We start from the raw sequence: 72,089 nt of genomic DNA, 5'->3' as shown, positions 1-72,089 counted from the left end.
TTTAAGTCAGTTCTGTGCTGGTTGACTTCTTAAAAGCATTGGCAAAAGCTTGACAACGATTCGGTTTCATCTGCACTTTCCTCGTCTTGGGCACATCCATCGTGTTCTCATTAGCACATTCATCCTTTTTATGAGAACCGGAATTCATTGCCTCACCCAGGATCTGTTTTCTCTTCTCTTTTGAACTGTTGTATCTCTCCCTCTCTCCAGTTTCTTTCTCTATCTTTCTTTTCCTGTTGTGCGATCTTCTATTTTTCTGCTCTTCAAATGTTTTCTCGAACTGTGATATTTGGCACTCAATTTTTTGCTTTCGCTTTTTGCGCCTGCTCACTATCTCGCTGTTCTTGTACTTTCTCTCTCTCTCTCATGATTTTGGCTGCTTTCTGTTTGCTGTGCCATTTTCCTTCATTCTATCGCTTTCGTTTTTTCTTGCGTTCTTTCTCTCGCTCACCTTCCTGTTTCCTCATTTCTTTCTTTTCTGGGTTTACTAACTTCTTTTCTGTTTTTGTTTGTTTTCGATTGAGTTTTTTGTTTCCTGATGTTTTTCTTACGGTGGGTTCCTGATGTTCTTATGGTCTTTGTTGCATTGTTTTCTTTCTGTTCTTCCCTCTCTCATCAATATCGATTTTTCGTTCTTTTTCTTTTTAATTTTTTTCGCTTTGGGCTCCCGTTTGCCTTGTCCCAGACTCTTTGTTTTTCTTTCTGTTTTCCTTCACTGATTTCAAATTTCTTTGTTGTCTTTGTGTTTTTAATGCTCTGTGAGAACGTCTATTACTCTTACTTCGCATAAAACTTTTCTCTGAGAAATTTGGCTCTCTTCAATTTTTGTTAGTGTGTAAAGTAGTTTTGCAAAAAGAAATCATAGAAACGATCGCACGTACATCAGTTATCACGAATAAGTTTTGAATGAAATATCAATAGTTAAAGTTTCAAGATAAGATCCATTCAGATAGCGTCTACAGACCTGCTAGTTTGTTCTAATTTTGATCAATTTTGCCAACATATGCTAAAACCTTTATTACAAGAGTGCTGATGGTCTTACACTTACATGCAAATAGAAAAGGGTGTTGCTGAACTGTTTCATTTGAGTTTTTGGGCAATAATTTTGATTAAAAATTTTTGCCCAAAGTCAATTGAGGGCAAGTGGTACATCAATTTCCTAAGAGAATTTTGCCAATTTAAAGATATATTATCCAGAGTGCATCATTTTTAAAATACAATTCTCGGAAATTTTTGAAGTAGTTTTTGTTCAATTGAATTAAAAGTTCTATTGGACTACCAGCCAAGCAAGTCAGAAACTTTCAAGTGTTTGTTTGGATTGTAATTCAAGAATTGCCATGCTTTTACTTAAGATCTATTCGGACTTTTTTCGACTTTGGTCACATTGATCACACTGCCGTTGTAAAGAACGCAAAAAAAGTACATTTAAGATGTTTATTTTTTGAGTGCTTGTATGTAAATAGCAAATTATGAAATTTCGACTTCGAGAAGAGTTTCCGTTTCTAGAGAGCATATTTTAGTTCACGTTTTTTTTTTGTTTTTCTTTATAACTCTTCCCTAGAAGCTAAAATAAGTGTTCTAATAGTGCGTAGATACATTTGTTCGAATTTTACAAAGGAAAGCTAATTTGTTTTACTTTAACGCCTTTACACTTTTCACTTTTCCTTTATTGTGAAATTGTATAATTTCGAGGGTTGCCAATTTTTACTCCACTGCTTTTCACTTCCCAAAAAATAATTTTTTTGTTCGTTTCGCGCTGTTAGAAAATGATATTGGCTGGGTATTTTAAACATCAACGGCTACAATCTGGGAAGAGATTGTTTCAAATAATTACATATTTTTCTAATTAATGTCATCAATTTTCAAAGCTTTTTTGTTGCCAATGATAGAAATCATTATGTTGTTTGTGTTTTTAGAAAATAACTCTGGACAACCCCTGTGTTTTTTCAAAACTGAAGAATTGGCGTTATAATGTTTCACTGTCTCCTTTTGTAAGGGCTGATCATACTTTTTTTAAAATTCGACTGTGATGAAACGCCAAATTTTTGTCTTGACTTTAATTACTTTGCAGTCAAAAAAGATAAAATAGTCAGGAAATAAAATTTTTATTATTTCAAACCACCATTGAAGGTCAAAAAACAGCCGACGAGTTAGTTAGTTAGTTTACGTGTCCGGACAAAACAGTCCCCGACAAAACAGTCCCAAATAGCAAAATAATCCCAGACAAAACAGTCCCAGACAAAATAGTCCCAATAAAACAGATAAAACAGTCCCAGACAAAATAGTCCCAAATAAAATATTGCAACAATTGTAAATATAATCTACAAACAACTAACAAACATAATCTGTAAGTTAAAATTCTGAATGCATTGTTTTTAATTGATATGAATTAGGACTAAACCAAAAACTTGTTTAAAAATACATTATTAGTCAGAAACTATGTTGCAATCAGCTTAATTTTTGTTCAGAGAAATACAATCATATGAATAACTTAAGGGGTTTCTTTCTTAATTGATGTGCACAAGTTTGACTCTATTTAGTTCGGACTATTTTGTCTGGGGCTGTTTTGTCTGCTTTCTTGGGAATATTTTGTCTGGGACTGTTTTGTCTGGGAATTTTTTGCTATTTGGGACTGTTTTGTCTGGGACTGTTTTGTTTGTTCACCGTTAGTTTATTCTATTTATGTCTCTCATCGCAATAGGTCCAAAACAATCCTATTATTTTTATCTCTATATAATCTCATAGAGTTTGAGTGATTTTATAAATCTTGCAATTACCTTTTCTTTTAATTATTTTAGCTCTTTGTTTTTAAAAATGGCAGGTCCCAATTGGATCACAAGAGGAACTAAACAAATTTATCAAAGGTTTTCAGATGATTGAATTTAGTTTTTAGGATTTTATTAGTTTGTAGTCTGTTGATATTTGATTCACTGTTAGAGTCGTGCTCCTATCTTATACTGATTTTATTGTCCTGTCGTTATTTCTGAATGATGACAGGTCACAATGGTCTCATAATGGGCCTCAAACATTATTTAAATAGAAATAGATTAAATGGGATAAAACATTAATGAAATTTTAGGTATTTACCGTTTTGAAGGTGTTTTTGTTCACCTGTTAGATATTCGCATTAACAACAGTTCTCATTCGACTTCTAGTGAACTATATTTGAGTTAAGTCATTAGTTTTTGAGCATCAAATTGTTTTGACATCTTAAGTACCATTCGTTTTTATTAAAATTTATTGATTATTTGAGTTGTGATTGTAGTCCAACTTTTGTTTGTCCTATGGTCTAATTTATTTAATGACAAGACAGCAAGGGCTTGTAGTGAAGGATAATAGAATTTATGTTAATGATTTTATTTCTCATTTGTAAATTTGAACAATTTGACACTAATTGTTTTTAAAAAATAAAGGTTTTTCATTAGAGTTTCTCAAGTTAATTGTTCTTTCTGTTTCAATGTTAGCCTCACTGAAGACATGAACTTGAATACTTATGGTACATTTAGTAACTCAGACATCAGTATTTTATTCAAAAAGAAGCAAAAAAGTAGCAGTTTTATGTTCTCTTTGTATGTTTATATTTGATTGTTCGTATTTGCTTTATTGACTTTCAGTTAATACTCTTTAATTTCAGTTGTTTTTTGCCTGAACTACTCTTTTATAATTAATAATAATGCGCTCAAGAATAAGCCTTATATCTCTGAAACAAGGCAATCTGACTAATCATACATTTGAACTGTCAGCAGAAAAAATTGAATTCTGAATAAGAGCCAGTTGCTGCAGGAAGGTCATGTAAAAAGTCATTTGGCAGAATGAAACTAAGTAACACCATTATTTTAATTGCCAACAGTTTACTCTAAAAAAATTCCTTCTTGCAAGCTCAAAAAAAAGGGAATTTTTTAATGCTACGACCTCTAAAACTGAGAATAAAACTTTTGAGTCATTTTCAAGTTCAAAAGCAAAAATAGTGTTGAACTGAAATCGAGATGAGCACTAAAATTTAGCTCAAATATAAATTTTTTTGAAATATTTGATTCGATTCTTTTCACATCGTTTTTGACAGACCATGGTCGTTTCATGAACCGCAAGCATTGCCCTAGTGATTGAGCAGAGGTCATTCGTGCTCACTATATTAAAATGATAATCATCTGAGGGTACTATAACCCGATCGTAAAGCGGTCCATTTCTTGCAGTGTTGTTTTAGAAGGTGTTACAGTATACACTCTGTTTATGTTATGATCAAAAGACCGAGCTTAAGATGATAGCTCAATAGAAGAGAGCAAAGTAAGACTATCGTAGTGTGAACCATTTGGACATATTGAATTCAATTACGAGAGTAGAGTGTGCGGTTGCAACCCATAAAGTCTCAAACGTTGCTCGAACTATTATGATGTGGACATAGAATCCACACAACGAGTGTCTAGTTGCTCTAATAGGTTTTTCTTCTCACGAATAACAGTTTAAAAGAAAAACTACCGTGCTGTGCTTCTAAGCTCATAAAATATTTGCAGGCTAGATCATTTTGCAGGTAAAAAACTGTACGTGCAGCATTGTTCTTTAAAATTATGTGTTTTACACTCAAATTTATGGACTGGCCCATAAAGTGGGGAGTTTGCACGATGGTCTGGGCGAAATTTAAGTTGCGGCTGACTGATGTCCGCTCAGACATCGTTTTATGTTGCACAACCTACTCTGAAATTATCACCATGAGCTCCCAAAAAAATTCTAGCGCACAAAAGTTTGAACAAAAATCACCCAGGATGAGGTGAGCGACCCAAACAAGCCCTGATCAGACAGACTTTGGTCGCGCATGGGGGTAAAGCGCGACCCCTCCACAGAGTCTGGCATCACTGTCTACGGTCTAGATAGTCTGATCAGGACCCCATCCAGAGTCTGCATGGTCAGATCAGGACACTATTATGGTCTGAACAGTCTGATCAGAGCCCCGCCCAGAGTCTGGATAGTCTGCTCAGAGCGTGGTCTACTGTCTGGATAACTTTGTGGTATGGTCTGGATAGTCTGAACAGAGCTCTTTTCAGAGTCTGCACGGTCTGATCAGGACCCCACCCAGAGTCTGCATGATCAGATCAGGACACTACTTATTGTCTGGGCAGTCTGATCAGAGCCCCGCCCAGAGTCTGGATAGTCTGCTCAGAGCGTGGTCTACTGTCTGGATAACTTTGTGGTATGGTCTGGATAGTCTGAACAGAGCTCTTTTCAGAGTCTGCACGATCTGATCAGACAATTTTTCCAGAGTCTGGAATATCTGATCAGAACCAAGAGTTCCAGCTGCAAAAACATCCGGGCGCCCGAAAAAAGAAGATATACTTAAACCTCCTGGGACTGTTTTTTGAAGAGCACTTCACAATTTTACTGGATGAATGCCAAAGACCACGCCAAAGACGAAATTTTGACAATTGTTGATGAGATGAAGACATTTTTTTTTGTTTCAAACTAATATTTTTTTACTGAAAAACTCAAAAACCATATCCACAAAATGACGCATGTGTTTCTGAAAAAAATATATTATACCAATGATTACGGTTACTTCAACAGTTAAAATTGTCAGTCATAGTACCACCAATGCGCGACTGAAGTGAGTCTGGCTTCCCAGTGCGCGACTCAAATCGGTCTGGTACCCCAGTGCGTGACTCAATTCGGTCTGACACCCCCAGTGAGCGACTAAAGTATGTCTGATCAGAGCCAGTTTTGGTCTGGATAGTCTGATCAGAGCTGGCTTGGGTCACGCACCTCATCCTGGGCACTTCAGTCTGAGACGGTCTGATCAGAGGACATCTCTGTCTTTAATTTAAACCTGGATGGGGTTCTCCCTGGACTAAAAAAGACCTATTGATTCCAAACTGCGCATCATTTTGTTGACTCAGTTAACGTAAACACAATTAGTATTCAGAAAACTTTCATTTTTAGCGTTCTACAAAAGTGTCAACGATTTCAATTGAACATGAACTTGACGCAAGTTACAGATGAGAGCGATCAACCATCGTCGGCTTCACTTGACGAGTTTTGGGTGCATTTCATCTCCGTGCTGAATGGGTTTGTTGTGCCGTGTGTAGGAGTGACGGGCTTTGTTTTGAACTTTTTCGGGATCATAACTCTTGTTCACATGGGAGTGAACACCTCGTCCATGATGTTCATGTTAATCTTGTGTATGGGTGATATTGTTGCTGGCTTCATCGACTCCGTACTTACAGTAGGGTAAGCTGCCCACGTTGAGGGGATTTTCCAAAAAAATTGTGAGATAGGTAGTGAAAATTTTACATCATTTTCTCTCCACAAAATTTTTCGTAATTTTGCAATTAAGGAGGTGAATTCATTTAATTTCTAATGAAAGATTTTTGCGGTGCAAAAATCTTCTAATAATAAAATGCTGGCTGTTATTACGTTGAAATTAGGCAACTTCACCGCCAAACTTAGCTTGAAATAACAATAATTAAAAAGATTGACAGAAAAATGTCGACAATTTTTACCTATTTACACTACCCTAAGCAAGACAAAGCGACTATCCTACAGTATTTGGACAGAATCCTGAAAATATTACTATCAAGCAAGCTACTACCTGAAAAAATTGGCCCTATTGCTAAGATAGTAAAAATGATCTTCATTGAGAAATAATAAAAATTGATTTTTATAGAAGACTTTCAGCGTTATTTGTTTGTTAAGGAAATAATGCATCTTTCAACAGCTAGCCTTCATCAGGGCACGAAAAAATGAACCTTCTTTGAAATGTGAAAAACCAGACCTTGAAAACTACTTTTTTAATTGAGGTTTAATAGAAATGGATTGAAACTTCACTTATTTTGTTCAAGAAGTCTGTTATTTATTTGAAAAGAAAACAATAATGGCACCGATGACATTAATACTGGTAAATTTGCAAAAAATTATTTGAATAAGTAGAAATTGAATCCAAAATATTTCACTGGGTAGCAATAATGGACGGAATACGAACAAGAAATTCGAAAAAAAAATCAATAATAGAATCATAGGCCCTTGGAAATCACCAATCCAGTTTGACTTCTGATTGATATCAAAAAGTAAAAGAACTGAACCGACCAAAATAAGAAGTGTCACCGACAGTGACTTCTAGAAGTTAGTAGATTTGAAATTGGTGATAGAAACAGCCAGCCTACTCCGAACAAAGTTGCATTCGGAGAAGTGCCTTGATTAAAATATTGACACTTTTCTGAATGCGCACCGTCGGTTTACATCACGCAGGAGCCAACAACAAGATCTGAACAGTAACAACGACAAAGCTTTTATTGGAGTTTCTGAGAATTGAAAAACTATGTGAGAAGCCCTGATAATAACAATGGCATTTAGAGTTTTCAACATTCAAAACGACTTGGCATTTTAATCCTCCATATGGTCCAGCTTTTAAAGGCACCTGGAAGCGCCTAATTCAGCGCACCAAAAGAACCCTCTTAATCTTTCTAGCCCTTCTTAACCAGACCATCTTAGGAGCCGTTCTTAATCAGATCATCATTGTCGAAGTACAGGACATTCTCAATTCGCGATCCTTAGCAAAAAGGATCAGACGGACACGAAAATTTTCTTATTGGTCGCCCCATACTGCAGTACAACTAGAATGTCTCGCATGAACAAGACCTGCAAACATGAAACCGTGACTAAATGTGCCCCATTTTCTGAACCATCTCTAGAGACATATGCTAAACGATTACAAGCCAAAACATGTCAACTTGACTAGTGGTAAAACGGAATCTCTGAATATCTACGATATGATAAAGATTCTCGAGGATATGACGTCATGTGGAATCTAGCCTCTGGGAAGAGTTGTAGAATTATTTCCTGGACGACACGGAAATTATCGAGTCGTTAAGGTGAAAACAGCCTGCGTCATTTGTGCGACCTCGCTCGTGTTTCCACTCATTAACAATTTTTGACTTAATTTTTCTCGCAACCGCTTTCCAGGCTATTTGACTTACTCTTTTCTCCTTCATATTGTGGAGCATTACGCCGAGTCGTGAACTCTCGATGCTACCTAATTTGAAATTGGTTGGAGAATCAACCCGCTCCGAATAATTTATAGCGCATGGAGAAGTCGGATGGAAGTGTGCTTTCCACAGAAAAGAACAGATAGTGATACAGACTGAGAGACATAAAACTTACCTTTTAAGTACATAGAAGATGTATATAGAATGGTATCGATGACCAAACAAATGTCGCATTATCTCTCTGTAACTTCAAATTGATAAAAACAAGCGCATTTAGTTCAACATTCTAGAACCTCGTAACCTTTTCATTACAGACAGAACCCAATCACAATCCAAATACTTAGCGTTGCAGGAAGTCCGCGATGAGAACAATAATAGGCTCGCTATTTGCTCGCGTCTATACGAAACTATATCTTACTATTCGTTTTCCAATCAGCAGGTAATCAGTTTCCCAACTATGAAATAAGCATTGTTTGTTTCGAAAGATCAGCTTCTATTTTCTTCAGCAAAAAGGAGATGAGATGCAGTGGGAACCTTGTGTGCGCACGCACATTAGCGAGCCTACTTGTTATCTTTATATTGACAAACTGTCATCAGCTACGTAGCCTCTTTTTCAACATTATACTGTTGGCTTGAATAAAACCCAAAAATTAACGCTACAATGAATGGTAAGGTGAGTTCAAAGAAACTTCCTTTGTCAAATTATAAAAGGAACATGAGACTGAAGGAAATGCTGACAAATTCAAAAATGATCTTCACAAAATTTTTCTTCCAAATAAGAAGCAATAAAGTTAAAAACTTTTTGTAGGTTGAGCTACTGGAAAGTGAATGTCTACAATATCAGTGGATGGGGATGCAAAGTGCTCAAGTGGGTGAACTACGCCTCCAGTGACGCAACACAGTTTGTCTTAGTTCTCTTCACGTTCGACAGAGTGCTGGCTGTTGCTGCTCCCCTTACATACAGAACACAACAAACAAATCTCAAAGTCGATTGGTCACGTAGCTGAATATGTTAAGAAAGATCATTGTGTTCATTCGTATGCAAAAAGCATGCAGAATGTTTTTACTCTGATCAGACAAGACTTCCTTGAGTTACAGACAGGCACAGGAGCTCTGAGGGCACTGAAAAACTGTGCTTTCTGTAACATCAGTTTTCCCGAGCAATTTGTTAGAATTATAGCGTTTATGGTTTTGCTGAAGCAGTTTGTGAAAAATTTCCAAGAAAATATCACATTTTGTTTTTCCAATCTACATTTTTTCGCAATTTGCTTTTTCAAACTGAATGGCATAATGAAGTGAGTGGTTTTCTTAGTTTATTTAATAGTTGGCTAGGAAGTAAGTTAAGTTTTAATTAGAGACAATTCCAAATTTTTCCTGCTATTTTTCTTTCAAAATAGTCGGTTAAAAAACGAGAAGTTCAGTGAGTGAACAAAAATCGAAAAAGCGCGTTGGTTGTGTCGGGAAACAAAGGAGTGCTTATCTTGTTCAAGCTGGCTTTCTAAAGACAGCAAAAACATGTAGAAAAGATAAAAATTATCACAATTTTCCATTTCTCACATTTTGTCCGGCTATTTTTACAATTAGAGATGTTTTGAACTTTTTTAAATTTAACTAGCTTTTTTAGCTTCTAGATTTAAACCTTTCGAAAATTAGGTTTCGTCATACAAATAAGTTCAAGCCATTACCGAAATCTTTCGTTTTTCTTAAGCAAGCTAAATTACCAGAAGTTCTAAGTGTGAAAAAATCTTTTCGGTGAACAAGTTTTGAGAGTGAGTTTTCTGGTTCTTTCGGGTTCACGTGTGACGTTTTGGTTCAAGCTGTTTCTTATTCTGGTCTTCATATTTTTTAGATTGCATTTTTCTTCCAGGAATTCATGAATAGAGCATTGGATCAAATGGTGCCTGTGAAAAACCTTTTAGTCAACAAACGCAAAATTGGATTGAACGCTGCCTCCAAAAAAAGGCATTTACAACAAAAGCAAATCATAGAAAAATCTGATAGAAGCAAAAATAGATGTGATGAAAAGTCAAAGTTAGTCAAACAACTCTTTAAAAAAAGGAGACATTTTTTTAATGGAAAAGAAATAAAAAAGCCAGCATAATTAGAAAAAAATAATTTTAGGTCGTAAAAAAGTGTCAGGTGAGCCAAAATTAACACAATGGTGTCTTTCAGAAGCAAACGTGGAAAATTTTATTTTCTTTTTCAAGATAAACTGACAGTTAATTCTGACAATGACGCAACAACACGCAAAACATCCGCACCCGGCATGTTTCTCTGAAAACCAGCCAAAACTGAAATGAAGAAAATTCTTAGCCGTTTAAAAAACAAATACAGCCTTCATGCTTTTGAAATTTAGGACTAATTTCTAGAAAGCATTACCTCTTCAATATCTCTTTCACTATGGGAATTCCTAAATAAACGCATGGAGTTCAGATACTATCCCGAAAGCTTGCAATTAATGATAAAAATTCCAGCTTTCAAAGATGAAGATAAAACTGAGCCATAAAATACCGGCTAATATCTGTCTGACCAGCAATTGGGAAAGTGTTTGAGAAAAAATTATACAGCAGAAATATCTCTTCCGTGAACAAATGTATTAACGAAAAAACAAAGTACAACGAAGTGCAATTGACGCACTCGTAGAACTTGCTGAGAACCGGATAACAATCAAAAAATATAAAAAAGCTGGAATTACATGCACCTTCCTTGACCATCATCAAATTTTGTTGAAAAATACTTGAATTGCGGATTGAAGGGGCCTGTCTTAGAATTAATAAAATCATATCTCAGTAATAGAGTTCAATTTTCTCAAAGTGGGTTAAAAACCAACAACAAAAGTATCCGATTTGACCTACCCCAGGGGTCGATCTTGGGGCTTTTCTTATTTGTAATCTTGGTAAGTGATATTTTGATACTGCTACGACGCTGATTGGTACTATTTTGAATGCAGACGATTCTGTAGTACACACCAAAAAGATCTGAAAACCGAAAATGATGCGCACCAAAAGGCACTAGATAGATCTGCAATTTGGCTCAAAGAAAATGGCCTCACATTGAATGTAGATAAAACAAAGATTAGTTATTCTTTACAAAGAGAAAAATACCCATCACCCAGACACTCTAAAGATTGAGAACATGGAAATACACACTAGTGCAGTAAATAGGAAACTTACTAATCAACTTGCCAAAGATCTTCGCTTCCAACCACATGTCGAATCCGTGGGAAGAAATTGACAAGTTTCTGCTCCAGATTCTACCAATTGAGAAATTATTTAGTCACAAGGCAGCTTGTAATAGTTTATAAATTACAAGTGCAGCCAGTCGTTCCGTGTGGAGTTTTCATATATGGATAAGTAAGGTACAAAATTTTCGAACCACTGAAGATGGTGATAAACAGAATTGAAAGAACTTTGACTTTCAAAAGCAATTGATAATCCATATCAACAACCAGGAGAAAACTACTCATTAAGAGTATCGGACTCTCATAGTATCATTGACTCTCATAGTCTTGAATCGGATTAAGTTTTTTGTGAGCGCGTGTGCTTGTAATATATGTATAAGAAATAGCAATTTATCAATGCTCTAAATGAATTCACCTTGTCTATTTTTCTTTTGTTATTATCCTTAAGACAGTTGGTTTCTCTGCTGTGATGTGCTCTGCCCAAGGTACTAGTTATTTGAAAGGCTACTTTGGTTGGCAAAAACGACCTCTTTTTACTCCAAATAATCCCTCAAAAATAGTTTGCATTTTGATAATGAACTCTAAAAGAGCTTATCAGACGTAAAGAAAAACTTAAATAGCGTCCCTTATGAATTCATTTTCGGCTGGGCGATCAATCGACCACCTGCGCGTCCCGAGTATCCGATTCTGTCAAGCATTACCGCGCATGTGGTAACCTACGTTCTGTTGGCCCCAAACATGTACGTGTTTGACCTGGTAGACGGGGTGTGCTCTCAAGCAGAGTACATCTCAACAGTTGGAGGGACAATCTACTTCCACTACACAGCTACATTCATGTTTTGTCTCTTCCCATCAACCCTTGTTATCATATGCAACCTCATCATTATTGCTAACCTCAGGTAAGTTTTCCTGCAACTTTGCTAATTTTCCTCCTGTTACGATGCCCTTGCAAAAAAGCGTCTCAGAATATCAGAAAAGAAAACATAGAAATCAATTAAGACAGTTACTTTTGAGCAAAAATGGCCACGGAGACCTCACGTTTGATTTTACCACAGTAATCGTTTTCTGATCGTCTTTTAAACTCTAGGAGATAGATTGACATTTCTGATCTTTTTCTAGCCTACAAAAGGACAAATTTTGAGGAATTGCCTTAAATGGAGTGATACCTCGACCATTTCTAGATTTCAATTATCGTGAAATTTTTTCACGGGTTGATTTTCTTACACGTGCCCTCATAACCAGAATGAGGTTTTCCCCGAGAATAATAGGGTAAAATACTAGAGAGAGAAAAAATTAAGAAAAAAAATTTAAGAAATTCTGACATGATTTTTACTCTTCTCTAAATAATGGTGTCAAGTTATATCGCTGCGGTACTTTTTAAGGCTTCCATAATAAGAGTGAGCTCCTAAGTTTTAATTAAAATGAATTGTTTTCTGGCGCTTTTATCAAAACTAGTCTGATATACACGACCCCAACTTATGAAAAAAGAGCACCGGCGAGATCAATATGAGGCCCGACGGCCCGTTCTTAACGAAGTTGTAAGTTGTAGTTGTTCCCACCCCACTTTTTTGTTAAATCAGTTTTTGACTCATCGGTAAAAACGAAAAATTTCAAAACATAAAAGATGAGTTTACGTGGTTTGAATTTTGATTTTGTTAACTTATGATATTTGACGTGATTTTGTCAACCTTAAGCGTCGTTTTTATTCAATTGTTCCTTTAAGTTTTTCAAACCAATTCGTTGACTCAAATTACTTCTTACATAAGATTTAGAACAATTACGTCATAGTATTAGCAATAGATCGGATAGTTTTTTTGTCGCATCGTATATTATTACAATCAAAAGCATTAGATATTTAATGCAAAGCCGTCTTTTTTATTCGATTCGCAATGTTATGTTATTTTTCATTTAAATTTCAAACAGTTCATTTTTCATATTAACTCTCTATTAATCACCGATCCAATCTACGCATAAAAGCACAATTGAGGCCCATTGAACATTTAGTTTATTTTCATGGATTAGCACGTGGTTTTTGTGTTCGGCATTATAGTTTTCCAAACTTCAAGTAAATGTTCGAGCTGTGCATGCTTTTCTTGCTCTTTTGGAGTCTTACGACTTAGTCCCAGTATTCACAAGAACTGGCGTCCTAGAAAGAGTTGAGTGAATCTGTATAACGCATTAAAATTATGCAAGAATTTGTGAAGTTTGTCCCATTTTAGTGATATTTCTGTCGATCTGCAGCGCGTTCTCACTATGTAGGTCCCAATTTTTCCGGTGGAAAAAATACTATTTAAAATTATTGGTTCTATGTCCTTGATACGAATTTGATATTCATGTCAATTAATCATGATAATTATTATATTCTCTTATTCTCCTATTCTCATTAATAGGAGAATAGGAGAATAAACTCCTATTCTCATTAAAATTAAACGCAACTGATAATATGTAAAGTTGTCAGTGGTTAGATTTTAATTTAGGTTTGAAGGCTTCGGCATTTTCTTCTCGCACATGTTTGTTAATTATTGATTTTGCTTTTGTTTCTAGACCTTTATGAAATTTTCAGTGTTATTCTAAATATTGGGCGCTCACATTGGCTTCTTTCTTAGGATGAATTTTACTTTTCCTAAGTATTCGGTTGGAAGTCAACAATTATAGCGGCATAGACATTATGGTTTCCGAAAGATAAAGATTTTCAGTAATTTGATCAAAGTTGTTGTTTTTTGAAATCGTACTATATTATCGCAATAGCGACAGGTCTGATTGGCGTGCCATAGGGGCATAACTAATCATAAATTAATTTCACCAAATACCTGACAGTTTTAATGTCTTCGAGACACCTCTCAAATTTCTCTATTGGATTTCTGCTTTTTGTCTCTGTTTGTTTTTCGTTTTGTTGTCGTGAGCATTTGTATCACTGATGATAGGTTGCATTGTCTTCATATGGAAAACTGATCGGTTTAGTTTGATAGCGAACCGTTATAATGATTGCGATTGTTTTGTTTTTAAAAATTTTAGAGTATTTTTGAACTTGGCAATTTTTGTTACTCTTTTTTTCAACTTGTGATTTATTTTCATCAACGACTCTTCGCATTTATTTTCTTGTGAAAAAAAATTATTACGTCTCTGAAATTGTTTTCATTTATTGGATATTTTGAGATTTAGGGCTTTCAAAAAAGGTATTAGGCTCATGGTTATTCATTGAGTTTATTTTTGTTGCCTTTTCACATAATCACATAATTCCTTCAATAACAAATCCCAATTATTTTTGAAATATAACCCAAGTAAGAGAGTAAAAATTTTCAACACTACAGAAATTGAAACAAAATAATAACTGAAATAGCGTAGTCAATAATTTCAATGGCTTCATTTTTTGTGTTTTGGTAAACTGTTTCTAGTTTTTGTAGTGTATTTGAATGTTTTTTCATTATAGTCCTATGACTTGGTTCCATCAAATACGGCTTCTATTTGCTTCCTAGTAGTTATATCTTAATTTTTCTCGTTTTTTATTTTGACTCTCTTTTCAAAAACGTTTCATGATTAAAACAATTTTTTGCGCTGTTGTTCATTTGTCGACCAGTCCCACTGTAGACAGGTTCCACTTTATAGAGCATGATATTTAAATTTGCGCAATTTACATTTATTCTGATTGTATTTAAACTTTGATACTAAGTGATTTTAAATATTGAAACTAATTATTGAGTTTTTGCCGTAATTAAAATTGTTTCTCATTTAATTTGAATAGTTTCCAAACATGTTCTCAACATCAATTGTTTTAAAACAAAAGGTGAAGTATTGAAAATTACCACCTTTTCATATGGCAGAATATTAGGTCACAAATATGTGCCAGCGGAAACGATGCATCATTTGCAAACGCAAACTATGGAGACTTCTTGCGAGACCTCGTTTCCCAAGTGATGTTCGAAGCGATAAAAAACGTTTTGCACTTTATGTAAAGGTTTTATAGTTGCAACGCAGAATCACAATTTTAAACCATTTAAGATTTTGGGAATGCCGTGTGATGAAAGAGTTTCTAATTAATCAACAGAAATACTGAAATCTAGATGCTGAAATTTACTCTGAAACTGACAGAACTGTTTTATTGACTTTTCTGTTTATAGCAAGCAGAGTTGATAGAAAGCTCCAGACTCCTAACACATAAGCTGATAGTACAATAAAACTAAATTTGCATTATTTATGCAGTAAAAATTTACAGCTCTAACAATAGTTGTAAACAAATTTGAGAGCGTCACACAAAAAGCAAAACAATCCAAAACAATATAATTTAAAAACGTAGCCAAAAATTATAAAGAAAATATGCGAAAGCAAATCAAAGGCAACTTATTTGAGTTCGACACTTTTAAATTGAAAAGAAACTGTTCAGGTTATGAATGAAAAGCAAGTGATTCATATTTATTCTGATTTGTCTAAAAAAATGATGTGCAGTGATAGAGATGTTCCACAAGTTGGTACACATTTGTTTACTTAGTTTACTTGACACAAGTTTTCGGAGGGACCATAGGACTGGTTTTCTCATTTTTATCAGAAGACCTGTATTGATTAGCCCTATCCGGTGCTGCTAGGAAAAGGTCACAAATATATCCTCTTCCATGTTTAGAATAAATTTGAAATTAAGCACTCTGGCGAAAGCTAAACTATGACCCGTGTGTATTTTTCGTGAAACGCTTTCAATGTTCTTGTAATGCATCACCATAAGCTTGTTTCCCCAAATTCGTATGTGCAGTTAAATTCATTCCATATAATTATACAAAACTTTATCTAAACTCATCTATCATGCATTTCATAACGTCATTGTAGATCCATCTGTTTTGCTAAGCACCTTCACCTAAATGTCTGGTGTCATTTCTTCCATTAAAATTGGCTCTTCTTGCTAAAAAGAACATTTCACTTGAGACTCTTTTCGGCTCGCAGGTGTAGCTGGAACAATTTCCTCTGGAATCTATATATGAAAAACAATAGTCAAAGCTTCAAATTGTTAGTAGTTGCTTCTCATGATGGGCATTTTAACCACAACCAAACCTATATATATATCCTATCGAGGAAATTTTTCTTTGACATCACAATATCACAATTGATAGTTATCTTTTCCTTAAAACAACGTCTCTTCGGAAAAGTGAAAGAGCTTCCAGAAAAATGCAATCTCGGTAATCAAGAACACACAATAATTCGTGACGTGATCATTGCCAACATGCAATGCATTGATTTCTAAAACGAACTTCTTGCAGAAACTGTAAATCAATACAGTGTTTAGTAGTTTGATTTTGTCAGAAGGGAGCTAGATTTGAACTTAATTGGGGAAATGGTTAGTTCCGTGCGAGGGGTGTTGATCCTCTGAAAAGATTCTTGCTGTGCTCCATTGGATAAGTGATGCGAACGATGAAAACGCTGCTCGGCGTTCCGATACTTAATTCTTTAGGCAAAAACGTTTTGATCAAAGAAACCAATGAAAAACTTTCAGTGATTTCTTTTCAAATGCCAATCCATGAACTCAGAATTGATTGAAAAGATCGACACTGAATATATTAGTTGGGGAATCTTTCTCAATTAAAATTTGTTGTCGAAGTTCGAAAGATGCATGCACTTTGAGACGATTGGTTAGAAAACTGTGTCCTTAATTAAAGCGCTTATCTTTTAAAACTGAGATTTTTTTGCTTAAGCTAAACCCAAAGGTCTGCATGTTTCTTGAAGATAGTTTGTCAAAAAAAATCGGAGTCTATCTGTCAAGGTTTATGTGTTGCCTGACCGTTTGAAAAAGATCGCTCCATGTTTGAAAAAATTGAATTAGAATCTGTTCTTTTCAGACAGCATGTTTTTTTGACAGAATCTGTTGAAAGTTTGCTGGGGCATTTTTTTGAAAGTTTTTGGAATGTCATCCACAGGTTGTGAACATCTCTGTGAGTTCAAACATCTTGCAATTGTACAATTTTTAATACTCACATTATTGCGTATGCGCGTTGAGGACTGGCTGAGTAGTTCATCGCCATCTTGGCTATCGACTTCGTGCTTGATTTTCTCTCAGCTCAACATAGGGCGAGAGAGTCGCTACTTTAAGTTAGATTTTCAACTGTCGCTTTCAGCTCAACACATCAGCTCAACACATCAACTGTCGCTTTCAGCTCGTCGACTTTTGTCATTGCTTTATTAATGAAAAATTGATTGATCGTAACTTCTTCCGCTAATTCATTGCACATTGTAGAACATTTAACTTGGTTTCCCAACTCATCTCTGCAATTCTGAAGTTTTTCAACGAGTAGGGACAATTCTGTCTATTCAAAGAAAAAAAACCTTAAGGTTTGTGCTACCATTCAGAAAGGTTCCTAAAAAAATTAATAACGCAGGATTTTGTCGTTGATCTGTAAAACAAACAAGAACAACGAATTGCCCAAAATGAAAATTTTTCCCTGAACAAATTGCGTAAAAATTATAAATCTTCAAACTATTGTTTGTGATTAGTCAAAATCTATCCTTTGTGATTAGTTATAAATCAATGTAATGAAACTAGTACAATAAAAAATTAATTTGCTGTCATCAAAAAACAGGAAATAACTGATGAGATTGCTACTGCTTAGACATTGTTGTGTTGACAACTTTTCATTAATTAATGAAATGCTAGGCAACGTGTGGCAAAGACAGGAAGAATAATGATTATTTTGCTGCAATCATTTGAGCATCTTGTATTCAGTAGAACTGATTGCTTCTTGTTCTTTCTTCTGGAGGAAAATGCTTTCCGAAACCATGTTTTAACATTGTTGGTCTTGCACCTACTGACCCCAAAAACTAGTGTTCTATTCTTCCATCTGGTGGTTACTCATAATATAATTGGGAAAAATGACTTCTATTGGCAGCTTCTCAGAACGCCCACAATAAAAGAAGAACATTTCACTTCCCAATAAAAAGAGAAGTTTGGAATTGGAGATAATTTGGGGGATTTATGTGAGCTTCTGAGTTTCTTCTTTTTGCTCAAATTGTGACGTGTTTTTTAATAAGGCTTTTCCATTGCATACTACCGGCGCATACCAGCATTTCAGTTCAGACTACCTTCAGCGCATACTATCTCACAAGCAAAGAATGCACTCTCTCAATTTTTTGTCTCTTCTTTGCAGTACTGCAAACTGGGTTAGATAAAGATAAAAGATAACAAAAGAAATCAAAAGCAGTGTTTCGGTTTTCTGTCAGTTTTATTTTATTTTGCGAACTGGGTGAAACAAATTTGTATCTTGCGTTTCAAACAGCAAAATCAGTAGACATTTTGTTATCTAGTTGAGTTAATTTCATGGAACCTTTGAAACCCCTTTTTTTCTCATTTAAAAAATCAACAGCGCATTTTTTCTGTCTATTCTTCATAGTTTCGCAAAAAGGTTGAAATTTAGTTGAAGCCAGTTTTTATATAAGTAACTAAAAAATTTCAACAGTTTTTGATATTGAACGAGGTTCTGAGAACACCAGAAAATATTTTTTGTTATATCCGACACAAAAACGGAAAAACTTATTTTTGGAATTTTTCTGTCTTTTGTACGGAAAACATTTAACATATCTTGACCAGAATTAGATCTCGTTTAGCTGGACACTGGTTTCCGAGGTGGTTTCACTAAGAAACAGGATTTTTGAACGATGTCGGAAAATGGGTTTTAATTTTTTTCGCTCATAAAATGTTTTCGCGTTTTCTCCATTTTTTGTACAAAACGACTGCAACCAAAAATACCCGACGTTCTTACTCGGGTGACGATTGAAACCCTTGAAAACTTTCACTTCGTACTAGCTGACGTCAGACCAAAAATTTCATTGTCTGGGTTTCATCAGTGGAAAGGAAGCTCCTGATCTGGATGTCTTTATGTCCTATTTAACAGTTGGAAAATAGTTGATTTAGAACTTGTCTCTCATTCAAGTATTTCAATTTTGTTCACACCGTTTCAGAAGGTTTTGTCACGTCGGAGGGGTCATCAATTTATGATTTAAAACATATGTTCTAGGCGTGTTATTTATGGTTACTCTTTTTTGGTTGCAATTTTTTTCCAGTTTTTTTTGTGGGAAGCGAGATAATTCCTTGATTTTTGGCAGTTTCCCAATCATCATCATGATATGGATTCTTCGGTGAATCCCAACGTCATTGGAGTCATCAAAGAAAAAACGAGAATTTTGCAGTCTTTTCCCGGATAATATAAATCGAACAATCGTATCTGAGAGGCCAGACTCAACCGGGAGTCGAGTCATATTTGTTAGGATCCAGGCACACATATTGACTAAGAGTGATAGTTTATTACTTTTACTCAATTTGCCTTGGATTAGCTATACCTACTTTCAAAGTGATACACGAAGTTGCCTGAATTCAACGTTCAAATATTCGCTGTGTTAGGAAGCTGGAAGACATTTCGTTTGCTGAAAGACCACGGATGCTTGAAATTTGCCAGGGTTTTGAGATTGCTTCACTCTCCAGAAAACGTCCAGCGGTACCATAGTCGAGGTCTAGGCTTACCTCTTACTTATGAAATTACCCATAAACTCAGGTAGGTTTTCTTTCTTAAGGTCAATACTTGGCCGAGAAATTCTTTAATTGCCAGAAATGTCTAGTGATGCTGTTACGATCAATACACTGTCTAGGTGGACCTTTTGGGTCTATATACAGTCAAGGTTCTAACCAAAGTAAAAAAAGTCTTTTCATAGCCCATTTCGTCCGAGCGCAGTCTTTTCACGGATAATTTTGGTCGAGGGTGGCTGTTTTACAGCTGGGGGTATCAGCAGTATGCAGTTGATGTCTTTGGCAAAAGCTGAATGAAAAAATTAATAATTGTATATTCATAAAAATAAAAATGCAAAAATTGGAGAAAAATACCAAAAAAAGACAAAAATGAAGAAAACCTGGACATTTGTTTGTTCAACCATGAGCAAATTTAAATTACAATAAAAAAGAAAACTTGCAGAGGATCAAATGCGAACATGATCATGATCTCTCGTTTGCTTACCAGTGTTCATCGGCTTATCAATGAAATATAATGTAAGTAATAAAAGTTTTGTTTAGAGGATAGTAATATTAGGGCAGGTTTGGTCTGTTTTCAGCTCCCTTATTCAGAACGTCATCCACAAATCTCAGACTTTTTTTCCAGGCTGAGGTCCCTGAACGAAAGTCGATGTGAACACACAAAAATGAACGCACCAGGGGCATCGTGCTTCAGAATTACACGGTCTGGAGGCATAGATGGACGCACGAAAACCTGAGAATAGGTAACTTTGAACGGAGGAAAGTCTGGACATAAGCAACTTTGAGCGCACGATAATCTGGAAATTTTGACCGCCCTAAATTTTCTCTCTGGGAGGTTTTGGACATAGAAATGTTAAGTCTGGCAAAGTCTGGAGAGAGAAAAAATGTTCTTTCTGGGACGGACTGGCAATAGAAACTTTCGGTCTGGGACCTCAGCCTGGAATGCAGTAATTTTTTGTAAAAGAATTTCAATGGTTTTTACCAACATTCCCAAGTTGAGGCGCCAGACCGAAAGTCGATATGTCCAGACCGTCCCAGACGGAAAGTGACTATGTCCAGACTTTCGTGCGTTCAAAATTTTTCGTGCGTTCATCGTGCGCTCAAAAGTCCCCATGTCCAGACTTTCGTGCGCTCAAAAGTCCCCATGTCCAGACTTTCGTGCGCTCAAAAGTCCCCATGTCCAGACTTTCGTGCGCTCAAAAGTCCCCATGTCCAGACTTTCGTGCGTTCAAAATTGCCTATGTCCAGACTTTCGTGCGTTCCAAAGGAAAATTCGTGCGCTTCAAAATTGATAATTTGTGCGTTCATGTCCAGACTATCGTGCGTTCAAAATTGCATATGTCCAGACTATCGCGCGTTCATTTTTTTCCAGACCGTGTAATTTTGAACGCACGACGCCACCTTGTGCGTTCATTTCGGTCTGGACATTTCGACTTTCGGTCTGGCACCACAACCTGGGTTCCTTTTTGTGGAAACTACTTTTTTCTCAATTGAGTCATGGAGTTGACAGTACGAGGTATCAAAATGCTTCCAATTTTGCTAAATAAACTTAAAAAAAGAACTTAACCTTTGCTGCCTATTTTGTACCTTTTCAACAGACGGAAAAACAGCAACGTGGATCGCAAAGGACGCGAAGGAGCTATAACCCGAATCTTGATCCTGATGTCAATTGCGTTCCTCATATTCACAGTTGCAACCATTAGCTGCGGATACGTTGCTTTGATTTACCTCCAACCAAAACTGGCCACAGGCGATGACTCAGTAGCTGTTCTGTACGCTCTCTTTGCTCATTTGCTGGAACTGCCTGCTACCATGAACGTCTCATTCAACTTCCTTTTCTACCTGATTGGTAGCAAACTAACAATTTTGTGGAGGCAGTGCGCAAACTATGTGGTAAGAAAGTGCAAGTCCAACAGGCGACGTCAATATCTCTTCAAGTAAAAACTCACAACTGAGACAATAAATGGCAGCACTTGATATTAATACAACTGATTAACAGCTCAAATCTTGATACATGACATTACCCATTATTTTGATGCGGTCGGTTCTTATTTTTGTCATCCTGATTAATTTCACCCGGCACACTCATTCCAACACCGTGTCATTTCGCCCCTCTGTCATCTCACCCCGCAAAGTCTTGATCCCAAGAACTTTCCCCAAAACCTTGCGTATCCCGTACTTTAGGTGTTCTCATATATTCTTTACCATTTAATCCTGGCCCATGTATTCTAAATTCAAATATTCTTTAAACAAACCCTACATACTCCTATTCTTTAATGTTAATTATCTATCAACTAAAAGATCATATCGGGCTGAAATGATAGAGGGGTGAAATTAATAGGGGTGAAAAATGCGAGACAACCTTTTGTACGTTAAGTTATCTGTCCTTCCAACCTGAATATGTTTTTCCATCCTTAAGCTACTAATCTTTCCCAGAGGATAGCTCACTAATTCAAATATTGACTGATACAATACGCTATAGCAGGGCACTCCACATATAGCATAATCACAAAGAATGTGTAAATAGACAGCTCAGAATGCGAACACGGAAACACGATACTCGTCTACAGCTCTGTCCCAGACATTGTGCTAAAACTTCAGTTTGAATGAATTGGCGTATTTTTTAACGTTCATGTATCCAATAGAGTCTAAAAATATTTATTACTTAATTATGTCTGTTTATGACAACAATCTCTGTGAAATCAGTTAAATGGCATGCAGTCCTCAAAATACCTGTCAGTACTATAGGGAAAAACCCATTAACTAATAGTTTCAAAAATGTTTGTGACGGACCTCTCAAATTTAATACGATTTATGGATGTACCTGTTGGAAACATGGGCAACCTTTTTGCTCTGATTTTCTAACGCAGATTTATGTATATGGCTATCAATGAAATATTGAACCCAAAACTTTCCAAACTATTTGAAAGGTGAAAAAAACTGAGTGAAACTTGAAAATAAGGGAAAAATCGCTTAGTCATGCGATTTTTGAAATCTACAACAAACAAATCAAATCCAATAAAACAGAAAGTGAATATTTGCAACAAGCTTGCTCATAACGCCGCAGAGGTATACCCACCAAATCGTCACTGGCGAATCGACGCAATTTTTGTAACTCTTATTCGTTTTTCCTGAGTTAATTAAGTTAATACATGAAGATGTAACCAAAATGCAAAAAATATATACTTTAGCAAAGACGGACACAATAAAAGGGAATTGCGCAACACCTGTTCGCAAAAGTGTCCAAATCTTAGCCACGAAATTGAGATGCAATCTTTATGCCCAATTTTTTGCACTACGTAAAAATTCTAGCACAATTCAGGAATGTACTTTTCGCATTGAGCTTAACTCTATTCCGCACTGAATGTCACCAGAACATGTACTGAAAGGGAGTACATGATTCTAGAAAGTTAAAATAGATGTGCGTGTTATTAGCAATTTGAATTCATAGGAGATAATACGGCATTTGCATGATCAATAATATCATTCTACATACAGATTTAATGAGCAGGTTTTTAACCTATCATTCTGTAAATATATCTATTTCCTGCTCTTGTGTAAAGCTGACTTCCATCCGACTTCGCCAACACTCTGCTTTGTTCGGTTTGGTGCTGCTTTGGTGCCCCACCAATTGTGAGCTCAATAACTTCTAGAGTTCTCGATTTTGGTGAAATTTTCCACAAGAAGACGGAGTAGGGGTAACTCAAGTTGCCTAGAAAGATCGTGGCGTGAGTAGTCGAGTAAAAAAGAATGCTAATCAACAAAAACACGAGCGAGGCCGTTTAATGGACGAACAAAAGTGCCGTAAGCTGTTTTCATTTTTAACTCCCTTTGTTCTCCGTATCCTCCAGGAGACACTTCTACAACTGTTCCCAGAGGTTAGATACCTGGTGGCGTCACATCTTTGAGAATTCATACTACAGCGTTGGTATTCTGCGAAATATCTTAACCATCCGTTAACTGCACACGCTTCGTCATTGTTGACAGGTGCTCAAGTACCAGACGTCTCCATATATGGTTCAAAACTGGTTGCATACCTGACCAAGACTTCGGGTTTGCAGGTTTTATTGATGGAAAATATCCTATTGATAGTGCAGCAACTGACTGACGAATAAAAAAAATGATTATGATGGGGGGTTCGTCATTGTTGTTTGCGTCTGATATTTTTGTTAATTGTCGCCAAGTGGGTATGCCTCTGCTTCGACAGCGATGGTGTGGAAAATGTCCAATTCGAACAATGTTGAGCCAAGAAAAACTAAAAGGGCTTCTTTGGCAATCTGAATCTTCCACTCAAGTATTTCATCTGATTCAATCTGAGTATTCCAAGTATTCCAAGATTTCCATTTGCTTTAGAATTGACCCGACGGGTAGTAATGCTTCACGCCAAAAAATATATTACTCGTTTGTATTTATAATATGATAATAACGTCAGCGCTCATCAAGTAGCCGAGGCATTGAAAGCTTTCATCTAGTAAAAATACAAATTTTAAGGGTTGAGAAAGACTTTGCAAGGTACCAGATACAAATTTTTCTATATCGTCTTTTTAACCACTCAATTGTTCAACCAATTAAGGCCTGTCTCAGAATTCCAATTCCCTAGCGAAAACAAGCAGTTCCCATTTGCAAATAGTGGAATGGATTTTTTGGACCCCTTTTACATCAAGCTGAAGAACACAATTTGAACAAACAATATAAGTTAATTTTTCCTTTCGTAAAGTAACCCGAGCTGTGCATTTGGGGAGGTGCCTGGATATGAAAACCGATATATTTTTTTGAATTCTTATTGCCGTCTTAAATCAAGTAGATGCCGACACTATGATCTCTACAGTGACAACAGCAAAACATCCATTGCAGCTTCTAAAGAATCGAAATACTGTGTAAGATGCCTTGATAAGAACAGATTGCACAAAGGGCTTGCCATCAGTAAAACAAATTGACATATCATTCCTCCATATGGCCCACAGTTCGGCGGCGCTTTGAACCTGTTTATTCAGAGCGGTTAATTCAATTTTAATCATTTTCTTATTCATCGGACGCATACTGCACTAACACCAGGACATTTTCTATCAACAAAACCTCCAAACAAGAAGTTTTGGCGAAATGTGCAACAAGGTCTGAACTAAATATGGAGACGTCTAGTACGCAAGTACCTGCCAACAATGACGAAGCGTGTGCAGTTAACTGATGGTTAAGACATTTCGCTGAATGTCAACGCTGTGGTATGGATTCTCAAATATATGACGCCACCGGGAATCTAGTCTCTGCGAACAGTTGTAGAAGTGTCTCCTGGACGATACGGACAACAACGGGTGGTGAATGTGAAAACAGGTTACAGCACCTTTGTTCCCTCATTAGCCGGCCTCGCTTGTGTTTCTCTTGATTAGCATTCTTTTTTACTCGACTTTTAACGTAACGATCTTTCTAGCCAACTTGAGTTACCCCTTAACCCGCGCTCTTCTTGCACAGCATGTCACCGAACCGTGACTTCTAGAAGTTCCCGAGCTTTAAATTGGTTGGAGAAAACAGCATCTAACACTTAACAAAATAGAGCGTATGGAAAATTCGGATGGTAATCAGCTTTACAGAAAAGCAGGAAAGATAATTACAGAATGAGAAATAAAAAAACCTGCTTTAAGACTGTACATAGAATGATATTGATGATCCTACAAATGCCGAATTATCTGTCTGTAAATTCAAATTGCTAATAACACGAATATATAGTTCAACAAACTAGAACTGTGTACCCCTCTGAGTACAACTAATATAAAAAACGCAAAATCTATGAGAATTACGGAAACACGATAGTATTCCCCACAATTCATTTTTAAATTTCTTTTTAAAAACTGGTTTATGATTTTAAAGGCATTAGGAACTTTTTGCTCATAACAACAAACAACTGAAATGAAATCAAAAGATAACTACCCTTTTTGGGACTTCTAAATGCAGTGAAAAAGTTTTAGACATGCCAAAATATGTGGTTTTGAAAACTTTGCGATGGTATAGCTTACTTAAGTTGGAACCCATTTTAGACCAGGGATTTACAGAAAGTTTTTCAACATTGAAGAACGAACTATATTCTATTATATTACATGAAAATTTTTAACGAATTTTAACGAATTAAAATAGCTTATACACTGAAAACCACTTTTTTGTACGGCGCAACAAGTCAAAACAATCAGCCTCTTTTAACTCGCCAGAAGTCAGATGAACACAAACGAATGGCGCATAAAAACTGTCGTGTGAAGGTGTCTAAGAATTTTCTATTCCAATTCTCAAGGCATTCTATGACTAATAACACAGAAGAAACTTAAATTATCGATTGCTTAATAGTAACGCGTCGTAACTCTATTGACAATAAGTCGAAATTGAATCATTTCAGTATATTATATGCGTTGCAGAAATTATTTTCCAGAATTTTTCAGGCTCCATTTTTTTTCTACGACGAGTCAGTCAGAAGCTTTAAAATCTTACTTTAGCAATCAAATCCGTTTTCAGAGGAGTGATACCAATTTTGTATCGGTCCGTAAAATATATGGGTTGGAAAAAAAACTGACTAACAAAAAGTTTCGTGCTAGCATAGAGTTTTTGCCGTTCCAAATATATTTGATGGGCTGAAAAAATCACTTTCATAGTTGTTTCTAAAACGCATCTAGTTTCCTCTGCTGTGCTATAATACCTAACAATAATTTCGACATGATTAACATCATGGATAACATCGATAGTAACTTTCTGGTTTCAAAAAATTCGTGAAAGGAAAGCTTTTTTTTAATAAACAAATTTAGTTCTTTACTTGAATGTCAGTTGAATAGCATCAATGAATCCATGAGGGTAAAATGAAAGTAATTTTTCTCCTGGCCTCAGGACTTCTATTTTGCAGATTCATCTCATGAAATTCAGTCTTCAATATCAATATGCTTCAATAAGGTACGTATGACCCGATAGGGTGTATCCAATCTCGTAAACCTTGCAGATTTTTGTGGGACAAATTTCATTTATATTTGGAGCTTAATTCACTCTAGTCGCAAAAAGTATGTTAAAAACTGTTTATTGAAATCACTTATGATGAGGAAATTTGAAAGCTTACTATGACTAAAAAGAAAATATCTGTTTAAGAAAAGTTTAAGCTGATAGTGATAAATGGGATGTCGACCCATAAATTACATGATATGAAGTTTAACGTCAAGGCATAGATTTGGTTCATTTCAGTTCTTGTTCAAATTGTGAGCGGTACTTGGAAATGCCAGGGTACTGTTCCCTCAGTTTTCTCAACTCCATCTGGATGAACTCAACTGGGTTGTCCGGCTTCTCATGAACTACTTTGGCCATCAAGTGCTAAAGCAAAATCGAGAACTACTTTTCAAAATAATCAAGGATCTAATAGTTTTTTTTTAAATATTAAGCTGAAGAAACAAAAATTACTTGCTTTAAGAAACAATTAATTATACTGCGATAGAGAAAAAACCGCAGATACAAAAAAAAGATCTCTGCTATTTGGAACTAAAAAAACTTTTTGGACTGATTGTTCCGACCCCTCTTGCGGTGGAACTATATACTTAAATGGCATTTTTTGTTCAGTTAATTTTGACCGATCGATATAATCATCGTAGAGAGTTGTGAGTGGTACCAATAAAAAGCCCGTCCAGCGTAGAATATGAAAGAAAAAAGATTTTCTTGAATTTCGTTTTCTAGAGCCAACTATAGATGTTTAAATTTTTGTGAACATTAGACCGATTTGCGTTATTTTTATTCACAGTTTCGTAAATTTTTGACTAAAATTTTGTGAATTGTGATAAAAATTGTTAAAATTATTAAAAATTGTGTTGTTGATATCATTTTTAAAGACAAAAAAGTATTGTTGTCTATTTTTATCTAATTTTTCTGGTAAAAAATTTTGGCTAAGTATTTCAAAATTCAGTCTTTTGATCAAAAATAGCACAAAATAAGCTTCTTTAGTTCACTTTGATTAAATTTGCCGAAACACACCCAAAAACAACTAACACAATCTTTGTAAACTACAAAAGGAGCTATTTTGACTTCCACTTCCATAGAGTAGTCTTGAATCAAAATTTTGCCGGGTTTTGCAAACTTTACTCTATGATTATCAAAAACACAGCACATATTTTTAATCTTTTAACTAACAATTTATCTAGATCTAAAGTATCCGAAACAATTGAGTGTTCCAAAAGGACAAACAGCAATAGCGGGGGCGCTGTTGCTCCAATCTTGGACTGTAACAATTGAAAAATATTCCGGATTGTAATCAGTCGGTATTTTTAAAAAAAAAAACGAGCTTTTTTATGTTATTTAATAAAACGAGCTTTTTAAATGTTATTTTTAGAACCTTTGTAGACTCAGAGGGGGCTATTCGAAGTTCAACTTCCAATTAGAGTGCTCTGTAAGTAAAATATTTCCGTTTTTTGCTAACTTTACTCGTTGAGTATCATAAACACAGCATTCATTTTTGATTTTTAACTAACAAAATATCTATACCTATAACATTCGGAAAAAATAGGTGTTCCTTATGGACAAACAGCATAAGCAGGGGTAGTTTTGAACATTCTTGGACTGCTACAATCCAAAGAAATAGGATTGTAATAAGTCGGTCCTTTTTTAAAAAAATCGATCTTTCTTATATTAATTAAAGAGGAGATAATTTAAAATCAAAGATCAGTAGTGATAGGTCCAATTGGCTTCCTGAGCAACTCTAAATGAAAGTATCTAGTTTCTTACTTGAAAAATTATGGTCGTTATGACTTTTAAATTATCTGATTTTAATTAAAAAAATATTGACTAATTGAATTTTGCCTCTACTTTTTCTGAACTTGTAGCTTAGTGTCAGCAAACAAAGAATCTTCTTTCTTCTTTCTACTGAACTTAAATTTAATCTATATTGCAGTTCCACGCCTTAAATTATGGTTTTCTGGCTTTGATTCTACTAGATTTTACAATTTTTTTATTTGTCAGGCATTTGCCCATTTTTCACGTTTTCTCGTCTTGTCACCAAATCAAATTTTTGAAATTGCACATATCAAACTATTGGAGTTCAAAATAAGGCATGCTTTAACATATCAAAATCCCTAAAGATATAGATTATGGTTTTAACGGCTTAGACATCACTTTTTCGAAGAATTTAATGGAAATTTTTATATTTTGTTTTAAACTGTCATTTTTACTTTGATTTTTTAATCGTATGAATATTCCTGTACAATGACCAATTTCCTCTCTTTATATGAAAGAATAGATGAGCCAATATTCTGATATAAGTAGAGAGCTGATGGCTTTCAGGACCTTGAAGACAATTGTTTTCAAAAACAGAAAAACAACTTTTAACTTAACAATTTTATTTTTGTTCTCTATTTGTTACCTGGTCTCGTTAATTACAGGTCAAATATGACAAAATTAGTGTCAAGGAAAGGTGTCAAAAGGGATTAGTGTCACAAGATTTAATGTTTTTAAAGAATTCATTAGTAATTCACTGGCTTCGACACAGGTTTTTCCCACGAAGTGTATTATTTTTGATTTTTGTCATTTTTGACATAATACATATTCTTAAAATTGCAAGTCTCAATAGCTTACTTTGGAAGGATAAAGCAACCTTTTTATTTATTTCATTTTGTAATTAATGGCTTTGTAAATAATTGTCGAAAAATACAAAGGTATTACTTAACTTTGCCCTTGTTTCTTTTTGTCTACTTGTTACCTAGTCTCATTAATAAGAAGTCACATACATTATTGGTGTTCAAAGAAGGTGCAATCAAACAAATTTTGAGGGGCAAGTTATCTGCGTTATCTGGCAAGTTATGATTGAAGTTTTGTTTGTTGTCTATTTGTTGTTCCTTTTGTACCCGCATAAAAAAATGAAGAACGACAGGTCTTAGTGCCCCTCTATAGCAGCATAGTTAATCGCAAACCTGTGGGATATTTTCAGTTGATTTCCAATGGTTTTCATTATGAAATTATTTGTTCTTAAAAATTTATAAGCGAATTTTTTAACTTTACTGTTTTTGTTGTTTTTTTGTCTAATTTTTACCGAGGCTTCTTACGGACTGTTCCCATTTTTTTCTAGTGAATTAAAAATTAATTCAATTAGTTTCAGTTTTACCTGACGCTATTTTGGCTTTATTATTAAATTTTGTTTTTTAAAATGTACATATAGTTTTGCATGTAATTAATGTTTGTTGCTATTGTTTTCTTTTGCTGTTTGAATTGACTCGTTTTCTTAATATTGGCAGATCTCATCAATCCAATGCGTCCTTTTTACTCCACTGAGTTAATTGCTTTGGAGTCTCTCTTTTAGTTCATACACCAATTTTTTAAGAAAAGTACTTGAATTTTTGGGGTTTTCTATCTGTTACTCATTTGGTAGACAATTATGCCAAAATTATGGATAAGCGGGGTCGGAACCTTACGTGAGATTGCTCAATTGCTCATTACCGTGCCTCCTTGTTTTTGTTTAGAGTGGACCATCTTGGCAGTTATTGGGATTCTGATTTAGCACTGTCCTGTCCAGGACTTTTTGCTAATAGTAACTGATTGATCTGCTAATAGTTCAAACGAGATTATTGATTCTTATCAAGACACCTTTTGAAATTCCTCTGATTAAATGCATGGTCAAAACATTCAACTTCGATCTCTGATTTAATCTAATTCTACTTGTAAATTAAAATTGACAAGATTGTAAAAGATTTCCACGACACATTTTTAGAATTTCTTTTATCCAATCGCATAAATATTACTCTTCATAATACGAACATCCCAAGCTTCATAAAAGAAAAAATAGGGAGAATCGGATATGATCGCACAATATTTCCAGTCAAAAACGATCAAACTATCTTTTCGAAATTATATCCTCGATCTTATTCCCAGTTAAGTATTTGAACACACGCATTCTCTTTTTGCATGCGTATACGTAAACAAATTACCGCATGCGAGTTTAAAAGTCTGCTTGTTTGCAGAATGACAGGATCGACCTGTTGCTGAAAAACAAGACACCTGTTAAATAAATTTCCAAAATCTTTATTCAAATTTAATGAATGAAAAATAACTTTTTTTGTCCTCTGTGAAAACAAGTGATAATCATAAAAAATTGTAGTTTGATCAACAACTATTCTTAGTTAGCTAAAATTTAGCCGCATATGAAATAAAGTGACGTTTTTATAATAGAACCAGATAATTGCGCAAAGCAATTATGGGGACGAAGACAATTGTGTGAAAAAGAATTCCAGCAGTTAGAGAAAAAAGAGCTTATGAAAGAATGGGCTTGTTATAAAAAATTGTTTCTTTTAAAAAAATCTAATTCTCTAGTATAATTTAAACAAACCTTTGAGAGCACTGATTTTCGCCCATTATTTATTGATGGTCAGAGCTACACGTAAAAACAGCACATACATTAACAGTAAATTAAAAAATAAGACTTGACGTCTAAGTTGGACAAGATACTTCGCGACGAAGAGGTTTTCATTTTAAACAGTTTTCTGTCATCCGCTTGGACGTTTTGTTTCCAGGGGCTAGGATCTTCTCAAAGCATAGGGACCAAGGCCATAAAGCGAAAAATGAGACGACCAGAATAAAGAACAAAAACAAAATTGAAAATCCTCAGTCCGCAACAACCACGGGAAAACTGCCCTGTTATACAGTTCAATTTAAGAAAAAGACACTTGGCCTACAATTTGACATGCCACAAGCGTAGAAGAACAAAAAACAATCAGAGCGAAAGACATGAAAAATTAGATTTATTTGTCAATTTATTCCAAAAAGTCCAAATTCTATGTTTGTTCAGAGCAATTAAAGAGTTCTGCCGAACGCTATTTAGTTTTAAATAAAAAAAAATTGTGATTTAAATATGGAGTTACTTGTTTTTTAGCCAAAAAATGGGAGATACCAAACAGAAAATTTTAATGCTTTCAATTGTCCATCAAAAACAGGTCAAAATTGTGACATTTTTGTTAAATTCAGGCCTGATTTAATCTTGGCTGAGAAAAAGTGAAAATATTTCTCCTGAGATTCATTCATGTTCTTCTCAAAGGTAGCACTTTTCCATCACTCCAAAAATGATATACCAACTGGCTACTAAATGTGGCTGAACAAAAAAAATGGTCTGGCATAAAGTTCCAAAAAATGGAGGGTTGGAACGATTGTCGTGGCAACTTTTTTTTTCTCAACTTAGAATACTTGAACTGAATACTTGAAACGTGAGGCATGAATAATCATCCAATCGCAATCAAACGGCGTTCGTTAAGTATAAATTTTTTATTCCCAAAACGAAACCACAACTTTAAAAATAATTATGCAGTGTGCAGACTTTTGCCCCAAACCTGCTAATTTTTTATAGTTATTTTTAAAGAGAGTCAAGGTGAGTGCAAAATAACGGCTTTTCAATTATATTGAAGACCAAAAAAGGTCCACTGCAGTTTTATAGCACTTTGATAGCAGTTTTATTTTCATCCCTAAACATAACTCAATATCATTGCTCAAGGCTATCACATCTTACCAACGGAGATTTAAAAATAGAAAAAATTTCAACTTTTTTTCGCGAACAAAAACTTTTTTGAAATCATTTTCAAAGATTATAAATGTAAAATACCTTTATTCGGATTGTGTTTCAATGAATCTAATACGTTAAACTGTTTCCCAATAAAAAAACTGAATAAAAATGAAAATGAAACAAACTTTTGAAATGGATCGACCATTTTTGTTCTTCTCAATTGTTTTCTCATGGCAAAGTTAAAGAAAACTTCTAATCTTGTCTACATAACTATAAAAATTCATGTTCACGGCAAAAAAGGGTTATCGCCTTCCCGAGATGCAAGCAAAAAAATTGCATATTTCAAAACCTTTGACGATAACCTTCATTTTTTTTCCAAAAAATTGTTAACCAATCCATCTAATGTGTGACAGAGAAAATGGTAGCTTGGCAGTTTTTGAATTAATTAGTTTCCAGTGCTGATTTTGGGTTAAAATGTCTAACAATCTTCATACACTAGAAATGCAATTACTCATGCAATTTTCAGCAGCTTTCATGTACGTACCGATAATTGAGGCACCTTTACTCACATGTGATTTCAGGCAGGGTGGGAGTGGCCATTTTTGATCAAGATAATCACTCCCAATATAGTGTGGAACAGATTTATGAATACTTTTGTGAAATTGCTGGAAAATGTTTTGAATTTAGTTTATCTGATGCATCAAAATTGTTCTATGAAAGGCAAAAAAGACCTTCTTGAGAGCCAGAATCTGTGATCAGTTGTTTTCTTGGTTCATTAAACGCCGGTCAGCCATTCTTTCAAAACGGGTTTATCTCGGGTTGATCTTTTCTGAATTGCTTCAAAGATCAGCGTAAATGACAGAACCTGATCTGAAAAATGCCTGATCACCTCCTTAAAAGACAGTTAGTGCAAAGCATAAAATGTTAAAATGTTCCAATATACAACTCAAGCTTTCAAAAAATTCTGATTTGTTATCAGAACAGGGTTTTTGGATTATCATAAAACAACTTACAGTTTATTTGGAGAGGTTGTGAGTTCTTTTACATCAAAAAGAGCCTGTCTTGCGAGCCTGTTTACAGTTTAAGGAATTTAAATTGTACAGAGGCTTCTAATTGCAATATAATTGTTCTAAAAATGAATATTTGCAATTGTTCAAAAAACCCTATGAAAGCCTCTTAGACTCAATTTATTTTGGCATCAAAATATGACCAACTTATCGTATTCCCCCCGTTTCTGTATTTTTTTGCTGTTTTGCCAAATTATCTCAATAATGAAAAGTAACCTTGACTCAATAATTTTCAGATCTAAATTCTGTTGATCTTAAGCCGTCTTGTTATTATTACTCATTAAAATCTTGGATATCAAGAAACGTGATTTTTTGTTTATAAAGATCAAAAATTGGTTATTTTTCGTCTGTTGCCCCCCAGTACGTTATGCTCCCCCTAGTTACAGAGCACGTGCCATTACATGGTAAGCCATTATGTAAAGATATGGCACGTGCGTCTGGGAGTGCAATATGCACCCACTAAGCTGGGGGGGGGGGGGGACACAAACTGAAAAGATCCCAAATATATCAAACCTGGAAAAGCAGGAAAATTTGATGCTCTTCAAGATAATCTCTTGCTTGCTCCAACAGGTCCTGATTAACGTACAGTGAGTTTTCAGACATTTGTGAACTGAAAGCTGCAGCAATTTGTGCAAAAATGTGATCCGCAACTCTTCAACCAGAATCACCAATTTGAGACCTGTATTTTAATCGGGTTAGGGCAGGGTCACAACTACAGTGATAGTAGTAGAATAGACTTCAGGGCAAATGCGCTAAGTGGTTCCCTCTTTTGCGGTCCAAGTTTTAAGTTTGTCGTAGCGTTTCAAAGATGTTGCAGTTTCCACAGTTAAAGTATTGGAGCGAAAAAATTATGCACGGGTAAATCAGAGTTCAAAAATGGGATATTTTTCAATCAATAACTGCAAATCCCAAGAATATGTTCCATAAAAGTATAAATATTTACTTAAGTACAAGACAAATTCTAGAGAATGGCAGCGGAAACTGGAATAAAAAACCATGCAGAACGATGCCACTGAAGTCAAAGACAGCTAAGAAACTATTTGAATTATTTAAATTTTAGACCTTGTAAGAAATACAAAAAACAAAAAACAGTAAAAAAACAGCCGAGTGCTGAAAGTTTTAAACTTCATTCTTGGATCTATTCTGTTTTGGTCCCCCAGTGTTTTTTAAGCCTCCCAGTTATAAATTATTTGTTGCTATATAGCACGTTACTATGTAAGAAAAGAGCACGTGCTCCTGGGGGCGCAAAAAAACAAGCTCACTAAGCAAGGGGATAAAACAGAAGAGGGATATATTCTGTTCCCCCCGAGTTTTTTATGCCCGTACGCACGTACGCCTGGGGGGAGGCGTGAAAAAACAGCACGTACACCTGGGGGCGTAAAAATATAAGCGGGGGCGGGGCAAAACAGAATAGATCCCAGAATAGATCTCCATTTTTATAGATCTCTAAATATATTAAAATTCGGTCCACGAGTCAACAAGGGCGGATTAAAAATTTGGTTCAAAAAACCTACGACTTTCACTCTGTGCTGCAGGCTGAATCGTGGCACTTTTTAACTGACCATAGGAATGAGCAACGCCTTCTAGAACCTAAGGTAAAATTCTCGCGTCGTTCCAATTATAGCCCTCCAGCTTATGGATCAAACAAATATTAGCAGTAGTAGTAGTAGAATCGACTTATTTAGGTTACGATGTACCGATAGTTACTTATTGCTCACAGGCATGGTTTCCGAATAAGTCGCAAATGAAAGAAATTGATAAGTTACAAAAAATTGCCACAAAATGGATTTTGAGCGAAAAGCAGAGCTATAAACAGAGACTTGGTACCTTGAATTTGTTGCCTCTCAGCCTTTATATTGAAATGCACGACTTATTATACCTTATTGCTTTAAAACAAGGTAAATACGACGTTGAACTATCGAACTTAGACAGTATTCAGGAAAGTACCACTCGTCAACATAGCCGAGGAGAACTACAAATAAACAAAAATCGATTAGTAAGAAGCGACGAAAATTTTTTCCACTGGACAAAAATTCGCTACAATTTAATGCTCAAAGTTTATTCAAATTATGGTAGAAGCTTAATTAAAAATGCAGTGTCAAAGATTTTTTGGCATTATTTCTGCAATCAGTACACAGGAAAACAAATGCACTTGGCGCATTGCATGCAAGTGTGGAAACTGCAACATTACTCAGAAACTTATGAATCTGGACAATTGAATGGGAGCAATACCCTGAAGAACGAACTTCGAAGCCTAATCTACTACTACTACTACTTCAGGACAAGCTCCCTAGGTGGTTTCCCCCTTTTGCGGTCCAAGTTTTAAGTTTGTCGTAGCTTTTCAAAGATGTTGCAGTTTCCACACCTGCATAAGAGTATCCAAGGTGGGGGTGGGGGTCGCATTGCGATAATTGCACTGTTAATGCAGTGGGTGTATAGCATTGCCGACTAGAGCAGTGAGGTTTGGGCCCTTAATTCAAACGAGAGGACGATTTGCTCTTATGGGGAAGAAGAGATTTTAATACATTTACTGGTCAATACAGTCAGCATAATTAAATATGCTGCTTCAATTACGAAGACTGAATTGAACGTCAGATCCCACTGACAAATTTACAAATGGTCTTTACAATGTTAATTTTTCTTTCCTTTACCACGAGAGAGAGAAAGAGTGAATTGAGGTTTTGTTTAGCAAAACAGATTATGTAATATGGGTTTAGCGACGTCTATATAAGGTATCTCTAGATTACTGTAGCGGTGTAAATAAGGAACATCTATACCATCATATTTTCATGAAATTGAGAGACTCAAGGAGTTAGTGATTTAGATGATGATGTTGCTTCCTCTTCTTTTTCTCCGTTTTGATTATTCTGTTTTAACAAGGTACTCTGTTGCCGCAGATTTTGCCGCTTCGCTTGCTGATGTCTTATAGCCGTACTGAAGTTTGCTGACTCTTCCGGCTTTTCTGTGAAGGCAGTTCGGAAACGGACACTCTAATTAAGCGAAAACATGCTTCAGGGAGTGAAGTAGGGTCTCGGAGGGTCTTTTATTAATGTATGAGCAATGGACCGTTTTATTGTCAAGTCTCACAATCATCGAAGCCGAGCGGATATTTTCCATGAGGAACTTGGATCGGATTGGTATAACCATAGGGTCGACTTGTTCCTTGTCCTTAACCACTGTCTTTGTTATTGTTCCCTTTCCAATCTAATTGTCTTCAGGGTTCAGCGCGATTAGATTGACAGTGTGTCCATCCGTTAATTCAGCTGGGTCAATTTTTATGTTTAGGATATCCGTCCTGCTCATACCGCGTTTTTAATTCTTATCATGGCTATTCATTTTTTTCTTTAATTCGAATTTTTTTAGTTTTTCTTTAAAGAACTGATGTAATTATTCCTTTTATAGAGAATTATTTCAATTTCTTCCTATTTTCTGTTCGTTTCCAATGGCATTGGTCCAAGTATAATAAATAGTGTTACTATATTTTCTTTCCTCTATAATAGGAAGCTGCAGTCGTTTTCCGTTTTTCCTTGGGTTTTTGAGCGGCAAGGTGATTGGTCAATAGTTTTTCCAGCGATGAGGCTGGGCTGGGAAAAAATGAAATATTGTTTTTCTTAGATTGGAGAGAAATAGAAACCAAAAACTTTTCTAGCAATTTACCGCAGTGACAACTTCTTGTGACTGAACCCAGTCACTCTGAGCGCTTAGAATAATGGTGCCAAAATGTCATCCTATTGATGGTGCTACTTTTACAACTTCCAAAGATCAAATTTATATTTCCTTCACACTGGATCGGAAATTATTACAAAGTTTTACTTCTGGGGATGAAGAGTCGCCACAACTGGAGTTGCTATTGATGAATAAGGTCAGTATTCTGGTTGAATTTTTGGAACCATTGTAGTTTTCTTGCTGCTTGAAAAAACTTTTTTCAGGTGTTAACGGAATGTTTGGGCTCTTTGACTATGGCATACCATGGTCCAATTGTGCGAAAGAATGAATCTGACGAGACGCTAACGAATGCGAAGCGACCTCGTATTTCTCACAGCAGTTGTGTTAAAAGAAGGAAGTTATCGAAGCTCAGAGATGATGCGAGTGAAACGAGCTCCAGAAGCGAAAGCGACGACGAAAGTGACATCAACCCTCTCTCTGAAGAGGCGGATGCATTGAAAGAGAATACGCTTGGAGCTAGAAATAAAGTATTAGATTCTTCTATCCCAAGTAAACTGCTGGAGTTCGCATCTGTGCAAAATGTGGTTTCTGACTTAGCAGCTGCCGCGGCAAAGGATAACAACAACCTTCCTTTAAATTTGTCCTCTAAGGAACATACTAACAAGAAGGATTTATCAACTACGGAAAAGGTTCTAGACTTAGCAATGTGTCATATTTTCAAAACAGAATTTTCAGAAGGTACAAAATTAGACAATGGCTTAACAGATAGCGACACAGACGATGAACTGAACTCAAAATGCCAATCGCCGGATACAGACGACGAAACTCTTAATGAAACCTTGAACGAAAGTCGAAGTCTTCTCTCTCCTTCATTGCTTGTCGAAGATGACGATCTTCCAAAAAGCAGCTCAACCGTAAGTTCTAAGCCGTCAATGAGTTGGCGAAAGATTTTTTTGAAAACGAGTGTTTTGAAATTCCAAAAAAGTATCAAATTAAATACCCCAACCCCCAAATCTTCAGGCTTCAACACAGCTTTTATATACTAAAGGCCAGCGTTCTTACGATTATCCTCAAATATAAACCTCGGCCTGTGAATCATGCAGTGTGAATTTTTTGTCAGGTCAGACTTTGTGATTTTTATCAAATTTAAAATAGGCTAATGACAAATTGATTATAAACAGTAGACGTTTTTTCCCCTACGGTGTTATAGCGTTGGTGCAGACAAAAAAGCTCAATACGAGCGCCCAAATGTAGTCAATGGAAAAACTCAATTTGTATGAAAATATGGTTTGGTATTTAGACATGCCCTGAGAATGATGACATTGGCGACACTGGAACGGCAGTGGTAACTCCTGCGGCAGCACCAAGTGGTAAGAATTATTTACTGGTGCATTTGCGCTTGTGTTATTGGTTCACCACTAAATTAATTTGCCAAGACCTAAATAGCAGCTTATTTTGGAGCTTCTTTGATTTTACTCAGAGGTATTTCATTAATCGCGAATGGAGATTGGGTCTTTCCCAATAAAGCCCCCCCATGAAATTCTGGGCGGCCATTATGGTATAATTACCATGATGGGGCTATAGGTTATCTAACCGCTAAGCGCGGGGGGGGGGGGGGTTCATGGAAATGGAAAAAACCCAGAGATTGAATAATTTTTGCAGTAATGTGTCTTGTGAATGCAAAATTTTTCGTTTGAACGAAGATTTTTCGATGAACTTTTACGTCCTTTTCTGAGCTTAGCGTGATCTGAATTGCTCATTGACAACTAAAAGTCAAATTAAAAGTTCGAAGGAGTTGGTTTCTTTTTCTTTCAGTATTACTAGTGGTCTACATAAGCTCTAAAGACAGCATTTTATAATTTGAAGCCTCATACTAAATGATGTCACCGCAATTCGTTCTGAGCAATCCGTCCAACGTCAGTCGCTCATGTTTAATGGAACTGCCTTTACGCCCATTGTTATATGTAGGCACTTTAATGAGAGGGGCTTCTTAAATAGAATGGATATAACGAGCCTTTACGTAGTATACCTTTATCAAATCCCTGTTTATCGATGATGCTGAACATGGTTGATTGACTGAGAATTTTGAAGTTCACTTTCATTTAAATGTTTGCTTTGTAGATTTTGATCTGATTTTTCAAGATTTTAAAGCGTATTAGTTGATGTAGAATAGCGAGAATTATCGGGGGAAAGTGAGCGCAACCAAGCGTGAGTTTTATTGATTAGATTAGAAGTTTATGCCTCAATTTCCCCCTTGATGAGGGCGATATTGGGACAGATGAGTAGCATAAGGTTGAATTGAGTGGCTAATGTTTAATACCTGTCCTGATATATGTGCTCACTAGCCTTCCTTTTCTGTCCTAACAATGATTCATTTAAATCTGCTTTGAATGCGTCTTTTTCCCAATTGTATCAAGTTAACTCCACAAGGGCTGCTACCTTTTGCCAATTTAATCATAATTCTACTATTGTTTATGCCGCTTTGTTTTCCACATGGGCTCACAAGCCACGTGTAATGACAGTGTGCGTGCATTCCTTTTTAGTGCCCCGAGACAAGACAGGCAGGCCAGTGCTACTGCTGTCCTTTTGCTCCGATAGATTTGTAAATTCAATTCCCCAAGGATAATAAGGATGAGTCGTTTCTGAGTAGAGTGGGTTTGCGTTGCTCAAGGCAATTTTAAGGAAATTACTTCTACTGCGAGTTGTTTGAACCCTATCCTCACCGCCCCTTTTCGTTCTTTAAACTTTCCAAAGTTGTCATGAATAATCAATCGCATTTTGTTAAGAATGTGAACTTCTCTCTTAATTTTAGTACTGAATGAAACAGGCTTTGGTGAAATAATGTCCTGAAAAATTGAATATTTGTAGTAGACAATGTTTTTCAATGGAACATCTGACCAGTAGACGAAATCAGTCAATTAATTTATATTGTTCGTCCCTTACTTGCTGTATAAATAGGTAGATATGAAGAGTATACTGTAGAGGAGTCTGGAACAATCTGTTTATCCTCTATTGCCTTACATTTGAATCCATAAAAGTTGAGGCTTTTTGTGAACCTTAAATGGTAATTTAACTTCAATGTCAAACCTTTGATTCTAATAAGACAGAGAAATTTGTATAGTCACGTGGAATTGATATTGGTGAAATTAAACCTAAAAAGTTTTCCTTGTGAGATGTTGTAAGCAGATATGCTTTTTGTCTTATGTGAGAAATTTCAATTTATTTGAAGCGGTGAAATATTTCCTTTTGCAGAACGTGTTGCTCGAGGGGAAGCTGCTTATCATTTTGCGTACACAAGTTTTGTCCGGATCGTTTCCATTTTACCTGCCAGATAGAAACAATGTTGAAATAAGCTGGGTATGTGGAAATAGAATAGAAATTCACTCTCTTCTCTCAGCTATAGTAAGTTACTTTTCCCCCGTTTCTTTCCCACGTTGTCATAGCAACCAATCGTGGCTTTATGCTTCAGTTTTTTGTTTCCATGTTTTTCCCTTATTCGCAATTGTTTTATCCATCTTTCCCATTTTTGAGCTAACTCAAATGGTTAATGTGGAAAAGGAACGAACGTTTCTCCCGCTTTGGTAGGGAAACCCCAGCAGGCCTAAATTTTTATGTCGCTATGGAGCGAGCGAGTAAGCGCAACATTTTGCTTTCTTATTTCCTATGTTTTATAGTTTACTTATGGTGTAAACGCTTGAAGCTTTTGGGCTGAAGTGTAAAATGGAGGAAACGAAAAAACATTAAAACACAGTGTGTAAGTTGAATGCATAGATGGATTGAGTCTTATATTTCGCTACTACATTGGTATGCTGGTGGTGTTTTCCCCGCTGAAAATTTTCTCTGCCTTTATAGCGCAATTTCAAGACACAGAATGAATGAAAAGATGAATGAATGCTGAAGCAAAACTGACGACCACGAATGAATAGTTCATAAGTTATAACTAACGAAATAACACCACCAGCTCAAAATCAGTGTTTGCTGTTGTTATGGAGATATAAAAGTGAAGCGAAACAGTCCTGTGGGGGAGGGGGGACTTGTGATATCGTAGGTTGAAACAAATGGTTTAATATAATTTTTACCTGGGCAAATTGCTCACTGTTTTATCGCGCAAATGCTTACTGAACTACAGTACAGCACAGTGAAATGAAACGACCCATAAATCTAGCAAAATCAACAAATATTATTTCATGCTACCTCTTTAATCTCTTAAGCTAAACCTGAACTCATTTCTTGATTTCAAATATGTTTTTTCCGCTGAAATGTGTTCAGTCGAAATTTGTCTGATTGGAAAATGTATTGACCAAAACTTGCGTTTAATGTCTTGAGTATTTTTGTCAATCTTAACCCATAGAGTTATTATTATGAGGAAAGGATTATAAGATTAGATGCACATCTTTGCTGTGTTCAAATGAAAAGAGTACTGTTTTGGAATTTAAAACTAGTTTCATCCATTTCGTTTTCCAAAATGAACAAAAGACGTTCCTAAGAATTACTTGATATGTATTTCTATCTTTTTTATAATTAGAAAGAAAGCTAGCGGAGGATTTTTATCATCAGATTAACTAGCTCATTTGGATACTGCAGTTTGTTCCATCAATTCTATTTGTAGCCTGAGATTTTCAATGGCTCTTGAAAAAAATTGTGAAAATCATTGAACTTAATGAAGCATGTAAAACTATTTGGCATTAAGGAACGTGGGTATTGAGTTACTTTTCAAGCTTAATTGTTTTAATGTCTAGGCTTCAACATTGTATTCCTCAGGAAGGAAAAGATGAAACCAAATATGTGGTCTTTTGTATCTCTGCTGCAAGCAATGTTATCTCAAGTAATGTTTGAGCAGCTGGTTATTTATGTTTCAATTAATTTTGAGCGTTTAACTCTCTCCCGAAACACAAAGACGTGAAACCTGATCGATTATTTTAACTATTTAAATTGACTGCATCTAGTATAATTTATTACTTTGCTTTTTATCTGTCCAGGTACTCAGTGATGGAATTTGAAAAAGCTTGTGGTTTGTTGATTGCTTGTGTCCATATTAGTGAAATGTATGTCGAATTCCTTGCCGTAATCAACCAAAACAAAGACGAGCAATTAGCTATCTATCTCTTCCTCTCTTTATTAGGGATTAAGATTATTCCTGATAATTTGAATTAAAATGAACTGAGACTGAAGCCTCTTTTGTTTCCTAGCTTCAAATGCAGTGTCTCGTCAGCGTGTTTTAACATTTTTGAGCTCAATAAAACGTAATTGGGCATCATAGCATCTTTTATATTGGGGCTTTTGAATTGTTAGTCTTATCAATTTTGCCCAATTATCCTAGTATCCCTCCTTTAAATTACCGCTAAGTGTAATTTTCAGGATTAAAATGGGAGCAATTATGTTATTTAAAAACAAAGCAATAATTTGGGGCCAAATTAAAACAAAGGCAAACCGCACGTTTCAACAAGCTATAGTTGATATAAGGAATCGCTTTGTTTTTAATCATCAAAGTATTTCGTTTGTTTGTGGCTTGTGGTTCTTATAATAGGAAAAATTAAAAAAATACCTTTCATTCCTTTTGTCTGTAATTTCTAAATGGATTTTTGTGGCAAGCGCTGGAAAAATTGTCTGGATTCTGTCTTAATGATCGTCAAAGATGAACAATGGGAATTTTGTATATTTTTAACTAACGTTTTCTACGTGCAATTTTTCAAAAAAAAAATGGAAAAGTGATTGAGGTGTATGGGTGATTTGGTGGACAGGTTTTGTGACAATTAAATCAAAACGACCACTGACAAAACAAAAGAGAATGAATGGGTCCTTCCAAAGTGTCACTTTGGAGACACAAATAGAGCAACTTATCTCGCCCCTCCCCCTTCCCTTTAGAGCACTCTCTCACTTGTCCTGTCACATCTCAACTAGTCAGCCTTCATTTCATTACTCATCGTTGTTCAACAAAAGGCCTTATGTGACTGATTGTAGTACAAAATACTATTAACAAGTGATTATATTTTATCTATCGGATGAAAGTTAGGTGTTTCATAAAATGGTTTTTGAATAAGGCACAGCAATGATCTCTCATAGGTTCCTCAATTTTAGCTCGAATCGTGGAATTGATTGTCTTTTTTTAAAAGATTGGTGGGAATATATCGTAGTAACAAACTTATTGCGCTTTCTTCTGTGATAGCAATTTCTTTGATGATAGCCTCGACGAAGAGTGGGACTGTCTTCATAATAAAAACCGACAAATAGCATTTGGAATTGTTTTTGAGTGAATTTCCAACTTGGGATAAAAGTTTCACCGTTTCATCCACACGCTTAACGTTCATTTGCTCAATTTAAGGACTATGTTTTTAACATTAAACAACATACGTCACCTTCAACAGAAACTCAGTGATCTCTGAAGCCCGAGGCCACTTGATGACAACCAAAGTTATTTAAAAGGCAACTGGTTGATTTTTTGTACAGCTAGGGCTTAAATAGATTTTTGAGTGACTTTGAGGTATTGAATTGTAGATTGAAGATTGGCGTTTAAATTATTTCTTTAAGGCTTGTTTTGGGTCAGTTAGTGTGCGCTTGCATACCTGATGTTACCAATTTTAGCCGCCATCAGAGACTTGTAATGTTTCTGCTATTCCGGAATTTTGGCTCTGCCCAAATCATATCAAAATTGTTTGCGTTAATTTTAAAATTTCTCAAACGGAGTATAATGAGTTGAAGTTATTGTCAGAGGCTCTTTTTTACTGATCTAAATCATCAACGTAATTTTGGGTTTTGAAAGAAATATTCAATGCGCTTTACAAAGTACCCATTTTATCACAACCCTTGGCAAGATTTCACTATTCAGTGTTGAGAGATGTTGAAATAGATTTGTTAGTTTGGTAGATAGCGGCAACAATCTGCCATAAACGTTCACATCGAAGCTCTGAGGGGGTTACTGGGGAAGAAACTTGAAAAGCAAAGAGCAAGCAAGCACTTAGGTTGAATTGTTTTTTGTTCTGGTTTGGTAATATAAAAGAAAGGGAAAAATCGAAAGCTTTTCCCCGCTTTTCTTTCTACTTTGTTTGAATTTCGTGCCCTCTGGCCGCGTTTGTGCGTTTGATGATGACGGTTGAATAGTAGATACTCTATTTAGATATGGAAGCTCAGTTGCGCAATACTCTTTCTTTTTTCTTACTTCCCCAACTAAACTATTAGGCTTCTTTCCCCTACAACCAGCCCCCATTGCCCCCTCCCCCATTTGGGCCACAACCACCATATCGCTCCTCTCGCTCGCTTCTTTCTCTTTGCGTTTGCCAGTTGCCGCAAGCTATTTTGTTTTTCTACTCAGTGTTTGCTTTTCCACTCTCTCCTTTCCCCGTCCCGTGTGTGCTCAGTAATTCATTTGGTTTTCCCCATTTCCTGTTTGCTGAAGTCAGCCCCAAATGTAATCACGCGATATGCCGCTGACTATTTCGACAAACGCACCCCAACCCAACCTTATCCAGCCCCGCACACACGCGCACGTTTCTTCATTACCCCCCGTTATTTCTCAAATGGGAAATTTCCCTCATTTTTTCGATTTAGTAGTTTTCCCCGTGCGTATCGTTTTCCCTTCATGGCAAGTAGCGCAATATCCAGTTTTTTCCCTGTTTTGTGCGTGTAAAGCCAGATGTAGCATAAACTGTACGTGTAGTGTACTACGCTTCTACTCAATTAGAAGCAGTTTTGTTCGTTTTAATGCTACTGGAAGCATAATCCGGAATATGTATGTATTGGGCTAAATTTGTTGCTGCGAATATTTTTCCGGGCTAAAAGGGAAGCAGTGGAAATAAAAGTAGTGTAATTATGATTACTCATCGCTGTGAGTATTTAGATCTTTTTTCTTTGTGTGCGCGTGTGTGTGCCTCTGGGGGGCTTGGGTTGTGCGTGGGTAGTTAGTTTAGGACTGGAAATTTCGGGCCCTAAATAAGTTTGCATTTCACTTAATTCCATTCAATTTTCCCAAGTCACGTATCTTATCAATCAAGCGATTCTATGTATCACCTTTATATAAGCAATTTATAGCTTTGAAAATAAGACGCTGAGTAAGCAAACTGCGAATGTATTTATCCCGCCATACGAATATTGTAATGGAAGAAAAACTATTGAATCTTTTCCCCTTCAAATTGGTTCATTTAAAAAATTGGGTCGAGTAAAAGTATAGAACTCGTTTAAATGAGCGTAAACAATAACGAACTTGAGCCCAGATGTTTTGCTATCAATGTTCTCTTCAATGAAAATGAACTGAAAACTACAAGTAAAATGAATGGCTATTTATTTCAGGGCCTGTTCCAAAAGCATTGGGTTTGCTGGACGATTGCAACAACCTGAAATACACACAAACCTTGAATGACATCATTTTGGAAGGGATGATGGGAGAAAAGTCGTCTAGAAGTAGCAACAACAAAGGCCAAAAGGAGACTCCAAAGGCTTCGATTCCAGAGCTGCCAAGCCAATGTTTCCAGCCTGGCAGTACGAATTCAACTAAAAACAGTGCGGCTGCTCTGGGATTTTTCAATGCAGCTCACCTGCTGTCCAGTGCAAATCTGCTCACTGCTGCACAAAATGTAAGCTACCAAAGTGCACTGGCTGCTGCTGCAGCTGCTAAATCCATCAAAAACCCAACTAACCCAAGTGCTGGTGTTCCTGTTTCTACTAACAATGCCATCAAGAGCACTGGTACCCATCTTCAGTCATCAACTAGTCATCAGCTCTCATCTCTCATTGCTTCTCTCTCCAACACCAGCTCGCCATCCTCACTTCTTAACAACAACTCTTACTTGTCATCTAGTACTAAATTGTCATCAGCGGTGTCTACTGCGAATGAACGTGCTACTAACAGTGCATCACCCGCTTGCACAACTAACGCTTCTAACAGTCCTACGTCATCAGTGACGTCATCCTCTTCCACTGGTTTGAACAATAACTGTTCGGTTTCGACTCCTAGGAGGGGTCAGAAGTCACTACAGTGCGAGTATGGATGTGGATATGAAACCCCAGATGCGACTTTGCTGAAAAGCCACCACGTGAGTCACTCAAACGATAGACCCTACCAATGCAGCTATTGTGGACACTCATTTAAAAGGAATCATACGCTGCTGCGTCATATTAGACAAGTGCATAAGATTGACACAACTTCAGCCACCGGGGAGTCAGTGCCTGTGATGAATGTTGCTTCTATGGTCGCGCCTCAGACGTCTTCCTCAACCTTGAAGTCTTCCACTTCCTCGCCTTCAATGATTGCTTCCCAAAATCGAGAGCTTTCTTCATTCTTGCACGAGAAACTGAAAAGCGAGTTCAATAATTCGCTCATATCTGGTATGAAACAGTCGGCTATGAGTCAGGCGTCTGCTATTTTGGCTAATTTGTCAAATAAGGCGCTGTTAAAAGAAGAGGATTTGGATTTCAAAATGGACAGTGAGCAGAAACCGATGAATTTAGCACTGAGCGCTGCGGCTGTTGCCAGTGGAAACCCCAGTCCCAAGCCACCCTCTCTGCTCCATTGTTCTGAGTATGCAGTGAAGAGATCTTTATCTCCTGTGTCGCTGTTGGATCTCGCCAGACCTCAACTCACAAATGTGGTGTCTTCCTCTGGCCAACGTGCGTCCGATGCTCTAAACATGTCCTTGAAACACCACCATCACCATTCAGCTGTGCCCAAGCAGAATGCTACTTCCAGTCTGAACTCGCTGAACCTCGTGATGTCAATGTAATAACTTGATTGACTGTTAGCTTTGCCAAGTTAGACTGATTACAGCCGACTACAATCGCTGCCGCCTGAAGTGAAATAAAAACAAATTTTTGTGATCAGAAAAACAAACGTGCATAGATTATTTTTGTATAATTTGATAATTTCCTAATTTATTTTGTTTCAAATTTTGTGTATAATTGGCTTCCAAACTGCATTTCTTCCATTCCATACAATTTTGTATTGATTTTAGACTACTTATTTATTTCGAGTCAGTTTTAATTTATACGCACCAATTTGTATTTATGTTGTGTATGTATTTATCCCCTATTTGTTAATTGCGTGTCAAACATTACCTATTTAATAGTAGTATAATTAGTAGATTAATGTTCGTGATTTGTCTCAACGGTCTTCCAACTGAAAACTTGTCTGTAAACTGCTCTTCTAAAAGCGCAGAAGAGGGATTGAATCTCGCTCTTGAGTGTCATGAGTACCAATCAGCTATTGTTGGTCCCGTAAAGATGCAAAGCTATCTAAAGTTTCAAAGTGCAAATTAAAAACGTGCAGATACCAGGCTAAACGATGCTCACTTACATCCCTCGAGTTTTTGGAAAGGTTGCTTGGGTTGCAACTTCCGACTAAGTAAATATGGGACTAACTATGTCATTGCTTGACACTGTCAAAGATCAAAATATTTTCAATTATGGTCACACCGCAGTTCTTAGAAATTTTGTTGATTTTGATCCGCGTCGCTAAATATTGTTCTTTTTCTGCTCATTTGCAGTTTGTATAAATGGATTGTTTTGTACACTTTTGTTTTCGGTGGACAAATCTACTACATTTTTGCTGCAATAATAGTAATAATAGTGCTACCCAAAAATTAATTGGATAACTGAGGAGTAAATTATCCGATTGATAACCAAGTCAATCATCATCCTATCAAAGAATTTGTTCATACGCATGATTTGAACCCTCAATTCTTGTCCTAATCATTCCCTACTGACTACCAAGTTATAAATGTCGTCAATCCACGAATGCTTGTGTTGAACAACCCAACCCACTGATTAACTCAGCAACCAACCAATCATTTGGGCTAAATTTGCGCTATTCCAGCTAACTTCCACTATCAAAAATCAATCATCGCCAAATTTATGAACCAACCAAGAAGCTAAAAATGACCAACCTAATCAGTCAATCGACTTTCATTTTCACTACTTAATAGTTAGATCGTAACTTGAATCCAGGATGCAATTTTACCTGTGCAATACTTTCCATTGTTTATGTATTTCGGCTTATTTTCATTCAACTCGCGTGCAGTACTTGTCTTATATATAAATGCATAGTTTGTTTTGCAATGTTTTATGTACAATGCCGCTGAGATTGCGCTTTAATTACGTCTACACGTAATGTGCCTGTTTGGTTAAGTATTAGTTCCAATGGAAAATCTGACATGAATATATATGGAATGTAGTATAATTTACTTTTGCAGAAATACTCATTTTCTGAAGCGAAGCAACCAGCTCTTCAGTCTGTTCTGCCTATAAGCTCTGAAATCTTTGCTACTTCAAACAGAATTAAACAACCTTTTCAAAATATGCGACAACGTGTACCTCCGTTTCAATCGTGATAATCTAGAAAGAGCGAAATGTAGACACCACGCAAAGAAGCTTCGTTATCCTCTCAAGAAAAATGAATTCGGGTGATTAGATGGAAACTTATATCTACGAATAGTTTTGATTAGGAGTCATAATACGATTTTGCAAAACGAGTTGCGACCCTGTGCATCTCATGGGCTCTACGTTAGCGTTCGCCTACCTAAACAAGAACTACATCCGTAGTGTATCTGTGAACCATTGTGTTGTTAGTGTATTTATCGGGTTCAAATCATGTTCCGATCTCAATGAGAGGAACTCAAAGCTAGCCTAGCATTTTCGGTCTTTTGTCCCCCACCCCCAAAATAGTGATAGTAGAGAGACAAGCGTTGTATTATTCGAAAACCATTACAGACCAGAGTTTTTCTGCAAAGAGATTTTTGTTTCTAGTTTTCGATGTTTTCCAAAAAATTTTGTTTTCGTGAGAAAACTAGGGAAAAGATAATGACAAGAAAATGGGCTGGCTCTGTGCGTGGCTCAGAGTTTCCGCACATCCGAATTTGGAAGCCTATACGTCAAATCAATTTAAAGAAAATAATATTTCAGAAACATAGTGCACCAAATATTTTATATCAAGCTGCTGCAAAAAAAAATGAAATTATTTAACTGAAATTTGAAACAGAGACAACGCAAAAATATTTGAGTTTCAGTAACAAAAAACCTACCTAATCTTCATTTACGAAATATTCAGTTGCACTTAATTTATGATTAGATATAAAAGTTTTTTAAACGATTGTTTATACATAAACCAGTAAAAATTGATTTCATTTGCATTATTGGCGATTTCGACTAGCTATGATCTTTTGAGAATTTAAGGATTTTTCACAAATCTAACGTCAAATTGATGAATTCTGACTCAAACTAAACTGTTTTTCATACTCTTCATTTTTCTCGGCAAGAACGTTATAGTCAAACACACTAGTAAATGTCTCATTTGAACTTAGAATTATTTCTATAAAACATTGTTTTTCATGTTTAATCTAGATAATACGAAAACAAAAGACGTCAAAGAAACAGCGGCTCAACTTTCTCGTGTATTCAGTGGAAGTGTTCGCCTTTTCAGCTATTCGAAGCCGTACCACTGTTTGAGAAATCTAAAAACTGAGAATTGAACCAATTGTTCAATTGTCATAAATTATTGGGATATCTGACTTACCTTATCAATGGGACAAATTTGTCTAACAGTTATTCAAATTTTTGCTTACAAGATCCCCTAAACGTTGTTTTGATAAAAGTAAGGACTTAAATATCATGTAGAAGTCAAAACGAGTTGAGGCGCTTGTACAAACAGGCAAAACAAGGTGAAACGTATCAATTTTTTTCAGAAATTCGTAATCATAGCAGGACAACTCCTGGAAAGTAATTCCAGCAATGAAAAACTGCAAAGAAAACGCAACTCAGATCAACTGATTGTTTCTGACTACTCGTGTGTTCTGTTGACGGTGCAGCAAATGTGGTTTCGTAATTAAGGATAAAAGATAAAAATACTATTTGAAACTTGTGGTTTCAGTGTGATCAAATGTACATGTAATATGTAAACAGTGATGTCAATGTAATAACTTGGTTGACTGTTAGCTTTGCCAAGTTAGACTGATTACAGCCGACTACAATCGTGGCCGCCTGAAGTGAAATAAAAACAAATTTTTGTGATCAGAAAAACAATTTTGAGTAGATTATTTTTGTATAATTTGATAATTTCCTAATTTATTTTGTTTCAAATTTTGTGTATAATTGGCTTCCAAACTGCATTTCTTGAATTCCATACATTTTTGTATTGATTTTAGACTACTTATTTATTTCAAGTCAGTTTTAATTTATGCGCACCAATTTGTATTTATCTTGTGTATGTATTTATCCCCTATTTGTTAATTGCGTGTCAAACACTACCTATTTAAAAGTTGTATAAGTAGTAGATTAATGTTCGTGATTTGTCTCAACGGTCTACCAACTGAAAACTTGTCTGTAAACTGCTCTTCTAAAAGCGCAGAAGAGGGATAGAATCTCGCTCTTGAGTGTTATGAGTATCAATCAGCTATTGTTGGTTCCGTAAAGATGCAAAGCTATCTAAAGTTTCGAAATTCAAATTAAAAACGAGCAGATACCAGGCTAAACGATGCTCACACATCCCTCGAGTTTTTGGAAAGGTTGCTTGGCTTGCAACTTCCGACTAAGTAAATATGGGACAAACTATGTCATTGCTTTACACTGTCAAAGATCAAAATATTTTCAATTAGGGTCACACCGCAGTTCTTAGAAATTTTGTTGATTTTGATCCGCGTCGCTAAGTATTGTTCTTTTTCTGTTCATTTGCAGTTTGTATAAATGGATTTTTTTGTACACTTTTGTTTTCGATGGACAAACCTACTACATTTTTGCTGCAATAATAGTAATAATAGTGCTACCCAAAAATTAATTGGATAACTGAGGAGTAAATTATCCGATTGATAACCCAGTCAATCATCATCCTATCAAAGAATTTGTTCATACGCATGATTTGAACCCTCAATTCTTGTCCTAATCATTCCCTACTGACTACCAAGTTATAAATGTCGTCAATCCACGAATGCTTGTGTTGAACAACCCAACCCACTGATTAACTCAGCAACCAACCAATCCTTTGGGCCAAATTTGCGCTATTCCAGCTAACTACCACTATCAAAAGTCAATCATCGCCAAATTTTTGAACTAACCAAGAAGCTAAAAATGACCAACCTAATCAGTCAATCGACTTTCATTTTCACTACTTAATAGTTAGATCGTAACTTGAATCCAGGATGCAATTGTACTTGTGCAATACTTTCCATTGTTTATGTATTTCGGCTTATTTTCATTCAACTCGCGTGCAGTACTTGTCTTATATATAAATGCATAGTTTGTTTTGCAATGTTTTATGTACAATGCCGCTCAGATTGCGCTTTAATTACGTCTACACGTAATGTGCCTGTTTGGATAAGTATTAGTTCTAATGGAAAATCTGACATGAAAATATATGGAATGTAGTATAATTTACTTTTGCAGAAATACTCATTTTCTGAAGCGAAGCAACCAGCTCTTCAGTCTGTTCTGCCTATAAGCTCTGAAATCTTTGCTACTTCAAACAGAATTAAACAACCTTTTCAAAATATGCGACAACGTGTACCTCCGTTTCAATCGTGATAATCTAGAAAGAGCGAAATGTAGACACCACGCAAAGAAGCTTCGTTATCCTCTCAAGAAAAATGAATTCGGGTGATTAGATGGAAACTTATATCTACGAATAGTTTTGATTAGGAGTCATAATACGATTTTGCAAAACGAGTTGCGACCCTGTGCATCTCATGGGCTCTACGTTAGCGTTCGCCTACCTAAACAAGAACTACATCCGTAGTGTATCTGTGAACCATTGTGTTGTTAGTGTATTTATCGGGTTCAAATCATGTTCCGATCTCAATGAGAGGAACTCAAAGCTAGCCTAGCATTTTCGGTCTTTTGTCCCCCACCCCCAAAATAGTGATAGTAGAGAGACAAGCGTTGTATTATTCGAAAACCATTACAGACCAGAGTTTTTCTGCAAAGAGATTTTTGTTTCTAGTTTTCGATGTTTTCCAAAAAATTTTGTTTTCGTGAGAAAACTAGGGAAAAGATAATGACAAGAAAATGGGCTGGCTCTGTGCGTGGCTCAGAGTTTCCGCACATCCGAATTTGGAAGCCTATACGTCAAATCAATTTAAAGAAAATAATATTTCAGAAACATAGTGCACCAAATATTTTATATCAAGCTGCTGCAAAAAAAAATGAAATTATTTAACTGAAATTTGAAACAGAGACAACGCAAAAATATTTGAGTTTGAGCTTGTACAAACAGGCAAAACAAGGTGAAACGTATCAATTTTTTTCAGAAATTCGTAATCATAGCAGGACAACTCCTGGAAAGTAATTCCAGCAATGAAAAACTGCAAAGAAAACGCAACTCAGATTAACTGATTGTTTCTGACTACTCGTGTGTTCTGTTGACGATGTAGCAATTGTGGTTTCGTAATTAAGGATAAAAGATAAAAATACTATTTGAAACTTGTGGTTTCAGTGTGATCAAATGTACCGATTGAGTTGAGAACCCTAATGACGCACCCGCCCCACATAATAAAACAGTAGCAAAACAATTACTACGGAGAAGTTAAAGAGGGGGCAAAAATCAGAAACTTTGAGTTGGCTTGTCAAAACAGGTGGCGTCTTTCAAGAACATTTCCTTGAGAGCAAAACATACCAATAAATCAAAAATGATATTTCAAAAACGTTTCTTTTAGCAACAAACATTGCTTTAATCAAGCCGTCACGAAAAAACCTAATGTTTTTTTAGCTCAAACTGAAACAACAGGGAAAATCATAGAGTTCTGAAACAACTCGGAAAATCATAGAGTTCTCGTTTTTTGAGTAACCAAAAAACCTGCGTGACTTTCTTTTACGAAAAACTTAATTGCACTTAAATTGTGATAAATATTATCAGAAGAGGTATTTTTTAAACGATTAACTATACACAAACCATTTAAAGTTGATTGGCACATTGACGATTTCGATTAAGATTCATCAGTATTTTCATTACGAGATATTTTTGTTTTTCCAATACTTGCACCTCACATTGTCTCCCACTTCTTTCAACTCATATTATTGCCTTAAATCTCATTCCATTTAAACGGAATTTGTTAATTCAACTTTTCTATTTAATTGCTCAGAAACTTGCAGATGTGTCACTATAACCCATGTTCAATTATCAGACCTCACTTTAAGAGCAGTTCAATGTGTTTTTCAACTGTGTGTTGGGCCAATGCTCGTGTTAATCTGTAGTTACTCCTCATTGTCATCTAACATGAAATTAAAATTTAAAGCGGAGTATATGTAATACATATATGTAATCTTATTTTATATCAGTTCTTGCAGCAGTCAATCGTCTGACCACTTAGTTCATTTCAATAACTTACATTCATTTTCACCAATTGATCACATTATCTCCAAATTTATAGTTACGTGTTCATAACCCTTTTTGTGATGATCAGAAGCATATTTCTGTTTCATTATTACAACTCAGTTGTTCCTATTGTCATCTTTTTCAGTAGCGAGAATAGCTAAAATAATAGTAAGCTATATTAATTTCAATAGTAAGTTATCACAAGAATTAGGATCGGTTGTGCAAGTCCAATATAGCTGAAAAGTTGACTTATTAAAACTTCTTAGAAATAGACGGATTCGCGGAGCAAATTTATTGTAGCTTTAAGTCCGTCAATGGTTAGTCAATACTCATGCACATAGACAGAAAACCCACAAGCCTGAAACTAAAGATTGGTCTTCCATTATCGGCAGTTTGCAATAAGTTAAACTTTGGTTTTTGCGCTGCAAAAGTGGCTTTTATTTTTTATAATTGAGTTATGGATTTTGCGCAACAAAATTGCTTGTAATTTTGGAATAGTGAGCTTGTTTCAAGTTTCTTGTGGATTCCGCAATGCGAAATTGCTTGTGTCAAGAATTGATTTAGTTGGCCGGTTTCCAATTTTATTTTGTGCTAAGAGCTGTCTATATATGTCGTTATTTAGCACCTTCGTGATAAATATATCTATGATTTCGCAATCTTCCGCTTTATATTTTAGGTTTCTCCCTTTTCTGTGGGCGAATGGGAGAATGAACAAGCATTTCACACAATTGTGTCGTTGTCAATTCGGTTATATTATCATGCTGATTTTTCTTATTGAGAATCGTCTGCCCTCTGATCCAATTCTCGAGTAGAGAAGAGACATTTCTGGTCGCACATCTCCCATGGTCTTTCTACTCAAAGTATCCCGATATGAACTAAATTTTGTATTTTAACAGCAATTGAGGTTTTAACTGAGAAATGTTGATTTGCTTTTTTGCCGAAAATTGCCTTGAGGTGTCTATAGGATTGCCCTGCTTTGGTTTGAGCGGAAATCGTATGTATATTGTCCGAATTATCCTCAAGCAGAGTGTCGAGAACAATATTGTTTCTAGCTAGAATTGTTAATTTTATTTGTATTTGCCATTTCTCCCTTCTCAAGGGTGGCTATTGGTTGGAATGAATCTGCTTCATGTTATATTGGATTTGTCGAGTTAAACTGGAGATGAAGGTCATCTGCACTGATTTCTTGAGAGTTAATTGTGCTGCGTTTTTAAAATAATTATACAATTTCTCTCTCATCTATCTTCAAATACTAAACAACCCCCCCCCCCCCCCCATTTTAATTTCCGTCTGAATAAAACAGAAGCCTAAAAAAACATAGGGTACGCGAGTTTCAGGTAGAACTCAGGGGGAAAAGAAACCAATTTGAGATTGAAAAACTTTTTTTATTTGGAAAAAAATCAGCCGAGATAGAAAAGGTTTCTGTCCAAAATTGTCACCATCTATTTGCTGTAATATTAGGCTGACTGTACGTTATTTTTAGTTTTATTTTTCTCATGATCAGTTATTTTTTCCAAGCTTAGCACTGCGTAGATTTATTTCCATAATTGATCGAAAAAGAATTTTGTCCAAATTTTGTAATTTAACACAAAATTTTAGAAACTTAAATAATATATATGTTAATGTACAGATTACAAAAAAAAATATAAATTATTGCCAAAATTACAAAAAAAAGTAAATAAGTTATAAAGATTTATAAAAAAAAGGTGGAACTTTGAACTTTTTTGCAGTCTTTATAAGAAAACTTTACATAAAATTATCCCTCATTTTTCGACTGAGGGTGCAAAACCATCCGAATAAAACGAGTGATGACAGAAAGGTGAATGACAGTCAAAGCAAGTAAACCAATGTAATCTGAATCTCAGAAGTATCTCTCTTCGAGTGTAATTCCATCCACAAAACCAAAAATGCTGAATTTTACAATAATGTGATTGTTACGTGCAAAAAAGGGAATGACAATGAAGATGCTGGAAAACTCAGAATCAAATTTCAAGACTCAAAATCAATCACTGATAAAAGATAAGAGGTGAAGAATATTTCCAACGCGAATAAAAATCTGTGGAAACTTTTTAAGCCCATGTGAGACGGTAATTGTTATCCCTAGTCGGGGCCAATTTGAGCATGCTGCCAGCGGCCATTAAAAAACAAAAACTCTTGTTTAATAACTGGATGTTAAGGTTTTCAACTTACCGAGCAAAATGTAGCGATTTGTTAAAGGCCGATTTGTTGAACAAATTATCACCGCGAGAAAATCAAGGTACTTGCAATACGCCTCAACAATAAAAAAGAAACAAGGTTCTGCTTTACAAATTTCTAATAAAATATTTCTACTTGGCTATTGAAAAAGAACTGAAGAATTTTGATTGTATTTGAAAATAGGAAGAAAATGTTCATTTAAAGGACATAAAGTTTTGGCAAACAATTTTTTTCTGTCAAATTTCTTCTGAACTGATATATTTGAAAGACTGCAATTAAGTTGAATTTGACTTCCAAGCAAAAAGAAGCAATAAATGTCAGATTTCTTGAATCTGGACAAATTAAACCAAAATATAATTTAGCTGTGCTCAATAGTGCATAATTTTCAAATTTTCTAAATTTTGGTAATGCTAAGTAAACTTTTGAAACAATAGCAAACCTTCAATGATTACCACCTGATATGTGGAGGGTCTTTAGTAGTGAGGAGGAATCCAAATGAAATTCAAATCCGGTTAAAAATAGAGAGTTGAGTTTTTTTCATACAGAGTTACTATTATAGGTTTTATGCATCCAGTACCAACATTTCTGACTCTCATCATGATTAATGATGTAACTGTGTTTCTCTCGCTCGTATTGATTTCCCCGGTATAGTAAAAATGAATTGGAGATTCCAATTTGAAAGCCATTGCTTTATTTCACACAATATTTAAGAACTACTTATGTTGTATACCGGCAAAATACAAAAAACGAGTTGCCTTCATTTGGCAAGAGTTCTTCTGCGTTCGCTCTAGAAACAACTTAATTTTACGAAAAAATATTATTTGAGACTATTGATAATTGGTAGTTAAAGTTATCATATTACGGAACCAAAAATAGCATTTTGTTATCGACCGTTATCTTGAACTAATTATTAACTTGGAAAAGTCAAGGTAATGGCAATACGCCTGAGCAATAACAAGAAATAGGATTTTATATACAAATGCTCAGCAAAAATAAGCCTTTGAACGGGGAATTGAAGACTATACGCTTAAAGAATCAAGATTGTAATTTGAATTTAAGAAACAAATAAGCCATTTTGGGACAATTATTGCAGAAAAGCAAAAACACTTACGAATTAACAATATTGACAAAAAAGTTTCTTCTGCTTTGGGCTCGCTCCCAGAGAGAGAGAGAGAGAGAGAGAGAGAGAGAGAGAGAGCAATTGAAGTTCAGTCGAAGTGTTTTCTAAGTCAAATTTCTTCTTAAATATGAAAATTCATTGCATAATGTTCTCTTCATTCATACTTTGATTTAAATTGTGTTTAAAAAATTGCCTAATGATTGTAACACATATTTGTGTCGTTAGTAAAATCATTCAATTGGCTGTGCCTTTTAATCAGCATCGTCCAAGTTTCTAAAAAATTTTTAACGAAGATGAAATCTTTGAAACTTGAGCAAACCTTTAAAACTTTATCTCATTTGATAAAATGGGACACTTCCTTATAAAATTTGTCACCCTATGAAAAAGTTCAATCAATAGTAATGTGTTTCTTGTCGTCTCACCAAATGCACATGATTTATGAGTTCAAAGTTTTTGTCTAAGTTTATTTGCCGTTATTCAGTGACAGAAAAATTCCAGAAATGAAAAACAGCAAAGAAAATGCCACTCAGATCAACTGATTGACTTCTGTGAAACTCGTAGATATCTAACATTTCCTTTGTTTATTTGATGCAGTAAAGTTTTTATGATGTAAGTTTTTTTACTTGCATACACGCCCTTGAGTTTACAGTTTCACTTTCGTAATTCAATTTCAGTTGCTCCTCTTTCCTTGCAAACTCGCTCAGCAAGTAAGCATAAAAAAATTAGTTTAGATTTGGCTCCCTGAATCACAATTCTGAAAGTTGTGTGCCAACCCGCGTCGCAGGTGACTATCAAATTCTAACAGTATACGACATGGCGCAGCCAGCAAAGAAACGCACAACGCTCGGGATAGATGCATTTAGGGAAAAACCAACGCCCGACCCTCCCCTTCGTTGGGAAAATGGAGAGTACAAAACAAACTGGCACTTCTCGCAAACGAGAATACAATTCTCGACACTCTACTTGGATCAAAACCTGAGATGGTGGATCTGCCATTTATGAGATTTGGCCATTAAGATGGAACTCGGGATGCAAAACCGGCAACAAATTCAACAGCATAACAAGACTCTCGTTCCGGCCAGCTTGAATGCAGTTAAATTTCCAAACAACCCATGATCATCAAATTGGTCATTCTCGAACAATTTCCAGAAACCGAATAATCGCTCCTCACTATATTATTCAAATTGTGTTGGGAACTGGCTCCCAAATGATCGCGATAAATGTATTGTGAAAAGTAAAACTTTTAATAATTGCGTAATTGAGTAATGAATAATTGCGCCAAGGTCTGTCGAAAACAAAAGAACGAGAAACTCCAAAACACCAAGAAAAAACCGTGAATACAGTGGACGAAGAACCGCATCCGGAAGATTCGGTGAATTTCCTTCAGTCGGCCAAACTCTACGAATCTAACTATAGCAGCGGGGAGGACAATACGGTTGCTCTCATTGAGAATGACATAGCAAAAATAGAACTCCTCAACATGCCCAACAAAAGAAGTAACATTTCTACTACAATTCTCGTGGTTTCCGGGAGCGAATTCAGTATTCTCAATCGGTCTCTCGCGTCGCAAGTAGTAAAAAGCAGCCCACACACGTTCTGAATCCACGAAAAAGTCAGCTCACAACTCATAATATTCTGCAACGAACCAATTTACATTGAAGGAAAAGTACAGTAAGACCAAAAAGAAAAGAAGGAAAAGTATAATAAGGCCTAACTGTAACACAATCTTCTTCACTTCAAGGTAATCTCGTCGACAACATTTTCTCGTCGTCAGAACTCAAAGAACATGTCGCAAAAAGCTTTGCTAATCTAATCTCTCGCATTGGAAGATCCAAAAATCTCGTGGCTGAATCTAATTTTTACAAAGATTTCCAACCCAGATATCAAAAAGGTAGACGCATATCCATCAACCTTCAAGATAAGGTCAATATTGAAATCAAAAAAATATTAGATGAAAATCACATAATAAAACTTTCTAGTTGCCCAGATAAATATTTTATATCCCCCATTGTATTCACCGTAAAGAAAAACCAAACAATAAAACTTGCACTGGACTCAAAAAATTCTAAAGAGAGCCATTCATAAAAAAATATCAAATGCCCACTATTGATACTCTTATTGAATCTATTTCTCAACAAATTAGTAAACCCGCATCGCAAAACACAACGTATTTTTCTCCATTAGACTTAAAGTACGCGTACAGTCAATTAAACCTGGACTCTAACACAGCAAATCACTGTAACTTTAATATAATTGGCGGTGAAATGACAGGTACGTACAGATTTCAAGCGGGATTTTATGGGTTAACAGATATGGCGGCAGAATTCCAAAAAGTAAGTGATTATACTCTTATTGGTTTAAAGAGTGCTTATTGTTTGACGACAATTGTTTGACTTATTGTTTGAATGACGACAGTTGGATTTTATGTAAGGGATCGGAGGAAGAACATAGGCGTTACGTCCTGAATTGTCTTAAATGGTTGGATGACGAGAATCTTAGGATGAGCCTCCCAAAATTGTCATTTCTCTAAATTAGAAACTGATAGGCTTGGATATCACATCTAAAACTTGGATATCTCGCCTATCGAGAGCAAGAGCTCTGCTATTTTGGCTCTTGAAGCTCCAAAAATATTAAAGAAACACCGTTCCTTTCAGGGCTCAGTGCACTATATCAATAAACTTTCTCCGAACCCAGCTCAAATTAGTCATCCACTCCGTTCGTTCTTAAAAAGTCGTCTAAATTTACTTGGACCAATGGGCTTGAAAATTGCTTTATTGAAATAAAGAACCGAATCGCGAAGGCTACGGAAAATAGCCACTACAATCCGCAACTCGAGACGCGGGTAAAATTTTTCGCCTCCCGCTCCACTCTCGATGCAGCGCTTGAACAACTAACAGATTGCGTTTACCCGATTGGAACCCGATTGCGTTTACATCCCGATTTTTAAACTCATGTGAAGAACGCTATATTGTCAATGAACCCGAATTTCTTGAGGTAGTTTGGTCTATCGAATTTTTTAAAAAATACCTTTATGGAAAAATTTTTACAGTTATCGCAGATCACAGAGCTCTCCTTTCTATATTGAAAAAAAAATCGACCCAATAAATCATACAGGAGCCCCTTAACTCGCTGGATTGATAGGCTACTCCCATTTGAATTTGATAATGAACATTTGCCAGGGGGCGAAATTGGGATTAGTGAATTACATTCACGACACCGAAATCAAAAAGCTAAAAAAGTTTCCGCATATGATGAGGAATTCATTGTGGCAAAGCTAAAACTTATCACTGCATCAATTAATTCACTCAATTTAAAATATATTGAATCTGCACTTCATTTAAACTACTTAATACAAGCGCATGATCCCACATATCAGCTCACACCTAAAATTGAAGCTACATATAATGCGATAAATTTTGTTAGCACTTACGCTACCTGCGTGCATAAGCATGAATAATATTTGTCCCCCGCGCCTTGAAACCAAATTACTAATACTAGCTGTAATTTCAACACTTCAAAATATGCATATCCCGCGTCACAAATACCAATTAACACTTCACTCGCTAAGCGAAATACAACTCTATGTGAACAATCTTTCCGAAACCGGAATGAAAAGTATCTCGCAAAGCGCGAAACTCAATTCACTACGTCTAATTTCCCGCCAATTAGGCGACATTCCACAAATATTTCTTAAAGTCACTACCGAATAATAGCCTCAGTGCTTTGCCTCAAATCATCCTGAAAATCAGTTGCATAAACCTCCTTCAAATAATTCCTCACAATTTAAACGCAACTCAGATATTAATTATATCTACGAAAATAAATGCCATATGCCTTCTGAAAAGCACATCACTAGAGTTTGCTTCAATGTCTCCTCACGCAGTACGAATCAACCCTCTACGTCTCCAACCTCATCTCACGCTGCAAATCAACAAAATCAACCAAGTGCTACTCGCGCCGCGAATCCTACAATAATCACAAATCCAACATCCCCAGCTCCGTCATCTAATGTCAGTACTCTGCTAACAACTAGACCCCAGACTCGCAAATTTGATCACACCGTCAACAAAATATTCAGTAAGTCCCTGATTGCATCCTTAACTAGCAAGGACGCTGTTTTAAAAAAAGTTCGTGATTGTATCCTCACCAATAATGAAAGCCGACTAAAAGCCCTTAACCCGTACAATCACTCCTATTGGAGAAACCTCCACATCCATTCCGGTTGTGTATGTATCGACGATAAAGTTGCGATACCAAACGTTCTTCGTGAAACCCTGATCGACGATATACTCGCGTGCCACACAGGCACTTGCGGAATGATCTTCATGGACACGTATTTCTGATCCTGATACTACCAATAATTACTTGGTTCTGAAAATCAGTGTACTTTGATGTAAATTTTGTACATTTTTTTAGCTCTTTAAAATCTTTAATATTTGATAGTTTGTTTTGTAAAACAATTCCGCTGAGTTGACACAACATTTATTGATGCTGTGATACTTTGGTCAAAACAATTCCCCAATTCATTAATTTGCTGTTCAATTTCCTTTTAAATTTGTTCTAAGTTTTAACGCTATCTTCCTTCATTTGTGCTTTCTTTAGTTGTCTATATCTGGTGTTAAAAAATGTTTTCAAAAATACTTTCAAAATTGTCTGTAGTTTCGTTGAGTCATTGTCTACTAAGAAAGCCGCGCCTCAATTTGTTTTCCTAATTTTAAATTTGTTTACCTTATTGTTCATGTTCACTCTTAGTTCCTCTCTTTTGATTTCATTCATTTCATCCAATTCATTCTGTTCACGTTTCATTCAAAATTCAGCAACCGTAATTTCTCTTTAAATCAACGAGGCCAAAATTTGCTCAATCTAAGCTATACAATTGTCATTACATTGCCACTCGATTTCCAATAAATTGTAGTCACTTGATTTCGTTCCGTCAATTCAAGTTAAAATTTCAAATGAAATCGAAAGTAAATCAGAAACAAAATAAGATGTGATTGCCTGCCGTGACAAATCAACTAAAAGTAAAGGTCAAGTCTGGAATTTTTCCAAGCTAATTCAGTAATGAATACATCTTCCTGGCTGCCAATGGCATGGCGCAGTCAGCACACAAAGAGTCACGAAATAGGCCTAGTTTTCTAGGAGCCATCGATCTCAGAGACCCCCAAAAAAGCCAAGAAGTTGAGGATCTAACTCAAATTGGCCATCCTGTCCACTCAAATCTCAGTGGGAAATGAAATGCCAAAAACTGATCGAGGTAGAAATTCGATGTGCTGAACGACCGTGGACGATGTGTGACCTGATATGTGTTCAACTCCTATAATTAAGTACAAGAACTGAGTGCAGAAAAAGCCTGACAAAAGTTTCCACATAAGAAATATACGACCTCAAAACCCGACGACTGTGGTAAATACTCGAGCATTCCTTTATTCTTCCTCAAGATATCACTTTCAAATATTACATTTTATTTTCACGAAAGCAGAAAAAGGGCAAAACAAGAGAACAAATCTATACAACTGTAAATGAGTTGGAATGAAATTTGTAATTTCGAAGATTCCATCACATAAATGTCCAATAATAAAAAACAACGCGAGCTTTTTGAGCGATAAAAAGGAGCCCGAACGAGCTTTGAGTTTTGCAAAAAACAAGAAAACTGCTCAGATAAACCAGCTAGGCATTAAGGCTAACAAATTGAAGAGCGTAAACCTGATACAACATTAAAAGTTTCACGTAGCGAAAACAGCGCAAACAGGACCTCAAATCACAGAGAGAATGGCCCAGCTATTGGTAAGAAATGCAATCATTGTGTATTGGAGAATCTTTTCAGCAAGGTATATTGCAAACGTTTTTATGAACTTGGAAGAAGTGCACCCAATTGACAAGTAGGTAATGAACAATATGAGAATCAAAACAAACAGTAAATAGTTCTGAAAAATACGATGAAAAAAATGCGTCGAATTGAACCTAGGATAATTATGTTGCAATGAATTCCAATGAACATACGAAAGTGATTAATCATATGCCTTTGAATTTGATCATCGGAGACTCTGAATGTTCTCTTCTGTTCGATTCCTGTAGCCCTTGTTCATTTATAAATGTAACATCGGCTAAACAAATTATATACCTCTGCGAGAATGCATAATGTTCCAAGAAGAAGATCAACAAATGAAGAAAAATTTCAGATGAGATAGTTGATACATTCAGATGCTTAAAAATTCCATTTAATTGTAAGGACTGGATTATCACAAAAACGAAGTTTGTCGTTGTAGCAGACGGTCATCGTGCATTTCTTGGAAGGGACTTTTTTGATATACTTGGAATTGGCATCCTGCAACAACCATTATCACGAACTAAAGTTAATTGCGTTATTAGCCAATGACCAATTAGGGACGAAATAGCAGCATAAATTCCAGGCCTCATAAATTGTATCTGAAAACTCATCACGTTGTCAAATCTCAATGCCACAAAAACTATAGAGCACATCATCAAAAAGGAATAAGAGTACCAGTTCATCACCAATCCAAAGTCAAAATTCAATTATACAAAACTTTTAGCAGAGGGACATATTGAACAATTTTCAAATAGCTTTGATCAAATTGTATCTCCATTCGTCATTACTGTTAATGATAAGCAAGCGATACAATTGGCTCGTGATTCGAGAGTTTGTAATAAATAAATTCACAAAAACAAATCTCAATTGAAAAACGTTGATTTATTGTTGCAGACAATTTCTCATTCCCTTTATTCAAACACCCCTAACAATACTGCATTTTTATAATGATGAAATTGCAGTACGCACACAGCCAACTAAATTTGCATCCGGATTTGTTACTTCACTATTGTCAGCGGAGATATGACAGGCACATACCGTTTTCAAACAGGAATGTTGCGGACTAACAGATATACCTTTTGGGTTTCAAAAAACTATTGATTATGCCCAAATTGGACCAGATGAAAACTTCCGTTTGTTGGACAATAACTTGATAGCTGGCAAAGGGAACATTTATGAACGTATGGTATTAGTGAAAAGGAATTCTAAAAATTTTCATTAAAAAATTTTTGGAACAACCTGCTAAATGCCATTGTGCTGATCAGATAACGGAATGGTTGGAACAGAAACTTTTAGCGATGGTTTTTAAACCACTTCATAAAAAATAGAAGCCATTCAATACTCAAAGCATCTGGAAATTTGGAAATGTTACTATAATTATTTAGATCAGTACATAATCTTGGAAAACTCAAACTTATGGCAAGTGTACCACCAACTTAGACCCCTATTAAAGAAAAACGTGAAAAAAGAAGCGACTGAAAATCAAGAACATTTTCAAGAAAAAAGCCAGGATACGCAACGAAAATCGATATTTCAGTCCTGAGTCGGAAACGCGAATCAAATGTGACGAGTCACGTCAAGGATTTGGAGCCGCGTTAGAGAAGCTAACTGACGAAGGTTGGCAAAGAGTCATATTTGCGTCGCGGTTTCTAAATAATGTTTAAGAGGGCTATAATTAGAGATATAAGGTGTCCTTTGGTCTAATGAACATTTCAAATAGTGTCTATTTGGACGGCCGTTTCTTGTCATCACGGATCATCGAGCATTATTGTCAATTTGCGCAAAAATGTCAAATAAATTGTATAATAGTCTATAAACAAGTTGGACCCTTAGACAGCTGCCACTGGATTTTAAAACGGTTCATACTCGTGGCTGAAAAAAGGGATTAGTAGACTACATATCCAGTGAACCAAAACAAGATGTTGTTGAAAGTTCAACTTAAGGTGAGCAATTTGTTGTCTCTAACTTAAACGCACTAAAACAAGGCACCAAACCAGAAAAATTATACTTATTTCGCACTGCTAAATCACCATAAAAATTAACTAATCCAAATTATCCAAACTTTGACAACCTTGGTGTGAAAATCGCAGCGCAAAAATAGGCAGTAAAAATGTAATTTGAGTTGACGTTGATAGCCCTAAAGAGAAAACTTCTAAATCCCTTGCATTACATACCACTAACAACACAAATTCAAAACTAGTCACCGACTGCAAAACAACAAACCGCTGTTTGCCAAATTCGACCATCGAAATCAGTTGAATACTGTTGAATCAAAAATAAATCAAATAGCAACTCGATTTCTCTTAATGTGTGTAATGTCTAAATCTGACACGAAATTGTCAATGCAATAAATTCCAATACGCCAGTTGAAGTGCGATTCTCCGAAGAATCTGACCCCTTGATTCACACTTCGAATTGAACCCCCGAAGTTGACAACAGCAGCGCTAATTCTACCCTGTCAACCCAGACCTCTATGGCAACCCTTTCAACTTTGTGTTTTTAAAAATATTTACAAATTGTCTGTTATCTAGTCTTAGCTTCAACGTTGCCGTCTTATTGGAAGTGCAGGATTGAAACCGAAACCATGTTGAGGAAACTTGCAAGCAGATTTTGTCCTATATTCAAAACTTTTGGAGAGAATACAGCTTTTGACATCACTGCTTTTCGCACAGGTTTTCAGCATGTCAAATTGGGCGATATATTTGTTGACAAAAAAATTGTCACTCCAAAACCTATCAAAGATGTTTATGTGGAGGCAATTCACTCAACACACACAGGAAGCTGGGGCATGAGGGATATGGCAGTGCACGCTTGGTGGCCATATTTTCATCGCAATACTGTCACCAAAACAGCAAATTGCAATCCCTGCTCTAAAATAGGTAAACACTTAAAACCAATAACACCATTCTCAAAATAGTCGCTATTAAAACTATATACAATTCCCAATGAAGAAGCTCAGATAGATTTTGGAGGACCATTTTTAATGACTTCAGCCTCGAATTATATTTCTATCACGCATTGATCAAATTTGTAAGTATCTTACGGCGGAAGTATCTAAGGACGCCAACCCCTATTGGGTGCATCAGTTTTCACAAAGTTATATTCTTTCACATGTTGTACCACATTCAAAATTATTAGACAAAGCAGGATGCCAAAATCGCCAGCAAATGAAAACATTTTGTGACGAAAATAATTTTGAGTTATTAGAGGCAACAATACACGACCACTAGTGAAATTTCTGAAACTGACTGTTAAAAACCGTTTATCGTGTACTTAAGAGGCAGCTAAAGACAGGATTAGATTTAAAGCTTCCATTAAATCAATAATATATCAATTAAGAATTTGCCATGAAAAGTTAATCATTATCTCCACATTTGAAGCTCACTTTGAAAGAGAACCAATTACACCTCTAAATAATTTAAGTACGGTAACACTCCTGGAAAGACTAAGTTATAAACCTATTTTGGATAAATATTTACAGCTCAGAAGTGACGAGGGACAACTTGATCCCTGATTATAAGTGAGACGTGGAAGACAGAAGCAACTTTGCACTGGAAAAGCCAAATTAATGGGTCAAAGAATGCAAACAGACGTATATGAAGTGATCTCTAAGAAGCATACTTTGTAAACAAGCGCCCATCATTCGGTATGGCAAAACCATGAAGAGATTCTTCACACTCACTAAAATTGATCAAGAATAAGCCCCAAAATAAAAAGTCTAAAAAGAATCTCGATGAGCTCCAGGAAGCATCAGCACCACGATCGACAGTCGACAAAACAAAAGACCACGCATCGAACAAAAGAGCCCTGAAAAATGGAAATCACAATACGTCATTGCAACATAGCGAAATTTGAGACAAAGAGAGGTTGAAGTACGGCGGCAGAAGAGTTTGCCAAAAGGTGACAACCAACACTAACAGGAAAAATAACAAAAGAAAGAATTGAAAATGTTGCAATGCAAGAAATGGATCTGCTCTAGAAATTTATGGGCAAAAACGCAAACAAAAGCATGAATCAAGCAGACAAAAATATCAATGAAAACCTCTATAACCATCAATTGCACTCTGATGAATGAGTTAACACAAACGTGACAAATTAAACATCTAAGAAAACTCTACGAAAACTCAAACTTATGGCAAGTGTACCACCAACTTAGACCCCTATTAAAGAAAAACGTGAAAAAAGAAGTGACTGAAAATCAAGAACATTTTCAAGAAAAAAGCCAGGATACGCAACGAAAATCGATATTTCAGTCCTGAGTCGGAAACGCGAATCAAATGTGACGAGTCACGTCAAGGATTTGGAGCCGCGTTAGAGAAGCTAACTGACGAAGGTTGGCAAAGAGTCATATTTGCGTCGAGGTTTCTAAATAATGTTTAAGAGGGCTATAATTAGAGATATAAGGTGTCCTTTGGTCTAATGAACATTTCAAATAGTGTCTATTTGGACGGCCGTTTCTTGTCATCACGGATCATCGAGCATTATTGTCAATTTGCGCAAAAATGTCAAATAAATTGTATAATAGTCTATAAACAAGTTGGACCCTTAGACAGCTGCCATTGGATTTTAAAACGGTTCATACTCGTGGCTGAAAAAAGGGATTAGTAGACTACATATCCAGTGAACCAAAACAAGATGTTGTTGAAAGTTCAACTTAAGGTGAGCAATTTGTTGTCTCTAACTTAAACGCACTAAAACAAGGCACCAAACCAGAAAAATTATACTTATTTCGCACTGCTAAATCACCATAAAAATTAACTAATCCAAGTTATCCACACTTTGACAACATTGGTGTGAAAATCGCAGCGCAAAAATAGGCAGTAAAAATGTAATTTGAGTTGACGTTGATAGCCCTAAAGAGAAAACTTCTAAATCCCTTGCATTACATTCCACTAACAACACAAATTCAAAACTAGTCACCGACTGCAAAACAACAAACCGCTGTTTGCCAAATTCGACCATCGAAATCAGTTGAATACTGTTGAATCAAAAATAAATCAAATAGCAAATCGATTTCTCTTAATGTGTGTAATGTCTAAATCTGACACGAAATTGTCAATGCAATAAATTCCAACACGCCAGTTGAAGTGCGATTCTCCGAAGAATCTGACCCCTTGATTCACACTTCGAATTGAACCCCCGAAGTTGACAACAGCAGCGCTAATTCTACCCTGTCAACCCAGACCTCTATGGCAACCCTTTCAACTTTGTGTTTTTAAAAATATTTACAAAGTGTCTGTTATCTAGTCTTAGCTTCAACGTTGCCGTCTTATTGGAAGTGCGGGATTGAAACCGAAACCATGTTGAGGAAACTTGCAAGCAGATTTTGTCCTATATTCAAAACTTTTGGAGAGAATACAGCTTTTGACATCACTGCTTTTCGCACAGGTTTTCAGCATGTCAAATTGGGCGATATATCTGTTGACAAAAAAATTGTCACTCCAAAACCTATCAAAGATGTTTATGTGGAGGCAATTCACTCAACACACACAGGAAGCTGGGGCATGAGGGATATGGCAGTGCACGCTTGGTGGCCATATTTTCATCGCAATACTGTCACCAAAACCGCAAATTGCAATCCCTGCTCTAAAATAGGTAAACACTTAAAACCAATAACACCATTCTCAAAATAGTCGCTATTAAAACTATATACAATTCCCAATGAAGAAGCTCAGATAGATTTTGGAGGACCATTTTTAATGACTTCAGCCTCGAATTATATTTCTATCACGCATTGATCAAATTTGTAAGTATCTTACGGCGGAAGTATCTAAGGACGCCAACCCCTATTGGGTGCATCAGTTTTCACAAAGTTATATTCTTTCACATGTTGTACCACATTCAAAATTATTAGACAAAGCAGGATGCCGAAATCGCCAGCAAATGAAAACATTTTGTGACGAAAATAATTTTGAGTTATTAGAGGCAACAATACACGACCACTAGTGAAATTTCTGAAACTGACTGTTAAAAACCGTTTATCGTGTACTTAAGAGAAAGCTAAAGACAGGATTAGATTTAAAGCTTCCATTAAATCAATAATATATCAATTAAGAATTTGCCATGAGAAGTTAATCATTATCTCCACATTTGAAGCTCACTTTGAAAGAGAACCAATTACACCTCTAAATAATTTAAGTGCGGTAACACTCCTGGAAAGACTAAGTTATAAACCTATTTTGGATAAGTATTTACAGCTCAGAAGTGACGAGGGACAACTTGATCCCTGATTATAAGTGAGACGTGGAAGACAGAAGCAACTTTGCACTGGAAAAGCCAAATTAATGGGTCAAAGAATGCAAACAGACGTATATGAAGTGATCTCTAAGAAGCATACTTTGTAAACAAGCGCCCATCATTCGGTATGGCAAAACCATGAAGAGATTCTTCACACTCACTAAAATTGATCAAGAATAAGCCCCAAAATAAAAAGTCTAAAAAGAATCTCGATGAGCTCCAGGAAGCATCAGCACCACGATCGACAGTCGACAAAACAAAAGACCACGCATCGAACAAAAGAGCCCTGAAAAATGGAAATCACAATACGTCATTGCAACATAGCGAAATTTGAGACAAAGAGAGGTTGAAGTACGGCGGCAGAAGAGTTTGCCAAAAGGTGACAACCAACACTAACAGGAAAAATAACAAAAGAAAGAATTGAAAATGTTGCAATGCAAGAAATGGATCTGCTCTAGAAATTTATGGGCAAAAACGCAAACAAAAGCATGAATCAAGCAGACAAAAATATCAATGAAAACCTCTATAACTATCAATTGCACTCTGATGAATGAGTTAACACAAACGTGACAAATTAAACATCTAAGAAAACTCTACGAAAACTCAAACTTATGGCAAGTGTACCACCAACTTAGACCCCTATTAAAGAAAAACGTGAAAAAAGAAGTGCCTGAAAATCAAGAACATTTTCAAGAAAAAAGCCAGGATACGCAACGAAAATCGATATTTCAGTCCTGAGTCCGAAACGCGAATCAAATGTGACGAGTCACGTCAAGGATTTGGAGCCGCGTTAGAGAAGCTAACTGACGAAGGTTGGCAAAGAGTCATATTTGCGTCGCGGTTTCTAAATAATGTTTAAGAGGGCTATAATTAGAGATATAAGGTGTCCTTTGGTCTAATGAACATTTCAAATAGTGTCTATTTGGACGGCCGTTTCTTGTCATCACGGATCATCGAGCATTATTGTCAATTTGCGCAAAAATGTCAAATAAATTGTATAATAGTCTATAAACAAGTTGGACTCTTAGACAGCTGCCACTGGATTTTAAAACGGTTCATACTCGTGGCTGAAAAAAGGGATTAGTAGACTACATATCCAGTGAACCAAAACAAGATGTTGTTGAAAGTTCAACTTAAGGTGAGCAATTTGTTGTCTCTAACTTAAACGCACTAAAACAAGGCACCAAACCAGAAAAATTATACTTATTTCGCACTGCTAAATCACCATAAAAATTAACTAATCCAAGTTATCCAAACTTTGACAACATTGGTGTGAAAATCGCAGCGCAAAAATAGGCAGTAAAAATGTAATTTGAGTTGACGTTGATAGCCCTAAAGAGAAAACTTCTAAATCCCTTGCATTACATTCCACTAACAACACAAATTCAAAACTAGTCACCGACTGCAAAACAACAAACCGCTGTTTGCCAAATTCGACCATCGAAATCAGTTGAATACTGTTGAATCAAAAATAAATCAAATAGCAAATCGATTTCTCTTAATGTGTGTAATGTCTAAATCTGACACGAAATTGTCAATGCAATAAATTCCAATACGCCAGTTGAAGTGCGATTCTCCGAAGAATCTGACCCCTTGATTCACACTTCGAATTGAACCCCCGAAGTTGACAACAGCAGCGCTAATTCTACCCTGTCAACCCAGACCTCTATGGCAACCCTTTCAACTTTGTGTTTTTAAAAATATTTACAAAGTGTCTGTTATCTAGTCTTAGCTTCAACGTTGCCGTCTTATTGGAAGTGCGGGATTGAAACCGAAACCATGTTGAGGAAACTTGCAAGCAGATTTTGTCCTATATTCAAAACTTTTGGAGAGAATACAGCTTTTGACATCACTGCTTTTCGCACAGGTTTTCAGCATGTCAAATTGGGCGATATATCTGTTGACAAAAAAATTGTCACTCCAAAACCTATCAAAGATGTTTATGTGGAGGCAATTCACTCAACACACACAGGAAGCTGGGGCATGAGGGATATGGCAGTGCACGCTTGGTGGCCATATTTTCATCGCAATACTGTCACCAAAACAGCAAATTGCAATCCCTGCTCTAAAATAGGTAAACACTTAAAACCAATAACACCATTCTCAAAATAGTCGCTATTAAAACTATATACAATTCCCAATGAAGAAGCTCAGATAGATTTTGGAGGACCCTTTTTAATGACTTCAGCCTCGAATTATATTTCTATCACGCATTGATCAAATTTGTAAGTATCTTACGGCGGAAGTATCTAAGGACGCCAACCCCTATTGGGTGCATCAGTTTTCACAAAGTTATATTCTTTCACATGTTGTACCACATTCAAAATTATTAGACAAAGCAGGATGCCAAAATCGCCAGCAAATGAAAACATTTTGTGACGAAAATAATTTTGAGTTATTAGAGGCAACAATACACGACCACTAGTGAAATTTCTGAAACTGACTGTTAAAAACCGTTTATCGTGTACTTAAGAGGCAGCTAAAGACAGGATTAGATTTAAAGCTTCCATTAAATCAATAATATATCAATTAAGAATTTGCCATGAAAAGTTAATCATTATCTCCACATTTGAAGCTCACTTTGAAAGAGAACCAATTACACCTCTAAATAATTTAAGTACGGTGACACTCCTGGAAAGACTAAGTTATAAACCTATTTTGGATAAGTATTTACAGCTCAGAAGTGACGAGGGACAACTTGATCCCTGATTATAAGTGAGACGTGGAAGACAGAAGCAATTTTGCACTGGAAAAGCCAAATTAATGGGTCAAAGAATGCAAACAGACGTATATGAAGTGATCTCTAAGAAGCATACTTTGTAAACAAGCGCCCATCATTCGGTATGGCAAAACCATGAAGAGATTCTTCACACTCACTAAAATTGATCAAGAATAAGCCCCAAAATAAAAAGTCTAAAAAGAATCTCGATGAGCTCCAGGAAGCATCAGCACCACGATCGACAGTCGACAAAACAAAAGACCACGCATCGAACAAAAGAGCCCTGAAAAATGGAAATCACAATACGTCATTGCAACATAGCGAAATTTGAGACAAAGAGAGGTTGAAGTACGGCGGCAGAAGAGTTTGCCAAAAGGTGACAACCAACACTAACAGGAAAAATAACAAAAGAAAGAATTGAAAATGTTGCAATGCAAGAAATGGATCTGCTCTAGAAATTTATGGGCAAAAACGCAAACAAAAGCATGAATCAAGCAGACAAAAATATCAATGAAAACCTCTATAACCATCAATTGCACTCTGATGAATGAGTTAACACAAACGTGACAAATTAAACATCTATTTCATCATTGAAAGCATCATCACGCCAAAAAAGGGACAAGTTAGTAAACAATAGCAGAAGGCGAGCATGAATTTTGTAGAATACGTTCAGTCATGAATTTGAAACGCGAATCAAATGTGACGAGTCACGTCAAGGATTTGGAGCCGCGTTAGAGCAGCTAACTGACGAAGGTTGGCAAAGAGTCATATTTGCGTCGCGGTTTCTAAATAATGTTTAAGAGGGCTATAATTATGGATATAAGGTGTCCTTTGGTCTAATGAACA

The 72,089-nt window shown here is 35.9% G+C and overlaps 1 protein-coding gene across 1 annotated transcript; it reads left to right on the top strand.

Annotated features, from left to right (window-relative positions):
- The first annotated feature begins 36,707 nt into the window (after positions 1–36,707).
- On the top strand, positions 36,708–48,044 carry LOC142358760 (uncharacterized). The gene is made up of 4 exons (XM_075410333.1): positions 36,708–37,058; positions 37,126–37,776; positions 38,163–38,232; positions 45,146–48,044. The coding sequence occupies exons 1-4, from the start codon at positions 36,906–36,908 to the stop codon at positions 46,573–46,575; spliced, it is 2,304 nt and encodes a 767-aa protein (XP_075266448.1). The 5' UTR covers positions 36,708–36,905; the 3' UTR covers positions 46,576–48,044.
- Positions 48,045–72,089: the final 24,045 nt, after the last annotated feature.

The sequence above is a fragment of the Convolutriloba macropyga genome, chromosome 2, assembly GCF_964194025.1.
Source record: "Convolutriloba macropyga chromosome 2, txConMacr16.3, whole genome shotgun sequence".
Lineage (NCBI taxonomy): Eukaryota > Metazoa > Xenacoelomorpha > Acoela > Convolutidae > Convolutriloba > Convolutriloba macropyga.
The sequence above is the reverse complement of the archived record's forward strand: the minus strand, read 5'-3'. Positions and strand labels throughout refer to the sequence as shown.

What these genes read in the sequence shown, in the direction of transcription:
- LOC142358760 (XM_075410333.1), top strand. Translation starts at nt 36,906, where the DNA reads ATGGTGCCAAAATGTCATCCTATTGATGGTGCTACTTTTACAACTTCC. An exon ending in TTCCAAAAAGCAGCTCAACC is followed by an intron (nt 37,777 to 38,162) that starts GTAAGTTCTAAG and finishes TTTGGTATTTAG; the next exon opens with ACATGCCCTGAGAATGATGA. An exon ending in TCCTGCGGCAGCACCAAGTG is followed by an intron (nt 38,233 to 45,145) that starts GTAAGAATTATT and finishes TATTTATTTCAG; the next exon opens with GGCCTGTTCCAAAAGCATTG.